Source organism: Sturnira hondurensis, unplaced genomic scaffold (assembly GCF_014824575.4).
Source record: "Sturnira hondurensis isolate 20B ecotype Veracruz unplaced genomic scaffold, ASM1482457v3 Scaffold0013299, whole genome shotgun sequence".
NCBI classification, from domain to species: domain Eukaryota; kingdom Metazoa; phylum Chordata; class Mammalia; order Chiroptera; family Phyllostomidae; genus Sturnira; species Sturnira hondurensis.
The window spans coordinates 7093951-7166039 of NW_028085930.1; the positions used below are offsets into that span (position 1 = coordinate 7093951).

The window sequence follows — 72089 nt, forward strand, 5'->3', positions numbered from 1 at the left end:
AAGAATTGCTTATATGGAGAAAACACTTTATATCTAATTTAAAATCCAAAGATCTGATTTTATTTGCGTTAGATTTTAACTTAGAGCGGAGAGTGCATCTGCCTTCACCCACCCCTCTGGGTCAGCACTTTTTGAGGCGCCTGGGTGATGCCTGAGGCCCAGTAAGCTGGCTGTCTAGGCAGCTCTGCGTTATATCTAGTGTTGTGACAGTAATCTATGTTTTCATTTGGGGACTGAAATAATCACTCACTTTGATAGGAAATTAAAAAAAAACCTTCTAACCTTAGTGGTAGCTGTTTGAAAGCAATGCCGAATGTTCAGTTTCTAACAGTGATAAGCAGAAACCAATGAGGCAGGTATCTATGGAGACTTTGCCCTTATCCATGAATCCAACACATTTGAGAACCATGGTCCCGGACCATCTTAAATAAAATGGAAGACTCAAGAGCAGTTATGTAAGGAGGAAGTGCCTCTAACCCATGGCTTTACTGATGTCATTAAACAAGAGTCTATTCAGGAGAAAAATGAGCATGGATCCCTAAAGTGACCCAGGAAAGCCATTTATAAGTGAACATAGTAGATAGAAAAATAAATTCTACGAATCAAAACACACCAAGTCAAATAAACAAAAAACCAGTATCTCAACTGAGAATCTGAGAGCTCAGGTAAGACAGGGAACGTTGCAAGATATATCTAATAACTGAAGAATTTGAATATACTTACATTTTAAAAGAATGCATTTTCTTACTCTTTGTATGCTTTTACAGGTAAATTTCATATTTGTTTAAATTTATTATAGAATTGGGGAGTAGAATTACCTGTGATTTTACTATAGGGACATGATCACATCTACCTTTTAATTGCATTTGCTACCATTCTTTCTATTTCCTGTTTTCTAAATAGCTATAGACACACGCTTACTTGCACACATGTACCATGCATACCACATGTACACACACACTGTAGCAAATGCTTACCACACACATGTATATACACTCATATGTATTCAGGGTCATATTATACTTGTTATTTTATAAGCTCTTTTTTTATTTCACATATACTGAGTTTATTTTATGGCAATATATGGATATATAAATTAAAAAGCGCTTTATTCCCAGGTCAATTCAGAAGCACGCAGACCCTCAAGTTCATGCGTGTTGTTGCAAATAGCAAGATTCCCTTCTTTCTCATGGCCAAATAATATTCTATTGTCCATATGTACCACATCTTCTTTTTCATTCATCTTGCCTATACGAATAGTGCTGCAGTGAACGTGGGGATGCAGGCATCTCTATGAGACAGTGGTTGCATTGCCTTCAGATAAATACCCAAAAGATGGCTGGATCCCATGGCAGTTCTACTTTTTATTTTGAAGAGCTCTGTATGCTGTTTCACACCGTGACTGTACCAAGGCACACCAAGTGCTACCAGGGTACAAGGGTTTCCTTTTCTCCGCATTCTCGCCAACACTTGTTGTCTCTTGTGTTTGGATTATAGCCATCACAATAGACGTGGCATGCTGGCTTATTGTGGTTCTGACTTACCTTTCCCTGATAATTAATGATGTGGAGCACCTTTTCATGGACCTGCTGGCCATTGGTATGTCTTCTTCGGAAAACTGTCCTCTGCTTATTCTAAAATCAGATTATTTGAGCTTTTGTTATTGAGTTGGTGAGTTTCTTATGTAGTTTGAATATTAACCTCTATGTGATACATGGTGTACAAATATTTTCTCCCATGCCCCAGGCTGACTTTATTTCGTTGATGGTTAACGTTGCTGTGCAGAAGCTTTGTGGTTTGATGCAGTCCCACTTGTTGTTTTGGCTTTTGTGGCTTATGATTTTGGTATCTTACCAGAAAAATCATTGCCGACCAGTATCAAGGAGCTTTTCCCCCATGTGAAAACTTCCATTTTAATATTCAATATAAAAATACTCAATCTGATAACCTTCTTTGCCACTTTTGAGTCACTTTCAGCACCAACGCTTGGATCACTTTGTTATCCATCACGTGTCAAACGTGTTCACTGGCATGTGATGTGGGGGCAAGAAGGAATTCGGTGACCAAAGATAGTGCTTTAACACGGGTAGTGGTGGGAGCCATTCCCTCTGGACACCAGCAATCAGTGGGTGCGCTGTCTGTAAAGAATATAAAAATAGTAATGAAACTAAAAGTTGGCCTGCTGTTTATGATCACCCCGCACCAGCAATTCTAAAGAATGTTGGTGATGAAATACTTCTCTGTGTCTCAGCTGACCACTCTCACCCACACACCCCTAGAAACACCACGGTCCAGCAAACACTGATTGCCAGGCTTTTTCTGCGGGGAAAGAAGCCCAGGTTGCTGCATGAGAGCCGTCTGCACAAGAGCATGAAAATGGCAAGTGCTAGATCTGTGCAGTCCAACAGGGTGGCTCCTGGCCAAATATGGCTATTTACATTTAAATCAATTCAAATTGAATAGTACTTGAAATTCACTTCCTCAGTCTCACTAGCCACATTTCAAGAGCTCATCAGCTCCATGTAACTATTTGCTACCATGCTGGACAGCACAAACATAGAATATTTTCATGATTACAGAAAGTTCTATAGACAATGTTACTCTAGACTCTACCAGCTGTCTGATTACATGAAGACATATGTTGGCTGCACACTACTCATCTATAATATATTACATATAATAAACACAATACATGATTGGTACATATTATACTACATGTAACATGCATATATTAGCTTTTCTGCAATGAACTGAGGTATAACAAAGGAACGTTTTATGGGCCAGCATTAACTGAAATATGTCTCTGTCCATAAAAGTTGGAGAATGGTTCAGTTCAACATGAACAGTACTGAATGCCCACCCTGTGCCAGATAGCGAAGCAGCTAATCAGATTCCTGCATGGGAGGAGTTCATCGTCTAACCAAGTATTGTACCGCAGTGTGAAGTGTGCGGTAAGGTAAGTGTAATTAAAATATGGAATCAGCACAGAGGAATGTTAAATAAACTATGTTTTCCTTGAAGGTGGGAGGAAGTTGGTATTTGAAGGATGTAGGGGGAGGGCAATGCGTTAATTTAATTGAAGAACTAAAGATCTAGGAGGAAATGATGAGTATCAAATCAGCCAAGGCTGCTGTAGAAAGAATGAAGAAAGTGTTTTCTGGTCTACAGGGAACATGCTGATTCTGACCCTAACCACTTTAACTATTGCTATTGCTAAATCGGAAGATGAATTATGCTAGTGGGATTAGGGGTGTCCGCTAAGTTAATGTCATCCAATCTGTGTATTAATTGGGAAGCCGTTTTTTAGAGAAGGTGTAAGTTTAGTAACAAGAAAATGGTAACATACATGTTGACTCGAGACATAAAAGAGTCAAGAGGTGTCCAAGGAACTAGGGAGCAAGGCATGCTCCTGCGGGGGAGTGGGAGGAAGCAATAAAAGGGCAAAGCGTGTAAGGAAAACACAAAGGGAACTTCTCTGACCGGTGTTGAATCCTACCTAGAAGAAAAGCTGGCACATCTGCTCTAATTACAGAAGCAGAGGAACTCAAACCCCCAAGGGGGTATAGCTTTGTCATACCCCTAGCTGCCCTCTAGGTACACGGGTGCCTATAAACCCCTGCAGGATACATCTAAATTATACATAGTTTAGTGGACCTCAACATTTAGTGAGCATACGAATCTTCTAAAGAGCTTATAAGAAAATAAAGATTCCCTGAGCAAACGCCTCCCTCACCTCAGTAGGTTTCAGATGAGGCCAAGAATTTGTATTTTTAATAAGCATCCCAGATATTTCTTTTGTTTTCTTTTTTTGTACAATAATATAACCATTTCATTAAACACATGGACGACCTTATTTTGTACAAAACAGGGTCCCATTTCTTCCTCTCTGCTGCCACATGAGGCCACTACTCTGGAACCTCACGTTTACACAAACACTTTGGGCAGAGGTCCAGACAGGTTGGAGGAAAGTGCGGTTCTGAAAGTCCTATGCACGGCCCGACTGGGGAACAGGAGCAGGCAGAAGTCAGCGGGTTTCCTGGCTAGCTCTCCGCTGACTGGCCCTGGTTGTTCTCGTCTTCTCTCAAAAGAAAATAATGTAGGAATAGAGAATATGTTTTTTGTTGTATTTTATTTTGTTATCCTATCTTACCTTATTTCATTTCATTTTATCGTGGTTCAAGTACAGTTGTCTGCATTTCCCCCTGCCACTCCCCTTCACCCCAGCAGAGGCTCTCCTGATGCAGGTAAGCCTACGGACCACAGTTTGAGACACACCACTTTAGCAGCACAATGAGATGAGCAAGGGAAAAGTCAGGCCACGGGAAGATTTCCTGGGCAGCTTTCCTTTCAAAAGAAGAAAAATGCAAAGTGAATTCTATTTTAATTTCTAATATCCAGAGATATTTGCATCTAAAGCAAATAGTGAATGAATTCCGGAAATTAGTTATTACATGTGGAAATGGATCAACCTCATTGAGAATAAGGGCTCAGAGGAAAATAATTGCTTGCATTTTAAGATTTATTTAACTTACAACACATGTTCTTAGCACTAATTCATTTAGTTCTGTAATTGGGCCCGAGGGCAGGGCTGCCTGGCCATAGCTCTGGGCAACAGTGGAAGTCAAAGTTTTTGGTGCATTCAGCAGGCGCCTCTCCACTGGCTCTCAAAGACACTTCTCTGGTCTGCCCGAGGGATGTTTCCCACTGGAGGTGAGGAGGCAGCTCCATGTTCTGCTAGTTCACTGTTACTGATCTTCCCTAAGCTTCCTTTCTGGACAAAAGGAAGGGCTCTGCATCAAGGGATCCTCATGGACGAGTGGCTCATTTGGACAGGGGAAGGACATCTGTGGGTTGGCGTTCTGTCTCCTTGGGGGTAAAACTGAGCAGAGAGGGCACCCAAGCTTCTGGCAATGGAACAAGGACAAAAACGTGGTGAGGTGTTTTGAGCCTCCGGGGCTTCCTTATGTTTGATCTTGGACATCCCTCACGACTTTGTTTAAATTAGTTATTGAGTCCTTACATATGTGGTGTTCGTTCCTTCTTGGGTGGGTGGCATGAGCAAGGGGCACTTAGGTAGAGGGGAAGTCTTAAAGAGAGTTCTGATGGGGACAAAATTCATGAAGAGGCATGGAGAACAGGCTGGCATCCCTGAAGCCTGCTGGGAAGGAAGCCAATGGGCTTTTGGAGAGAAAGGTGTTACCTCCAGGGAGGGGAGACAATGGAAGTGTCTTTGTATGTGTTAAAATTTCCCTGAGTCCCGTTGATATTACCCTGAGGTAGAGAGTTCCATTTTTCTCGTTTGCCTGGGACTGATAAGTGTGATGCTCTCTCTTTCTGGATATGAAGTAACTACTTAGTGTAGGGAACTGAAGATGTTGCTACGAAGTGGGTCTCCTCACCACCATGTTCAGGAAAAGAGCATGAAAGGCTTCCTATATCTGGAAGTGAACTTTTGGGGAGCACAGAAGACTTGAGAATTGGCCAGGGAAGGCAACCCTCCTGTGCACAGGCTGAGGTTGACTAGAGGCTGAGGCAGAGGAATAGACCAGGGAAATTCAGGATTGAAATTCAGAAAGCACCGTAGGTGACGGGGGGTGGAAGGAGCAGAGATAGCCAGGGAGTTAGTTGGAAGAGTCTGGCTTGGGATATCTATTCACAAAGGACCACATTTGAGACACTCCCTCCTCCAACCCCTAGAGCTTCACATCAGCCATCTGATGGATGTGAAAACCTGCATCGCACAGCTGCCTGATCAGCAGCAAGAACAGAGACCGCTGGCCTTGCAGGACCAATGCTGATACAGTTCATGTTCTTTGGGTTTCCAGTCTGGGGGAACTCTAACTAGAGAACAGAAGAAAAAGTCTCAACAGGCAGTAGTTCTCAAAGTGTGGTCTCTGGACCAACACTGATACAACTAATGCCTCTGGGCACTGGCTAGAAATGCAAATTCTCAAGCCCTACCCCTGACCTACTGAATCAGACTCTGTGGGTCTTATCTCTGAGCCTAAAGAGATGCTCCACACCTAGCCAATCTGAAACACACATCTCCCCCAGAGTTTTGTAATCCCTGTGCCCCTTCGCTTTAACCAAGTTCCCGTTTTGGGATTTTTAGGAATTTGAAGAGTCTGGGGGTGGGGTGGGAAGAGTTCATGTTTTTTCCCTGTATTGAGGTAAACAAAGGAATATCTAATAAACTGAACACACTCAGTGCTTCTCTCTCATCCATTGCCAGAGCTCTTAGGACATAAAATAAAAATAAAAGGCAATTTTATTAGCAAAGGAAATCCATAGCAAATTGAACAACCGCAGGTACCACATTAACATTAAGGTCTTGCGAAATGTATGTTTTTGCAGGATGTGCAGATATCGTTATAAAATTCACGGAAAGGGGAGAATGAGAAAACGGGGGAGAGGCGTAGGCTCCGAGAGTCAGCACCACCTGCTGCGCAGCCTGTGCACATTTCGGGCAGATGCCCCTGTATTACTCACCCTTAATGATGGTGGTTCTCACCCCGAACACAACGGCTGTCCCAGCAGGCCTGCCTCTGACTTCCTGGTGCACCCTAGTTTTCTGCTCCTTCTTTCATTTGCTGTGTTTCCCCTTCCGCCTCGATTTCCTGCTTCTTACCCGTGGCGACGTTGCCGGTACTAGAGTAAGGTACACCTTGGCCCTTCCCACCCCTCCTGTCTGTCTGATAACAAGTCTCCCTCCATTTCTGTCACTCTGGGCCTCACGGTAGAAAGCTCTGCTCACTCACCACCTTTGCTAAAGACTCAGTTGTACCAGTGCTTTTCCACTAGGGTTGTTAGATTTATCAACCAAAAATACAGAAAGCCATGCATGGGACATACTTACACTAAAAAACCGAGTCGTTATTTATCTGAAATTCAAATTTAACTAGATGGTTTATATTTTACCTGGTAAGCTTAATTTCAAGGAACAGGGGTTCCCATTTCAGTTGCCTACACCAGGAGAGGCGCTTTCTCTTAGAAAGGAGCACATTTAGTCATAAAAACAAGGATGCGCTCATCTGCACTCAGCTGTGCTATCTAACAGAGTAGCCACTGGCCACAGGCTGCATTTTTTTTTTTTTCAGTTCAAGTGGCAGGAGCAGGATTTATTAAAGCCAAAGTTTACTCCCAGAAGGAGAGAGAGTGGGCAGGCTGCAAGAGCGACTGCTCACAGGTTGCCCTTGAGGACCAGGAACGGGGCTGGTCTGAGTTGTAAAAGTACCCATTCAATTTTGACAGGTTAGTATGAAAAAGAGATTGTGAAATAACTCAGTGATTTTTTACACATTAAAATGATAATATTTTTTTATATATATTGAATTTAAAATGTATTATGATCATTAACTTTGCCTTTTTTACTTCTTAAATTTGGCTCCCAGAAAATTAAAAATTATATATTTAGCTTACATTTGTAGTCAGCTTTACATTTCCAATGGACAGTGCTAGCCTTGAGCTGCAGCCGAGGCCGGGAGACCTACCCTCAGGCCAGGGGCCAGGCGCCGGCCAGCCCAGGAGGCGTTAGCGTTTCCTGAGTATAAGTACGTCAAGCCTGAAATGATTGGGGTGTACGTGAATGCACTGTGTGTTCACAAAGTTTTCATCGTTTTTATTCCCTGATGTTCTGCCCAATCTTGGCTACTTTTGAATGATTGTAGAACAAATAGAATTGGGACTGATGTTTCCTATTAGGTATACGTGGCAGTTGAGTTGTGACATTAGAATGAGACATGGTGGGGGAGGCGGGCTGGGGCTGTTGAAGGAGGGGGTGGTAGTTGGGAAAGGTCCTGTCTCCTGGAAACTGCAGGAGTTGTCCTTTTTCACTTCTTCTTTTTTCCTTCCTTCAGTTTTGTGATCGCAAGCTGGTGGTGGCAGGACAGCTCCGCCTGTGTTTGCTAGAAGCAGATGTCCACCATAATTTATAATTTTAGAGGCTGAAAGCCACAGAGGGTGATGCTCTGAAATATGGAAAAGGCAAATGAAAACTTTGTCAGCCAAATTAAATCTCGGCACGTCTCCTGGCTTCTGAAAACTATTTACATAACTGGATACTGAAAATGGGACACCTTTTTATAACTGAAAATATTTTAGGATTGTAAAGTTTAGATCTAGGACTTCAATTCTCCTTGATCTGCCGCTCCCTTCCTCTCCCGGCTGCCTAACCTTCTTCTGAAGTTTCCGGAAAGCAAAGGAACATTAGTGAAAACCAAACCAATAAAAATTCAAGGCCTTGGCCACAAGGTCTTGGCCTAGGGTGAAACAACCTCATCCTTACCAAGTGTCATTTAAAATGTGTATGTCCACCGTGTCAAAGTGGAGCGTCACTTATGGCTGCAGGAGCCGCCATCTGTCCATTTCCGTTTTTCTCTTCCTACTCTCACCACCCACACTGCCTGGGCTGCCACGCTGCCCTCCACACATGCCTTGCTACCTGATTCTAAGAGATGACATCCAAGGTCTCCTGCCAGTGAAAAGAAGTTGCTGCCACATCCCTTATCAGCTGGCAACCTCGTAAGTCTAGTGGTTATTTTATCTAATCTTGCATCCTATTTCCCAGCCCCAGGTCTTCTTGTTGGCACTACCATCATTATTTTGAGAATGATTTTGGAATAGGTGTCACAAAGGGATGTTCAGTAAGAGGAGCACTAGTGTCACTGGCTGGCAGGATCAGGCAGGAACGGAGGCAGATGGTGTGTGCCAGATACCATTTTGGCCAAAGGAGAACCTCTCACTCGCTTGAAGCCTTGAAATGTCAGACCCAAAGGAGATTGACACTGAATGTGTAGGAGGAGCGGTAGGTGGCGACCAGGGACTTTGAATGCATGAGAAAGCATTGCTGTTGGTTGCATCCTCTCCCTCGTAGGGAATCCTGTGAGGCTTGCCCACGGAGGGATCTGAGGCAGTGGTATCTGGCTTGGAGTTCTGCCCAGTAAAGCTGGAGGTGTGCCAGAAAGTCAGCATATGCTGGCCATGGGTCTTTGCTCTAGACCAGGGGTGTCCAACCCACAGCCTGTGGGCCCCATGTGTCCCAGGATGGCCATGAATGCGGCCAAACACAAAACCATAGATTTACTTAGAACCTTTTTTCCACTCACCAGTTTTTGTTAGTGTTTGTGTATTTAATGTGTGGCCCAGGACAACTCTTCTTCTACAGTGTGGCCCAGATACAGGAGAAAGTTAGATACCCCTGTCCTAGACCAATAGGGAACTGAAGATGGAATGCAACTTTCTAGATAGAGATGCCAGGACAAATGAAAACAAAACACCAAAAAATCAGGAGTCTCAGACTCAGCTCACCAGACCATATTGCCAAGCACCAACTATTAGACCATGATTTCTTTTTTTGACATTTACTGCCTAGTCATAATCATGTTACTCACCATTATGTTCACGCCATCATGGGTTCCAACCCTAAGGGCGTGCAGCTCACCATGGCCGATCGGAGCAGGTGAGGGGAGGGGCAGGTTCTGGATCTTAGACCCGTGCACTGTGATGGTGGTGAGATACGTTCAGCAAGACAGAAAAGGACTGGGACCCAAGCACATTACCATGCCCAGTCCTGGGTGAGGCATGAAGCCATAGAATGACCTAAGAGCTACAGAAACGACAGGGAACACAGGAAGGTGGTTCCAGTTGTGTACTGCTGCATAATAAGTCATCCCAAATGTAATGGTGTGAAACAACAGCTGTTTATTATACTCATGAATTCTGTAGGTCAGAAGTTTGGAAAGGGGACATGGAGATGGTGTGTCTCTGGTTTGACTTGTCTGAGGCCTCAGCTGGGAAGACTTGAAGGCTGGGGATGGCTTCGCCACTAGGGCTGGAATGATCTGAAAACTTCACTCACACGTCTAATTGTTGAACTTCAGCTGGGGTTTTTGGCCTGAATATCTACGCATTACCTATTCATGTGGCAGCCTGGGCTTCCTCACTGCATGGTGACTGGGCTCTAAGAAAAGAATCCTAAGAGAGGAAGGTGGAAGCCTCGTGCCTTTTTCTGAGCCAGCTTCCGATGTCACTCACCACTACTCCGACACACTCTAACGGTTGTAGAAGTCCCAAAGCCCCAGTCAGAATGGTGTGGAGGATGCCTCTTTTCTCTTTCTTCTTTTGTTCTATTTTTTTCCTTTCTTTGTTTTTAATCCTCACCCAAGGATATGTTTATTGATTTTAGAGAGAGAGGAAGGGAGGGAGGAAGAGAGAGAAAGATAGAAACACTGATGGAAGAGAAACATTGATTGGTTGCCTCCCATATGCACCCTGACTGGGGATGGAACCCATAACCGAGGTATGTGCCCTGACTCAGTACTGAACCTACAACATTTTGGTGCGTGGGATGATGCTCCAACCAACTGAGCCATTCAGCCAAGGTAGGATACCATTTTAAATGGGATAAGTAATAAATAACTTTGGGCTTATATTTTAAAGCATGTTTTAAAACACAATCTATCCTCTGACTATAATTGTTTACATTTCTAGCAAATGCAAACTATATACCTTCCAAATCCCTACAAAAGTTTCACCTCATTAGGAAATCAGCCTCAGTCTTGAGGTCCAGATGCAAATGAGGCTCCTCGGTGTGGTTCCTCAAATCTATCTCCTTGAGTACCATCCTTCTCAACCTGAAGGTCTGTGAACTGAAGATACTGATTATCTGTCCCACTATGGTGGGACAGGCATAGGATAACTGCAATAGACACTTTTGTATTTAAAAAGAGGAAAACAGGAGGCACAGAGCAGCCACTGGTCTATAGCAATTTAGCAATCCAGCCAGGCATCAGTGGCTAATTCCCTGTGCCTCTTGAATCTGCCCTCTGGGCTCTTAGTTTTTCCCCATAAGTTACCCTTCCTTGTCCATAAGAAATGGACTCAAAGGTAATGGCAAGAGGTTTGGGAAGAGAGGCAGCTAGTACCTCGGCCACCTGTCTATAGGGAGCAGAGTTCTGGTCCATGGGTGTGGTTATGGATGGCATCTGGTGTCCCCAAGGTACATGATAAAGTGAGACACACAGCCCTGGTCCTTTTTGTGGGTGCTAGACAGACACTTGTGTCTGCTGTCCCTCATACAAAAGTGGGGGCAGGGCGCCTAGATATTCATTAAATCAGGTTGAATCTAGGACCCAGGTAGATGAAGGAGTTTTCTGATAAGGCAAAGACCGAAGCTGTTTAACTTCCTGTGAGCTTAATCAAGTCAGGAAATGCTTTCTGCTTGTTTTTTCCCTAAGCTGAATTCACTTCCTAGAAGTCAGTTAGGGCCCTTTGAGAACTCTATTTTCCCAGAAACTTTAATATAATGTATGAATTTGCTTTTCCCAGGAGACATAATAAAGGAATTTTCACAAAAGCAGGGTTTTTTTTAGAGCTACTAGAATATTTTAATTATTTGCTTACAGTTTATACATCATATACTTCTAAATAGGACTGAGGCAGTATACATTAATAACACAAGATTATCAAAATAAAAACAAAGGCTCAAAAACTAGGTAAATAACTATACTGAAAATTAGAGTTAATTTAGTAACCAGTCACTGAATATTAAATTTGCTTTGGGTTTCATTCCAGAACATGCTTTTATATAGCATGTATATGATATGACATATGTTTGAAAATGCACAAAAGTTGAAATATTTGCTTCTGGAAATATTTACTTTTAGCTCCTTTAAAGTGGCAGCTTCTCTTACTATTATTTAGAAGATTTATTTTAAATGGAACGTTTGAAGTTATAAGGGTCTTGAGAGATCACTAATTCCAGTATGTTTCTCTCTGCAGCTGAAGGTGAGAGAATCCAAAGAGATTCAGTGTCTTGTGCAAAGATCGGATTGATAGAGCAGAGCTGGGCTTGACTGCTAGGCAAGTGTTCTTCGACCTATACCATGAAAGAGTTCTCAGGTCTGAAGTGTTCAGAGTTACTGCCAAGTGAGCTTCAAGAGAAATGAAAAAACTTCATGTATTTGCAGTAAGAAATTGTGATCTGACGTACACAGGTCTGCTGTCATAAAGTGACTTGACCGACAGGAACCAGCAGGTTAGTGCTGGGACAATGGTGAGTTCCCGGGGACAGAGGAAGCAGAGTAGAGACAAGGCTGAAAGTAAAATTGTGAAGACGCCCCAGGGGAGGCCAGGAGCGATTTTCCTGGTTCTTGCTCACAGTGAGACTCCAGAGAAAACAAGAGGTTAAATTTGGGTGTCACCACCCTCCCCTGCAGTCCTCCAATGAGGTGAATGCCAGTAGCAAGTAGGATTTCAGTCAGATTTAAGAAATTTAGCCACTCGCTGTTTCGTTTCCTCTAGTAACTAGAGTTCAATCAGAGAAGCAGAATTATATAAGTGACGTACAGAGCTTATTACAGGAATGAGACCTTATGCAACTGTGGGAGCTGGTTGAACAGTGGATGTAAGCCCGCTACCCAGTGTCTGGTGATATGCCTGTTACGTATTTTTAACGAACAAACTTTCCTATAAAAATTTTTCTCTACCAAAATTGTAACTTCTGAACCAGAACACCACAATGTGAATAAATTGAATGTATCTTGTAAAAGGGCTTTCGTTTCATTTGGAGAATAAACTGAACCCTGGGAAAACATGGATTGATTTGAGAGAAAGAGAGAGAGAGAGAGAGAGAGAGAGAGAGAAGGCAAGAGAGAAAGGGAGGAGACTTTGAAAGTAAAATACAGCACTTACAGGCTGAATCTAGAAGCTGCTTCTCCAGGATGAGAAAAGTAGGTGAAACTCAGCCAGAAAGTCTGTATGGTTTTTTTCCATAAAATAAAAGACACAATTTCCATTTTCACCAATTACTTTATTGATTTGGATATTTTGGGTATGTTGGTTATCTGCTGCATGGTATAACGTTGATTTTTCTCAATTAACATCTCAGTTTGATTGCTATCAACTTCAGCTGGTCTCCCCAAACGGGGGATTTCTCATCGGGGTTTGTCCAGCGAGAAGTCTCCAGCACGAAACTTTGCAAACCACTTTAGGCACATTTGATCAGTCACGCACCTTCTCCACACACTGCACAAATTCTGTGTGTGTGTGTGTGTGTGTGTGTGTGTGTTTTAGTTGCATTTTTACTTTTTTTGAAATAATAAAGCATAACATGCTGAAAATGTGTATTTTCTTCCATCTTCAATATTAAAATGACTGCACAAAAATTCACTAATTCTGATTAGTTTTTAATGCACACTGATATGACAGCTGTCATAATACAATCTAAGAAAATTGTTCCAATGAAGTTACAGGCAACTAAGTGCTACTAGAACCATCTCATTACAAAAAAAAAACACAAACGAACTTTTAGGCCAGCCCAATAATATTAGCTTCATTTTGTCTTGCTATCAAGTGGGTAATGAAAAAGGGCTAAACTAAATAACACAGGGACCGTCAGGGGAATGCATGTCAGGTGGTGGTACGCCCTGTTGGAAGCAGTGAGCAGCACTGGGGTTCGCTATGGAGTTAGAGGGAGAATTTGCCTTGGTCTGTGAATCAGGCAGAATCCATTCACTCAGTTGGAGATACGGAGTAAGTGACCACCACCAACGGAAATCGGAGCCGACACGTGCTTGCCATTTCTACAAAAGGCATGCGTTTGTTTTTTTTGAGGCCGCCGCTTCATTGTTCATGTTTTTTTCTAATTTTAGAACACAGGTATTCTAAATTCTGGTAAAAAGCACATAACATTAAATTTGCTATCCCAATCATTTTTCAGTATACACTTTATTAGTCTTCAGTATATTCACACTGTTGTGCAACAGACCTCTAGAATGTGTTTTTTTCTTGCAAAACAAGCTCTATGCCATAAAATACGAACTCCTTCCTTTCCCCAGCCATTGACAAATACATATTTCCCTTTCTTTAGAAAAAAAACTTCACTGAGGTATGATTGACATAAAAAGGTGTACATATGTAATGTATACAGCAAATTGGTGAGTCTGGAAAGAAGTATACACTCACGAAATCATTACCATATTCAAGCCCATAAACATCACCTCACCTCCAAAAGCTTCCTCCCACCTCTGTATTATTTATTTATCTATAAGTAATATACTTCTCATTTGTGGTAAGAGCATATAATATATGATCTACCCTCTTAGCAAAATCTTAAGTTGATGATCCAGGATAGTAACTGTGGGCCCTCTGTTCGCGAGTCGATCTTCAGAACTTACTCATCTGCCTTCACTGAGGCTTTGTACCCACTGACTGACACCTCCCCATTACCCGCCTCTGCCCAGCCCCCCGTAACTGCTGTGCTGTCTTACTCTCTAGTTTTATGAGTTTCTCTATTTTAGAGTCCTTATAAAAGTGGGGTCATACCCTGTGTCGGGCTTATTTTACTTAGCATGATGTCCTCCAGGCCCATCTATCTTGTGAGTGGCAAGATTTCGTCATTTTTAAAGGCTGAGTAACATTGCACTATATGTTTATACCATATTTCCTTTATCCATTCATATGTTGGTGGACATTTGGTTGCTTCCACCTCTTGGTTCTTGTGGATAATGCTGCAGTGAGCACGGTGAGCAAATATCTTTGATATCCTGCTTTGAATTAATTTGAATTAATTTGGTGTGCAAATATCTCTTTGATATCCTGCTTTGAATTCATCTGGAATACCAGAAGTGTTATGTAATTTTATTTTAATTTTTTAAAATTTTATTTATTTGCTTTTAGAGAGAAGGGAAGGGAAGGAGAAAGAGGAGAGAAACACCAATGTTTCTCTCAACCAAGGTGTGGTTGCCTCTTGAACGCCCCCTACTGGGGACCTGGCCCACAACCCGGTCATGTGCCCTGACTGGTAATTGAACCGGCAACTCTTTGGTTCACAGGCCTGCACTCAATCCACTGAGCTACACCAGCCAGCGTATTTTTAATTTTTTTGAGGAATCTCTATACTGTTTTCCATAATAACTGCACCAGTTTACATTCCCACCAACAGTGCCCAAGGACCAATTTTTCTGCATCCTTGCCAATATTTACTTTTTTATGTTCTTTGATGGTGGTCGACCTGATGAGTGTGAGGTGACATTTCATTGTGCTTTTGATTTGCATTTCTTTTATGATTAGTGATGTTGAACATCTTTTCACAGAGCATAGATACTTATAGAAAATCCTCTGTAGAATAAAAAGAGGAAAAACTAGGACAATAAAGTTGATATTACATCTTGTGGCCCTGGTAACATATTGCCTTTCTTTTTTCTGTTGCACCAGATTTGAAATCTTCCCACTCAATCCAATCACATTTTTCCCCTGAGATTTCTTGGCCATGCTGTACTTTCTGACCTAGTCCCACTAAGAAGCTAAATTTTGAATTTGTGAGTCATAGATTGTTGGGGTTGGAATGGATGTAGGAGATCTTTTTATTTCAACATCCTTGTTTTACAACGGAGAAAAACAGACGATTAAAAAGTGAAAAAATTCAGTTGAGAAAGAATACCTTAGTATAAGGGAGGAAATCCTTCTGATTCCTGAAATTTAATTTCTAATTAATTCCCCTTGTGATATAGTCCTATGGTATATGGAAATATTAGTACGACTCAGTTTCCAAAGCCCTGTGCTTGGGCACATTTTGAACAGCCAGAGTTCTCCCCAGGTCTCTGCGAGGTGCTTTGTGCTGCCACCCCCTCCTCTCCCGTAGCGTGGATGTAAATCTTTGAGTGATTGATAGCTCCAATCTTGGAGCTTGGGCTAGACTGTTTGGTTTGTGTACCTTGTGACTACAACACATGTTAACTTTCCCTTTTGCTTGTGCTCTGACCCTGAGTGAATTTACGCATGTGACACCATGATGGTGAAGGGGACAGAAGTTTGGAGTCCAACAGCAAGTCAGTTGGACCATCACGTTACTGAGCTGCTGCTATCTTGGGGCATGTACTGTTCTGGGCTGCGTGAGGCCTCTGAAATCTCAACAAATATGGAGACTATCTTCCCTGTCAGTGCAGGTCCCGCTGTTTTTCTCAGTTTTCTGTGTGTATTAGGGGTCTCCTGAGAAACAGTACCAATACAATGTATGTGTATATATAAAAATCAACTGACCCTTGAACAACATGGAGGTAAGGGCACCAGCCCCTGTGCAGTGGAAAATTCATGTATAGCTTAAGTTGGCTGTCCGCATATGCAATTTCCCCACCGTGAATTCAAAATACTATTTTTGATCCACAATTGGCTGAATCCACAGATAGGAAACACAAGGGTACAGAGAGACAACTGTATATTTATTGTAAAAAAATTATGTAAAAGCAGACTCACACAGTTCAGACTGGTGTAGTTCAATGTCATCTGTAGACTTACTACAGGGGCTGCACATCCCAAGCTCTGCCGTCAGCCCACTGGAGACCTGGCAGGGAAGATCTGTAGGTGCAGCCGGGGCCTGAACACTGAGAGCCAGGGCCACTGATGGCTCGGCACCGTCTGAGAGACGGTGGCCTGGAGACCCAAGGAGAGCTGCCAGTCCGGCAGGAAGGGGCCCCTCCCCCTCAGCCACTTTGTTCAAACCCACAGAGGATTGGATGGAGCCCACCCAAAAGGGGAGGATCTGTGCTTCACTCAGTCAACGGATTCTAATGTTAATTCAGTCCAGAAACGCCCTCGCTGACACCCAGAACAACGTTCGGCCAATGTCTGGGCACTCTATGGTGCCGTCACGCTGACGTCTAACGTTAACCATCATACTGCGGTGACCAGTGAACGCTTTCAAGATAACTCTGGGGACACATGGGCAAGTTTACCAGCTGTGTGAACTCGGGTAAGTTATTTAACTTCACTGTGCCTCTGTTTCCTTGCTGGGTTAATTTAAAGATTAAGTGACTTAGTATGTATACAGCGCTCAGCATCATACGTGGCCAGCTGAGAGGGCAACCTGTACTAAATATACCTGTAACATATCTGAATGGCGACGTATTTATTTTGGTATGCAGTGGAAAGAAATACAATGGATAGGATTTCAAGGATAGTTTGGCATAGGATGAGGTTGAATAAAAACCAGTGGGTTGATGTCAAGTCAAATAGTAAGTACCCACTAGTAAAGGAGATACGTGGAAATGGTAAAAACTAGGACAGTGAAAGGTTAGTGATTAGGTCTGGGAAATACTATGGATGAGAGAAGATAGGTAGTATCTAGGGTAACCAACCAATCCTGACTCGGCTTTCTTAGGGGATTTCTTGGGATGCGGCACACTCAGTGCTAAACCAAGGAGAATGCTCAGTAAACCAGGATGTTTGGTCTACCTGTATGTAACCACACTTAGATATTTATCCCACGAACATTTATTGAGCACCTATGTTGTTCTGGGCACTGGGGACTCCCAAAGTGCCCCTGCTTCTAAGGAGCTGGTGCCAGGGTGCACCCTTTGTTCTGTCTGATTCTGCCCCTGATATGTCTGGGATGTTAAGCAAGGCTCTTCAGCTTCCCTCCATCTGTCCCTTCTAGGGACCTCCCTCAAGGTCCCTTCCAACACTGGGGTCCTGTGATACAGAGCACATAGTGCATCTGTCACTGCTAAAATCGCAGCTTCCCCAGGTGAGGCAAGAACAATGAGTGGAGCAGAAGGTGATTCTTTTCTGAGCTCTCTTGTCAACCCTGAGGCAGGGTTGACAAGAACGGGATGGGGTTTCTTTCCTCACTGGCTACCAAACAACCACAGCCCGACACAAGATGACCACCCCACACCCAGAATCCTTTGAAAATACCAGGAAAATGTACATGGCCTGGGAAATGGGGCAAGGAGAGACTTCCCCACAGGTTTAAACACGCAAGATCTCCATCAGAAGCACCTGAACAATTTATTAGGGTGTGAGATGATAGCAAAGCCAAGAAATACAGATGGCTGCAATTACAGTTGTTTTTGGAAGTTGAAAAGGAATCTTGGGCAGCAAGGTCAGGATAAACAATTTCCTTAAGTGAATAAGAGCCTTTTATTGAGAGCTCTGTTTCTTATTATCAAATGACCTCTTGGAGTTGACAATATCCCAAGTTTCAGGCAAGTTACGTTATGTAAGAGTGTAACTCACTGACCATCTGTTTTTGTGTGACTAAAATCCTCTCAGAGTTATGCTTTAGAAGAGCTATCTCTCACAAGTCGTTCTTGATACAGCTTCCTTAGCCACAATATCACTTTTTGTTATTTCATTTTCCTGCAGTCAGCTGTGGTCCGAATATATCAAATGGAATATTGCAGATATAAACAATTCATAGGTTTTAAATGGTGCACTTTGCTGAGTGGGATGATGAAACCTTGAGCTGTCCTGTGCTGGCTGGCCTGGGGCCCTAGGCCCTGAATGGTCCCATTGTCCCCATGCTCCCTGCCTGTTGTCACCTAGAAGCTATCTTGATGGTCAGATCAACTGTCCAGGTGTCTGAAGTATCTCAGGGCTTGTGTCCAGGTAACCCTTGTAGTAGCCTAATGCTACTACGTCACAAGGCCTGGGTCATTCACCTCACTTCATCTTATCGCATAGGCACAATATCGTCTTATTATCATCACAAGAAGAAGAGTGAGTAAAATACAGTAAGATTTTATTTATTTATCTTCAGAGGGGAAGGGAAGGAGAGAGGGAGAGAAATATCAATGTATGGTTGCCTCTCGTGCATCCCCTGCTGGGAACTGGCCTGCAACCCAGGCATGTGTCCTGACTGGGAATTGAACCACAATCTCGCTGGTTTACAGGCCTGCACTCAATCCACTAAGCTACACCAGCCAGGGCTGAGTAAGATATTTTAAGAGGGACACCACATTCTTATAACTTTTATTATAGTACATTGTTATTTTTGTTTTTTCTTATTTATAGTTGTTAATCCCTTATTGTGCCAAAAGTTTATAAGCTAAACTTTTTGATAGATAATATGTATAGGAAAGAACATACTATAAATAGGGGTGGGCTGGTACTACCCCAGTTTCAGGCACCCACTGGGGGCCTTGGAACATATACAGTACAGATCTGGGAGGGGACTACTGTACTTATTTTTTTAGAATTAACTTAATGCAACATGTATCAGTTGAGAGCCAGTCATGATCTCAGCTCTGTGCAGGCGTGAAGAGGAGTAAGAATCTCAGTCACTCGGAGCCTTGGCTAAGGGAAGCCTGACAGGTGCCCCATCAGCCACGTTAGAGTGATGCTGCCACTTGTGGAAAACCTGATGAGTTTTCCCCTGACGCTGAGGTTTGTTTTGTGGAAGGTGGGGTGGACAGGGCAGGCTTTGGCTACTGGAGAGTCTAAGAAGAGTTTCTTGGCCTAGAGAACTTAGTTCTCAGGAGTCCTGTATTTTTTTTCACTATAAACTTCTTTCTGACGCTTGTAATGCCCAGGCTCCTTCCAGGCCATGTTCTCTCTAATTATAGCTCCCCTGAATCATTGAAGGGTTTTAGAACCAGAATGCTGAGAGAGGGATAGACTTTAAAAGCAAGTTTACTTCACTGGGGGTATAGCTCAGGGGCAGAGCATTTGACTGCAGATCAAGAGGTCCCTGGTTCAAATCCAGGTGCCCCCTGTTCTATTCCTATTTTTGCTTCCAAAGATGGTGGATTGACTTTGATTTTATTATTTTCTGTAGCTCATGGCTGGTTGAATTATAACGTCCCTTATATGCCAGACATCAGTCTAGGTTCTTTACATTAATTATCTCTTCAAGTTCTTGCCAACATTTTTCAAGGTATCTACTATCAGCATCTCCATTTTACACAAGGCGACCGAGGCTCGGAGATGCTCAGTAATTGGCTCGAGCTCCAAAGCTACAAACAGCAGGCTCAGAATTTGAACTCAGAGCACACACTCTCATGACTTCATTATACTACTCACCCTTTTTTTGTCTAGTGACAACAGCTTTGCAACAAAATTCCACTCAGCAATGCTCCCAAGGTGCTGAGACTGTCCACTGAGTTCTAGAACCTTTTGGCTGCAAAGCCAACCCAGTCACTGAGTGACTGTGATGACAGTTTGCAGTGTCCTGGGGCAAGTCATGGCGTAGAGTCTTTATTCACAAAGTAGGGCTAGCGACAAGCATGGACTGGCCTGAAGTTTAGGGAGCTGCATTCTTTCCTGCTCTAAACGTTGACAAATTTCTGTTACCCGCCCCCGCATTCACTTCCTGCAGCCCAGTACCCTAGTACCTTGGGTGCCTTCCCTCGGGACCCAGGCAAAGGCCAGAGAGCAAACCTTAGTCTAGGTCTAACTTCTGCCCACAACACAGGCACTGCTGTTTCTTTGGATCATCTTGAACGACATATATGGAGCAACTACTATGTGCCAGACTGTGCAAAGTGTGAGCTTAGAGGTAAATACAACACAGCCCCTGGGCTCAGTGGACTCTCAACCAGAAAGCAGGCCTCTAAAATAAAAAGTTAGAGTGGCGTGAGCAGAACTGGGCTGTGCCAGCGTTAGGAATGCAAAGGAGGCAGGAGTTACTTCTGTCTGTGGGAGGAGAGGTTAAGGGAGGCTTCTGAGAGGACTGATGGCTGGGGTCCCACAGATGAGGAATGTAACACTGGAGGGAGGGAGGGAGGGGGATGCGTGTGGGGAGTGGCGGTTCAGTTACAGGCAGAGAAAGCTGCAGGAGGCTGGAGCCTGATAGATGCAGCTGGAAGCAGCTGGAGCACAAATGTGCTATGGGGAGTGTCATATGATGAAGCTGCCACTGAAGCTGAAGAGGCAGATAGGGATCTGTATGGAAAGAACTTTCACTTTGTGCTAAGAGAGACTTGGAGTGTTTCACGACAGCATTTAAAGGGGAAGTGACCTGGATAGACCTGGTTTTAAAACAGGGTGGATGTTCCTGGATGGATATGAGGGATGGAGGCCTGGAGGCTGCGTAGGAGGTGGTGGTTCTGTTGGTCTGGGCATGGGGATGGATCTCAGTGACATCAAAGGTAAAATCAACAGTGCCTAGCAATTAACCCGGAACTGGGGAAGAAAGGGTGGGAGGATCTCAGAGGTGTGTTGGGTGTTTTGGCCAAATGACTGAGTATGCATGAGGCCACCAACCAAGGCAGGGAGGAGGTTGATGCGATGGTTAGACAGCCAGGGCCAGCATTCACCTTGAGCCTACACTGGGATCCCAGACCCACCTCCTCCTCGCCATGTGACCACTCTGGGTCTCGGTTTCCTTACCTGCAAAATCAGCGTGCAAACCACAGTAAGACCTAGCTCGCGGGGGTTTTGCAATGATCCCTGGGAAGTTATGGGCAGAACTTTCATGACCCTGTCGGGCACATGGCAAGTGTCCAGTAAATATGAGCTGTTATTATCACAAGAAAGCCAAGTAGGAGGAGATGCAGGTGTGGGCAGGAAGATGACAGGTTTGGGGGGACACACTGGGTTTGAATCTGAGGCTCCTGGAAGGCCGCCGAGTGGACAGGCTAGGGATGGGTGTCTCGGGGCTTCAGAGAGCTTGTGAGCTGGAAACCTGGCTGCTGTTTGCTCCTCAGCACCGCTGCAGCTGACAGGTCTCGCCAGGGAGAATTTGTTGCGATGCCAGAGGCTTCCTGACCTTTCTTCTCATCGTGGGTGTACACAGGACTAAAAATCCTCAGATTGGAACTCAAGGGCATAGGAATTAAAGGTGTTCAAAGGTGAATTTTGAACTTTGGAACATCCAATTGTTTTTTTTTTTTTAACTGTGAAAGGAGACAGTTTGTCCTGGATGAGGTCTCCTGTGAAAATCTGTTGAAAACATGCACAATATACAGTGTTTGTCTATAATTTCAGAGTTGTACGTGGGCCTCTGAAGTCCACTGCGGGTACCCCGATAAGATTTCCTCCAGGTCCAACACTTGTTGGTCTGTACTATTTAAAACATTCATGCATGTACCCAGAGATTAATGAGCAGTTGGCAGAGCTTTAGGTGCTGGGATGAGAGTGAGGATATCGGCTCTGAGAAAGGCAGTAGGTAGTATGGCTAGAAGGGATTGGGATGGATTTAAATCCAGGATGAGTTCAGTTGCTCATGTACTTATGAAGCATGATGTAACTCATAAAAGTGGAATAGGTGTTTTATAAGGTACATATTATGTCAGGGGGTATAGCTCAGTGGTAGAGCATTTGACTGCAGATCAAGAGGTCCCTGGTTCAAATCCAGGTGCCCCCTATGTGTTCATTTTTGCTCCTCTTGGCAACTTTATTAAAATAGTGGATCTGGGGTGAGGCCAGCAAGGTGCCTAGGGCTCAAAATGTAAGGAGGTGCTGATCCTCATGTTCCTGCAAGCACCTTGGCTCATTAATTTCCTCAGCAGTAGAGGGAATTAATATACATCCTTCCTCCAACATACACACAAACACAGCCACGTGTATAAATACACACACTCACACATGAGATGTGCCTCATGCACATACACAGGCCCACACACCATCACACAGACACACCAACAGACAAAAATTTATACCCACATCCACATGCTTCCTCACAGGTACTCTTATTCTCCTTTTGTGTATATTCAATCTTATTGACCAGATATTTTCTATTTTCTTTCCTTCAAATGCTTTATCTTTTAATAATTTTAGGTTTTCAGAACAGTTGTAAAGATATGAGTTGGCCCAAGAGTTTGTTTGGATTTTTCCGTAAGATACCTCGAGTAGCACTTAGCTATTTTGTTAGATCGTATGGTGATGACTGTCATATTGGCATGCATTTAAAAAACTTATCAAAATCAGTGAATTTTTGTGTAGCCATTTTAATATTGAAGCTAGAAGAAAATACGCATTTTCAGCATAGTATGCTTTATTATTTCAAGAAAGGTAAAAACACAACTGAAAAGCAAAAAAAGGTTGTGCAGTGTATGGAGAAGGTGCTGTGATGGATTGAATGTGTCAAAAGTGGTTGTAAAGTTTCACACTGGAGATTTCTTGCTGGATGGTGCTCCATGGTCGGATAGACCAGCTGATATTGATAGTGATCAAATGGAGATATTAATTGAGAACAATCGATGCTATACCATGCAAGAGATAGCCAACATACTCAAAATATCCAAATCAATATTAAGTTATTGCTGAAAATGAAAAATGTATCTTTTATTTTACAAAAAAAAAAACATGAACTTTTTGGCCAGCCCAATAGTATAGAGAGGTCCCATACACCCTGTTCTCAGCCTCCCTGAATGTTACCGTCTTGCATAACCACGGCACATTCTTCAAAACTGAAAAAACCGTCGGTGCAACACTGTTAACCAGACCAGCCTTCATTCGGATTTCACCAGTTCTCCTCCTAATGTCTTTATTGTGTGTTCCAGGGTTTGGTCCAGGACACTATGTTGCATTGAGTCATCATCGTGGGTCCTCTGTTTCCTTCCATCTCTGAGAGTTCCTCAGTCTCCCCTTGTCTTTTTTTCTTTTCTTTCTTTTTTTTTGTAACTTGAACACTTTTTGCAAGTCCTGGTCAGATATTTTGTAAAATGCCCCTCACTTTGGGTTTGTCTAGTGTTTTCTCATGATTAGACTGAGGTTATAGATTGGGGAGAAAACTCTCACAAAGCTGCTGTGCCCTTGTCATATTGGGGGTAGGAGAAAACCCCTGCAATAATTTAAGAGTTTGCTACATTGTAAAATTTTCAAGAGTCTGGTGTCTGAGACTCATTGGGACATGCCCTCTAAAGTGAGGGACAGCACGCAGCACAAAGCACATCACTTAGTAGGTCTCTTTGTACTTTGGTGGCAATGTATCTGGATGTGCTTCTCTGGCATATTTACTAATAACAATAAACCATAATATTGTCAGTTTGCAGGAGGGGGGTGGTCGTAGAGAAAGAAAAGGGCCCATACTCAATCCAGGCTGCTGGAGGTGGGTGGGGGGAGGTGCGTGTTGTGTCTTAGTCTCTGGACTGTAATCGGCAGCTTTAGTTTTGCTAATTTGCCTTTTGTTTGTTTCCATAGCACACTGAATTTACTCTCTTTTATGTTATTATATGGTGTGTTGTCGTTGTTCATATGCCTACTAGTCAGGCTAATCGTGGCTATGCCGTGGTAACAACCCTAAAATCCCAGGAGTTTACCACAATAGAGATTTGTATTTATACACACAAAGTCTGGTGCAGGTCTGGCAGTCCTTGTCCCTCTTGCAGCTATGGCATTTGGCAAAATGTGGCCTCTAGGGCCATCGGTCCAGGGGCAGAGAGGGCTGGAGGAGCTTGTGAGTGCCTTGTCCCAAGAGGGACATGCACCGCTTCTGCCCGCAGTTTGGGGGGGCAGGACTTGTCCCAAGGCCCCACTTCATTGCGGCGGAGGTTCCAAACTGAGAAAGCAGTTGGACACCTGGTGAGTGCCACTTCTCCCTGCCATAACCCATCTTACCCACCCCAATATGGGCCCTCAGGTGGCGGCACTTTTTTCTGAGACTTCTTGTTATCACCAGTGACTGGCAAGTACCTTGTCATACCAGGTACTCAGGAAGTATTGGTGAATAACAGCGATTGGCTATTTGAACAAATAAATAAATGAATGACACAAGCTATATAAATGCCCTATATTTTAAAATTATTTGGAAACTAATTATTATAAAGCAATAGTCATACTTCTCATTTAAAACCCCCCAATATATTGCTACTTTCCTAAAGAAACTCTTAAAAGATTCAAACTTTTATTTAAGATGACAACTTTGACTATGACCACCCGGTAAAACACAGAACAAGCTCGTTTGTGGCGTCTTGGAGGGGGTGGGCTGCAGGATGAAGCTGAGCATTTTTCCCGGCCACTGGTTGCCAGAAACTCAGTGAAGTGGACGATGGACACAAACCACGTACCTTTTATGAGAAGCATGTGGCCACAGACATTGCCGCTGATGCTCTGGGTGAAGAATGAAATGCTGGGAACAACAAACAAGGCTTCCCCATGAAGCAGGGTGTCCTGCCCATTGACCATGCCCATCTGCTGCTGAGTGAGGGGCACTCCTGTTACAGACCCAGGGGGACTGAAGAGCGAAGGTGCAAATCTGTTTGGGGTTGTGTTGTGGATGCCAATTTCCGTGTTCTCATCCTGGTCATTGTGAAAAAAGGGGAGAAAAATATTTCTTTTTTTTTAAAGATTTTATTTATTTATCTTTAGAGGAGAAAGGAAGGAGAGAGGAAGAGAAATATCAGTGTATGGTTGCCTCTCGTGCATCCCCTCCTGGGAACTGGCCTGCAACACAGGCATGTGCTCTGACTGGGAATCGAACCCCGATACTTTGGTTTGCAGGCCCACACTCAATTCACTGAGCTATACCAGCCAGAGCAAAAAAACATTTCTGGTCTCACCGATAATGCTGAGCCTCATCGCCTGGGGCCCAAAAGAACTAGCAGAATCCTTAAATTTTCCAATCTCTCACAAAGATGATGTCCGCCCCTATGTTGTGAGAAAGCCCCTAACCACAGAAGGTAAAAAAACCCAGGACCAAAGCACCCAGGGTTCAGTGTCTTATTATTCCAGGTGTCTTGAAACACAAATGTCAGCGTATTACTCTGAAGGAACAATGTACTCAGAGAAATAAGGAACAGGCTGCAGAGTATGCTAAACTTTTGGCTGAGAGAATGAAGGAGGCCAAAGAAAAATCCCAGGAACACATTGCCAGGAGATGTAGGCTGGCCTCTCTGAGAGCCTTTTGCCTCTCAGTTTGAGTTCAGTCAGAAAGGAGATTTTCTAAGAGTAACAAATAAATAAGAACAAACATAAAAAAAGGAAAAGACAGAATAATTTTTTACCAGTTTGTTTTACTACTTTAAAAAATAAATGTTGCCCTGTTGTACTACTTTAGAAAATAAATGATGCCCTGACCAGCGTGGCTCAGCTTGTTGGAGCATCATCCAGTAGGACCAAAAGGTTGTGTGTTCAATTCCCGGTCAGGGCACATGCCAGGTTGCAGGTTTCGTCACCGGCTGGTGCATGTACGAGAAAGCAGACCAATCCATGTTTTCTCTCTCACATCGATGTTTCCCCCCCTCTCCCCCAATTCCTCTCTCTCTAAAGCAATAAAAAAATGTCCTTGGGTGAGAATTAAAATAATAATAATAAAAATAAATGTTTGCTACTGTGCCTGTCGTTTTAAAACTGTCTACATGACCTTTACCCATTATAATGTCAAAATACCTTTATTGTATAAAACCTTAAATATGTATTGAAGAACGTAGGGGAAAAATTTGGTTGGATCTTCACCACTGTCTTGTTTAAACTGTTGTATTTTTTATGTGTGGCTGTGTTTGTACATGTGAGTTTCTGTGTTATGTGTGTATGTACCTAAATCTTTATTAAGTATAAGTGCACCAGGCATACCTTAGGCAACATCCAGATCCTCTTGACCTTGACTCTTTCTGGGGTCCTTGGCCAGCTCTTTTACCCTGGCTGCCCTTGGGGTGGCCAAGCACTTATGGACTCTATTACCGTCACCTAGGCACCACCCTACAGTCCCTTGCCTCCCACCTATGCTGGCTGCCACTTCCTCCTCCTCTTGGCTTTGGTCTTGCTTTTGAGATGTGAGAGGCCAAGAGACCCAGTTGGTGCCCCCACAGGCAGAATCTGGAAGTGCTGAGGAGTTAATGCACCATGGGCAAGACGGGGGAGGGACTTCCACCAGTGAGACGCAGAGCTGAGGACTGGTGTCTTCTCCTCCCTTCCTTCAGACAGACTGTCCTGGGATGCAGCAAGATACAGTATTAGGAGATGAAGCAATCAGTTTCAGGTGCACTAGTTACCAAATGATGGCCAGATTGGAAATACATCTTTGAGTTAACTAGACCAGATTTCTCTGCCTCACTCGCTTTCACCTCACTCCTGGTCCCTGGAACTGCACTTTTTGAAATACTAAGAGCACATACACTTTTGCCTCCAGCTCTAGGTTCTGGCATATCTCCATAGAGCAGACAGTCTGGACGCTGTGCCAGTTTTCTCTTCAGCCTTTACCGCAATAGTTCGGCCTGGACAGATACCCATGGCCAGCATCTGCATTTCTTTCGTGGAGGGTTGTCGTTGGTGGTTGGGGGTGGGGAGGCAGCCAGAGCCTGTTCTACAACTTCCGTGGTAAATCAGAGTGCCAGAGGACGAATGGCCCCTGGGAGCGTCTCTCAGACCATGCCTGACAAAGTTGCTCTTCCCTTCAATTGTAAAAAAAAAAAAAAAAAAAGAACAAAGTAAATAAATAAATAAATAAATAAATAATATAAAATCAATAAATTCCCCAGATTCCTTACCTCTTCCGGGAGGTAACTCTGAGCCAGGACGAGTTTCACCCGGCTCCAGACTTCCCCGTAGAATTGAGTTGCCCTCAGTAGGAACTTTCATGGTGGTGCAGGCTTTACCGGCTGCGTTCCCTTCCGTCTCAATTCCCCTCTCCTGGACCGGTGTGTCCTACGGGCACCCAATAAGCTGCCTGAGCTTGAATTACTGGGCTCTGTGGGAACCCAAGCCAAGACAGCATAAGACATAATTTTAAAAATTATTATAAGTGGATTTTTTCCATTTAATAATATATGCTGTACATGATGTTAAATATTTTAAAACCTTTCTAAAATATGTGAGTCTTCAATGCGGTGCGACATGTACCATATGACATGTAAGTGATGTGCTGGACATTTCCGTCGTTCCCAGCGTTCCTATCCAACTCTAATGAGCTCAGTGCTAAACAGACCCAGACGGGCTTTGTCTCTGGGGTCAGAGTTGCGAACCAATACACCATAACTGGGTCATTTTTCACGTAATGGGAAAGAAATAATCAGCGTAGACAATTCCCCTGACTTCTATTTGGTGTTTTTTTGAAGGTTGCCATATTGTAGGGGTTCTTTAGAGAAAAATAAAAGAAATATTGATTATATTCTACTTTAAAAGGAAGTAAATGGCATCCAAGATTTCATTAGACAAAGTACCATCTCTACCAGTTTTGAAAAGAAGTATCAGCTAAAGCACATTATATGACACTTTGCTACCTGATGGATTTTTTTTTTTTTTACTCTGGGACAAATTGGGATTCTCTCTCTCTCTCTCTCTCTCTCTCACACACACACACACACACACACACACACACACACACACACACAGCAGCAGCAGCAGCAGCAGCAGCAGCAGCAGCAGAATAACTTCCAAAGTTTAATTTTAGTCCCATGAATGATTTGGGGTCAGTTCACTAGCCTCTGTAGTCTCTGGGCTCTTTCCATTTGCTCACTGGAGATGATTGTATCAATCTCCTCACTGAGTGTGATGTCAGAATTATACACAGTAATGTCAGCGAGTACACGCTCGTTGCTCAGTGAATGGCAGCAGTTATTTCGCAGTGACTATATTTTCAGAAGTGAAAGAAGTATCACAGAGCAGAGGGTGGAACTTAAAAAGTGTGAAGGAGACGTGGGGTGGGACAGGCAGCCATCTAGTTAGATTTGGGGAACACGAACGGTTCTCTGCTCAAAGACATTTCCTCTACATATTCTTCCTACTCTGGCGGAGTTGGTACCAAATTCCTGTGTAACACCCAGCCCAGGGCTTCTCAAAGTGCACCAGGAGCACCAGCAACAACCAGGAACTGGTTAGAAATGCAAGTGACCAGCTTCCTCCTATGATCTTGGAACTGGGATCTCAATGGGGACAGTATTCTGGTTGTTTTTTTTTTTTAAGCTACTGATGTGCATTCAAGTGGGAAAACCTCTGGTCCAGCCTGAGCCTCTAACCTGCCCTGCCCCTCATCCCGCAGCCGGCCCTGGGGCCCGGCCTGATTCTGCTTCCCCCTTTCTACCTTCATCCTCAGGTGATTCTGTTCATACCGTCTCAGTTATGTACTCCTTTCCAGCTCCGGTTTCCACCCCTCCTTCTCTTTTACATTACGAGTATACTTATCTGCCGTGTGATGTGATTTCTATTTGTCTCCTGGTCCCCGTGTCTGGTGGCCCCAGACATCTCATCCTTGGACAGTTGAGCCTCAGAGACCTCAGTGTCCCTGGAGCCAAACAGAAAGCTGACATTTCTACCAGGTTTTGGGCCCTGCAGGAGGAATGGCCCATTACTCACTCACCTTCCAGGCTCAGTCCTGCCCCAGGTTCTGCAGCAACGGGACTCCAAGTCAGGGGAAATATAGGAACCTCTGAATGTATAGTGCTGCCTCTAGGACTCAGGCATATGTGTGGTTCCTCTTGCTTTGACCACCCCGATTTCCATATCTGAGTGTCTGTCTTGGCTGCTAGCTCGGTGCCCTATCTTCTGGGGCTGGAGTCCTTCCTGCGGACTCTTAGTGGCTGAAGTCATGTTCCTCTCAGCATATTAGTTGCTGGGTAAAGATTATCCCAAAACGTATTGACTTAAAACAACAATAATCATTTGTTATCTCACACAGTTCCTGGGGGAGGGGGGCAGGAATTCAGGAACAGCCTTGTAAGTGGTTGTGCTTCAGGGTCTCTTATGAGGTTGAAGTCAAGGTGTGGATGGATGGAGGCTTCACAGCCAACAGACCTGCTGCTTTCAAGGAGGCCCATATACTGGCAAACTAATGCTTGCTGTTGACAAGAAGTCTCAGCTCTTTGCCGTCTTCACTTCTGCACGGGACTGCTTCAGTATCCTCACGACGGGGCTGCTAGCTCTTCCTACAGTGAGTGCTCTGAGACAGAGCAAAGCATGCTTTTACAGATCTATTCCTTGAGCTCATAAATCATCACTTCTGTCACATTTTATTTGCTAGAAGCAAGCCCCTAAGGTTCAGGACACACTCTAGGGAAGGGGAACTAGGCTGTGGCTTCAGTGTCAAAAAAATACATGGGCATATTTTAAAACCACCACAGTCAGCCTTTGGGACAAGTTTCTTGCTACGTATCAGCAAATTCTTAAGATGCTTTGTTCTGCTGGCCCATTCTAGAAGATTCTAAATCTTTGTCATTGGCCAGATGTCCAGTATCACCCAGCAGATGGAGTCCCCTTTCCATTGTTAAAAATCTATTTGTGGTATTTGGTCCAGGTTGGTATCGATAATGATATGATCCAGTAATTTACTGAGTACCTACTGTGTGGCTTGGTAACTGGAACATTTGGTCCTCCCTAATTGCCTATTTCTAACCTGGTGAGTCTGACCTGTCCGAGCAGGTCAATCAGAGATTCAAATGAGTTCATAAGTTCAGACTTTTTGTATGTCCCCCAGGCTCAGAGCTGCCACATGAGTACATGCAGTTAGAACATAATGCCAAGCTGCTCAGTTGAGAGGGTAACTAATGGGTGAGGTCAGCCCACAGTCCACTGGCCAACCTTGTTGGAACTGCATGTGTGCCATTGACTCGCTGAGCATTAATCGCTCTGGGCTCCTATTCACAGAAGCGTGTATGGACTAGCAGAGGTCCTTGTTGGGTGTCTTCCAGTTGCACACAACAGAAGCCCAATTCAAACTGGTTTTAGCCAAACAGTTAAAAATTTAAACTGTTTTTTAAATTTTCATTTAAAAATGAAAAATCCAGGTTTCATATTTGTTTCAAATATGGCTGGAGCTGGGCCCCCAAGTTATGTTACCAGTAACCTGTTTCTCTCCTTTTCTCAGATCTGCTTTTTTTCCCGTGTTACTATTAATCTCAGGAAAATTATCTCAAAGTGGTTGCAAGCGGACTAAGTTCACTTCCTTCCTTTTGGCCACCCCAGGACAAGAGGAAGTTTTCTGGTGTTTCTAGTCCTGTGGTCAAGTCTCCATGGAGTCTTTGAACTAGTCATGTGGCAGTGACCATGGGACTCTCTGATCCAACACTCTCTAGAGCTGGGGGGTTGGTTCTCCCCCATTCAAAGCATGCTAAGATCGGGAGGGGGTGGTTATCTAAAAAATAAAAAGGATGTTTTTACCGGAAATAAAAGAGGGAAGTAGCTCTTGGGTGGATTAAAAACCATTCAGAACTGCTACGTCCGCTCACTGGGTTCACACTTTGACATGACTGGTTAGCACAGAGTCAGAGGACAGAAAGGGAACTGAGAAAACAATACAGAAAACATGTGGGTTTCACTCATGATGTTGTGGCATTCAGAGTGTATCCTCAGGTTACTTACAGGTTCCCTTCTCTGTGAATTGAACAGCGATCACACAGCTCAGCTCGGCCTCTCAGTATCAGCAATACGACTGGCATCCCTTACAGAGGAGACTCTGGATTTTCCCTCGTTCCCTGTTGTTTTCCATCCAGTTTTTGGCCAGGCCTTCTTGTAGCACCCTGCAGCCTGGCTGAAGGAATCCTCACGGGATACTTTGGATGTGTCATTCCTTGAGGTCTCCAGCCTTTTCCTTTCTGGTTCTCATGCTGCCTCACTCCTGAGTTTGTTTCTGAGGAGCAGGAGCTGATGTCCACAGGCACAGACTCTGCCGAAGGGAAACCAGAGAGCGTTTCCCTTGTACACAGGAGGCAGGTTGACCCACCCGAGTGAGGGCCAGGCAAGAGCTCAGGACTCTGGTGGTCTAAGAAATGCCCCTCGGAACCCAAAGGTGTGATGACAAGGCAGGGCAGAGTCACTTGAGTTTATCCTATTTCAGGCCATGGCTCTCGCTTTTGAGGGCTCTAAGCCAGTCAGTTGCATTTTTCTCCCTACAGTAAGGAGTAGAGTTACCCCCCAGCACAACCGATGCTTTTCAAAGGGACATTTTCTGGTTCTTTTGAGAAAGTGTGGGGGCGACTTTTCCCCCAAGTCCCCTCGTCCATCACAGATGAAAGTAAACACTACCAAGACATGATCTGCTTGGGGAGGAGAGGTGGCCAATCTCTCAAAAGGGAAGGGCCTCCAGTCCCTTCCTCCAGGGGCTTTTATTGGGTTATAATACACCGGAATACAGGGCCGAAAGGATCAAACAGTAGATAACATTTCAAAGAAGTCTGGGGGCTTAGTCTGAGTCAGAGTTTGTCAGGAAGGGAGTTTTGTAGAAACTTTAGGGTTTCCTGCTTGAACCCTTAACATATGAATGAAAGCACTCTTAGCAGAGTAGGTTTCATAGGTTTTCAGGAATTCTTTGTGATGCCAGATTTTCCCCCTGGGGATCTGCTCTGGCAAGGCAAGGAGCTGCACCCCTCCCCATCAGGTATTCAGGCTGAAGGGGATTAGAGCCAAGAAGCGCTTCTCCCAGAGACCTGGGGACTCGGGCTATGTCACATAGCTGGGGGCACGGGTCTATTGCTTGCTCTTTGTTGCAGCCCCATGAGTCCTTCCATGATGGCCTCCCAAGGGATCATGTCTGGCTTAGGTTTCTCCCTGCCGTGAGGAGGCTTACCTGTCAAGGACTTCTGGCCAAGCTTTGGGGGTACGGAGAAAACTGAGGCAGCATTTGCTACCAGAGACAAGCTTTGTCTCCTGTGGCTTGCATTCTGGAGGTCACTCGCTCATCCTTAGCCCTGGGGGGTTTACAATTCCTGAAACCAGGCAGAGCAGTCCATGACAGGAAAGCACTCCTTTTTTGTTTGTTCACTTCCTGTAGGTCTTGACCCACCCTGAAAGCATGCAAAGGCTGGAGCTATTTTTGCTAACTAAAAACCGCAGGGACTTGCTTGTTCTGAGGATGGAGCTGCTGGTAAGGTAGAAGTTTCTCCGGGAATGGAGAGGAAAACCCAAGACCTGCTGACAAGGTCGCAGCTGCTGGGCCCACTTATGCCAGAAGCTAGATACCTCCTGCCCTTTTCAGTCACGATATCCAGAAACTTGCCGGTTCGTCATGCTTTCTGTCACCTGTAAACACATGTTCCTTGGGAATGCACCCTGGTGCCACACTGCTCAGGTGATTGCAGACACCCAGGAAGGCCTGGTGCTGCGCTTCCTGCCCAAAGCCCAGGTTTCTTACACGTGAAGCCCTGACATCAGAATTCCAGTTCATGCCTCCGCCCTGCTGTGCTGTTTCTCGCTACATAAATCTATGACAAGACGGCATGCCTCCTGATTAGAACACTTGGGAAATCCTTTGTTTTCCCAAAATGTTAGCAAAAGTGCACTGTGTATTAAAATTGCTTACTCTTGCTTTTACTGCCTTTAAAAAAATCTTTTCCTCTGCAAAATACAATTTTTCTTTTTTTAAAAGATCAATTATCTACGTTCACTTTTTAAAAAAATATTTATTTATTTTTAAAGAAGGGGAGGGGGAAACAGAGAGAAGGGGAGAAACATTGACCAGTTGCCTCCTGTGTGCCCTTAACTGGGGACCTGGCCCACAACCCAGGCAAGTGCACTGACTGGGAATCAAACCAGCGACCTTTTAGTTGGCGGGAGAAACGCCCAACTCACTGAGCCACACCAGTCAGGGCAAACTTCACTTTTAAGGTATAAACAACTGGACTAAAATATCCCTCTCTGTGCTGGGAGGTGGGAGGACTCAGGGCCACACTGGCTCTCTCTCCCCAGTTCCCTCACTTTTCTTCCCCAACCTTTCTAATTGGGATTTCTGGTACTGTAAAGAAATGCAGTTATTCAAAAAACTCCAACATCAGGGAGGTGCTAACTTGATTTTGTGTTAAATCTAAGTTTATCCCCAACAGTATTATTCTGAGAAAATACTCCATTGATTTGTATGAGTAAAAGAGATTTACTGTGGAGGAAATTGACCATATTATACAGACACTAGGAAAGAAAAGGGGGGTGCAAATGTACTGGGAAGGAAGAGGAAAGACAGAAAGGGTGAGCAGACGGGAGACGAAGGTGACATGAACTGAGATAAAACTGTACTTGGGTCGGCCTCTGAGGATGGTGTCAAGCTTTGGTTAGATAATAGAACATTGGTAGGGTGGTCAGATTTAGCAAAAACGAAACCAAACAAAGGGTACCCAGTTCCATTTGAATTTTAGATATATAATTAATGCTTTTTAATGACAACTATTGCATGGCAATCCTTCAGTGTAAGAATTTGGGGATTTCCCTTTTCTAGGGCTATGGGCTATGCTGCTAGCGTTCTGCACCCCGCAGACGAAACTGACTCCTGCACGTGTCCTGACATCGGAACCGTGGAGAAGTTTTACTCTAAGTTCCTGAAACGTCTGGGATCTTCCTTATTTCAACTGATGCCTTTAGTGGACTGAAAGGCTCACATTTTCTGAGTAGTACGACTCTATTCCTTTTTCAAAAAAAACCTCTTTATTATGAAAAATTTTCCAATACGCACAAAAGTGGCATGATAATGAGCTTCTCCCACCCTGTTTGAAGAGCTGTCAGGGTTTTGCCAATATTGTTTCATCTCTCCTCCTCTACCCCTTCTATTTTGTAGGAGTGTTTTAAAGAAAACCCCAAACTTCACATCATTCTTAGATGCAACATTTCTTCCCCAAATGTTATATTTTCTTTCTTGTCCTTAAGCGTATCTATCTGTTTAATTTTGCTAAGATCCTACTTTTTACCCTTAAATAGTAAATATAAAATAATGCTCTCTCCCTTCAAGAGATAATATTGTTTTGCTCCCAGGGCATCCCTGGAGTCCGTGATTTCTCCTAACCCTGGTGGCCTGTTCAGGCCTCATGGAATTTGTCGTGCTTTGTGTTGAGGGGTCCATGGTGGGAGGACAGATGGAGGGTGGGAGTGAGGGAGTTGGGAGTGAGGGTGGGGTTGAGGGTTATCATATTTTGGCTTTCTCTGTAACTTCCTCCCTATGAGAAATACTAATCTTGTCTCTCTATACTCCCAACTTTATGCATTATGCAAGCGTATACTTTTTAGGGTAAATATTGGATCCTCTGATTTAACACTTAAATACAGACTCCTAGGAGTCGGTTTGAAGACGCTGAGAACAACATAATAGAAGATAATGGTTCTCGAATGTTAGTGTGCACAGAATCCCCTGGAAGGCGCCTTAGAACACGGACCCTGCCCCTCACCCCAGAGTTCCTCATTCAGTTGGTCTGAGACGGGGTGTGAGAATTTGCATTTCTCCAGTTTCTCAGGGGGTGAGCTGTCGGTCGTCCAGGGGGCACATCATGAGAACCATTGGTCTAGTCAAATCTTTTTGGTATATAAACCTGAAGAAGAATGCTTATTCTGTGACCTTGGGCACCTTACTTAACCCTTCAGATTTAGTGTCCTCATCTGTGACCAGCAAATGTTCATTCCTTCTTGTTTTCTAATAACGGCTGCTGCTTGGAAGAGCAAGAGCTCACCGTTCCTTCAAGTCGCTTTGTCGGTGGCTCAGGGGAAGTGGTTTTGCCTGTATTCACTTCTCAGAACCCAGCAGCACGATGGCTGAGCTTTGAGTAAACAAGAATGAAGGTTGAACACAAAAGACTGTACTCCAGCTCCTGAAGATAAGGAATAAGGAGGAGATAGGCATGGTTCATTCATTCAGCAAATATCTTGTGAGCATCTACTATGTGCCAGGCACTGTTTCAGCTGCTAGAGCTACAGTTAGATTGAATCATTGTCCTTATGGCATTTGCATTGTAGTAGGATAAATAAAAAGGAAACAATCTTGGTGGGGCCCTAATAAAATGGGAAAATACTGTGGTGGGTCAGTGAAATATTTTATATTATCCTCTCCTAGCTTTGAAGGCCAGAAGTTCAAAGTCAGTTCCATTGGGTTAAAGGCCAGGTGTGGGCAGGGCCACAGTCTCTTTGGTGGCTCAAGCAGAGACCCTGTCTCCTTGTCTTTTCCAGCTTCCAGGGCTTGACTCACGCACGGTCCCTTCCCCATCTTCATAGCCACCGGTGCAGTGTCTTGAAATTTTTCTTCCATCACCTCGCCCTCTTCTCCTATTGAATCAATAGCTGAAGAGAGTTTGGAGGCAGTGAAGCATATAAAAGATGACCTAGGAGCGGCGGGAACAAAGTCTGAAAACCATGACTGCACTCTGCTGCAGCTGGGTCGTGGAGTCGTGTGCTCATGCAGCAGAAATAAATACGTGTTGGAAGGTTTCCACATGCCAGGTGCTTTGTGGGCACCCCTCCTTTAATTCTCACAATAACCCTTTAGGGGGGGGTGCTACTTTACCTGTGGGGGAAAAAACTAAGGCTCAAAGTGCAACTTACCTTGCACCACGTGGCTAGTGAGTGAGAACACTGGGATTATAAGTGTTAAAATTCAACTGAGTGAACTTGAAGATCATTAGCTTCATTATGAATTCAAAAATTAAGCAGCATCACACCTTTTGGGACAAGGGATTGGCAAGGGTATTCATCTTGCAGATGCCTTTTCTTTGGTGGGGCGATGGAGGGGACCCCCATGACAGATTACCTCATTGGTGATGACCAGAAAATTCCACACTGGTTGATTACCATTATGTTTCCAGGAGAGGCAGACACTGCAATTAGATCAGGTATTAAATTGAGGTTTGATGTCATGGTCTTTTAGCACAAGTGACACCATTTGGGCCTGTCATTTTCTCTTTAACCCAAGGCAGGCGGCCTCCCTCCAGAGCAGAACCCTGAGGAAAAGCTTGGCCGCACGGTCTTGGCTTAGCAGCATTGGAATCACCCAGGAACTCGTTAAAAATGCAAATTCTGAGGCTGCACCCTAGACCTGCTGAATCAAAACTTGCATTTTAGCAAAAGCCCCAGTGATTCCAATCGACGTTGAAGTCAGAAAGGCACAGCAATGGAGCACCCCGCCAGGCATGCAATGAACCGACCTCCCAGCGGCTCTGGAAGCTGGCAGGGAGAGCTTTCTCGTTGGCATTTGCTCTAACAATATGAGGGAGCCCATTCAGTCCGAAGCCTTCATCTGAGTAAGCAAACAACATGTTTGAAAAATGCTCTCCAAGTTTTTTCCCCGGGCCTAAGGAAGGGAACCAGCTAGTGCACTCTGATAGCTGTTATTTGTCTCCTGGGTGCTCAGACACTTGCTGACTTGGTTATTTACCAACTCTGTGAGCTGCAGCGTCCAGAGAGATAAATTATGGAAGAGAGTTATTAAGTTACAAGACTCTCTCTTGCATCAGGTGCTGGTGGTAGACATATTTTGGGCTCTGTAATCATCACGGAGCAAGTAGAGAAACATGATGATTGTGCTTCTGAAAGGTGCTTATTCGCTAAAGCCTGTTTTTACCCCAGGTGCTTGTTAGGCTGGTTCTGTTTCCAAACCCTAGCATATGTGGTTTTGCCTGGAGCAAGGAACAGAATCAGGAGAAATAGAAGGTGGCCAGTGGATTCGTGTTTCTCATGGACCATTTATAGTAGAGTTGCTTGGTGCTGGTTAGAAATAGAGAACTTTAGAGTCTACTAAAGAACTTTAGTGATATTCATGCATTTTTATTTTTAACAAGCTTACCAGGCAATTCTTACATAAACTAATCTTTGTAAATCACCATTGTACAGTACCTGGTATTGTATAGGTGAGGAATCAGAAAAACACAACAGTATAATGACTTTCTTAAAACTTCAGCGTCCCATGTATAGTAACATTTCTAATAAAAATGTATATATATATGAAAAAATGTCTGGTATAGATGGTTGTCTTTTTAGGAAAGTTTTTAGACTACTATTATCTAATAAAGGCAGGGTTAGCTGATTGTGAGTGGCTGAATGTGAGAGTAAGGAAATTAAATGTTGAGGAAACAGCAGTTCAACTTTTAAAAAGACCTCTCAGGTGGTAGGCTAGACGTGCCAAATCCACAGGATTTTATGATAGTTTAAAGAGTTACCGCAATTGGTTGAGTTCCTTGAAAGATCTGACACAATGCCACAAGTTGCCAGCAGGGGACAGCAGAGAGCTGCCGAATGGACAGGGGGCCAGGTGAAGCAAGGTTACCAGGTTGGGGGGATTGTTAGAACAGCAGCCAAGAGCTGGCTGCCTCAAGAGCCTCTGCTAAGGACACATGTAGACCTAAAGGAGGAGAGCTGGGTCTGAAGCAGAGGCAGTTACCTCTCATGCCCAGACCAGTGAGTGAAAGAGAAGCTGAAGTCAGAAATGCAAGCTGGGTGAGTCAGAAGCAGGGTAAGCACTGGGTGGCTGTGTTACAGTGAGATGGTGGGACCTCAGGGAGCTAATGGGCTATAAGGGAACACCAGCTTCTTCTGGGGCAATCATTCTGATTTACAACATTTTATGAGCCATTGCCCTGGTAAAATCAGGAAACGATATGGCTCTTGACAAAGAACATCTCATAACCAGATCATTAAAAAAACCTGGAACTTAATCCCTTATTTGAGAAACCCTTTGGCAAGGAGATCTTCAAATTCTTGTTGGAGAATGCACTGGTTTTAAAAAAACCTTAAGAAATACAAGACAGGACATGAGTTAACATGCAGTTATGGGATAGTCATTAGTTGCTCGAGAAGTGTCAGTGAAGAGGGCAGATCAACAAAGGTTTGAAGGGCCACGGAAGGCTTCTTTAAGAAGATGACATTTGATCTGAGCTTTCCTGCGCCGGTGTGATGGGAAAGGCGGGAGGACACCTAATGAGCCACAGCAGAAAAGCTCCGTGTTGCCAGGGCCGTGAGGAGACCCCTGGTTTGCATCACCGTGCCTGGAGCTGATGGAGGCCTGCGACTTGAAGACACTTTTTGACCTTTGTTAAACTGTGTTTTGTTTGCTGGTTTCCAACCAGCCTCTTTAAGCAGCAGGAGAGCATCACTCACTTAGAGAAAAGAAACATCGGTGCCACATGCACGTGGCCCTGGGAGCTCACAATGACAGAGTTTGCCAGGGCAGAGAAGGTGCCTGCTTTCTTTCACTGGGGGTACCATGATCTTGACTCTGTGAATAGGTAGGATCTGCTCAGTACCGGTCTGGATATTTAAGATTGTACCCAGACTTTTAGGAGGATGGTAGATGATTTCATAGAGAATTCCTGAAACCGTTCTCTGTTCTGAGAACCAGGTAGAGTTAATGATGCACTTAAACAGTGATGGACACGAGAGATCTACCTTCTCCCCACTAAGTGGTGGCGATTATTCCCTGTAATCACGGCCAGATGGTAATGACGTAGTTGGGTAGATGTTCTTTGTACATCCCATCTCTTCTGAAATGTTAGCTTCCTGCTTTTTATTACTGATCACCAATAGGTCTTTTTGTCTCGGCTTACATTCTTGTCTAAAATACTATCTCCTGCCCTGGCTGGTTTAGCTCAGTGGATGGAGCATGGGCTTCAAACCAAAGGGTCGCTGGTTCAATTCCCAGTCCGGGCACATGCCTGGGTTGCAGGCCAGGCGCCCATTGTGAAGGTCCTTGAGAGGCAACCGCACATTGATGCTTTTCTCTTTCTCCGTTCCTTTCCCTCTCTCTAAAAATAAACAAATAAAAACCTTAAACACAGAGCCAAAATTTGTTTAAAAAATTAAATAAAATGCTATCTCCTTTTCCTTAATTTTTATACAGGGCTTCCTGTCCCCCCAATACACTCCGTAAGGCACCAGTTTGTATTTGGGTTGTTGACACAGTAGCTTGTTTCTCCAATGTCGATTGTTTCTCAACCATATTTACATATATATTTTTTTGATCTGAGCGACTTGAAAGACAAAACACTTTCCCATCAGTAACAGTGGCTCCCTGAGGCAGTGACTCATGGGATGGAGATGGGACTGGGGGCAAAGTAGGACATACCCCCGGTCACCAAGGGAAGCATCACCGAAATCCGGAGGAACCCTCCTCTCCACCTCCCGTGCGGTGCTCAGCTCGCAGGCATTGCTCTAACGCCAGGCTCTGGGGAGCAGTGGGGGTCATCTGCGTATCTTGCAGTAATCGGTGTTCAGTGTTCTCTGTCTGCCTTTGCTTCGGGGGGTGTGTTTAAGTCCTGTTGGTAAATCTCTTCAGCAGGTCAAATCGTTTCCCATTTGGGACCCAGGGGAAGTGGGTTCCTCACTGGGCAACCCGACCATGTTGGGATGGGAAGGTGTTTTGTTTTAGAACATTCCTCAGGGTGTCAGGGCATCCATAAAAGATTATTTGAGGAAGAGAAAAGAGCTAAAGTTAGGGTCCAAGTTTGAAGTCCCATGTGAGAAGGAGGATAACTTAGATGAGGAGGAATGTTAACTACTTGGAGTCATTTAATTCCTCCAAGTGGCTGAGGTTTGCTAGAAGTAATCACCAAATCTGAAATCACAGCTGAGCCCAGCTGTAGGTAAGTCCAGGCCATATTAACATGGTCTGGGTTTGCCTGCATCTGTGGCCGGGACTACACTCTACGTGAAGAGAGCATATAATTATTTCCTAATGAACTAATCTGATCTACCCTGCTAGATCCTAGCATTTAGGCTACTGAAACAATTTTAGTCCAACCCAGAAATTTAAACCACCTCTATTGGTTCCTGTTTATTTTCTTTCTGTAAACACTTTTTTCCCCCACCCATTGGGCCTCTCTTCAAAGTCATGGTGGGTACACTAAGGAGTGTGGCTTGTGTGACCTTGGCTGGTGGCGTGGGGATGGGATTCTTGAACTCTATCATTTCCTGGAACTTCCCTGATCTCTGTGGCAGAGGGGCTGGCTGGTGGAATTCCAAAGTCAATGAGCTCCACCAGAGGGGTGTTCAGCTAACGTCTGCTGCTGAACCCCAGTGGTGTGGCATCTCTTGTGCACCAGGTTTTTGTGTTAACTTAGCACTCACCTGGTTCTTGCTGTGCTGAGGGGACCGGGGAAGACTGGCCGGGACTCCCTATTATGACCGCTCCTGTGAAATTCCCCAGACTGACTTTTAGGGGCTTTGGGGAGCTTCAGGTGCCCTCCATGGGACCAGAGACAGCTTTGGGGAGTTAACAGAGAACTGTTCTCTTTCTAATTATCAGTCATCATCTAATTTTGTTTGAGATAGGGGGCCTTCAGGGGTATTTTCATCCCAGTGTTGGAAGCCACAAGCTGGGCAGAATGTCATTTCCTTCTGGAAATGTCCTCAATCTCCCCCTGATAGGTCTCTGTTCTCTGGGACCGTAGTCCAAATAGGAGAGGTTGAGATACACGCTCCCCTCCTCTACCTCCTGTTTTCCTTCCACCATCTTTCAGGTCAGAAGGGAAACACGTGGGCTTCCCTCCACATCTTCTCTTCCTTCCACCCTCCGGCAGCAAGCCTCATGGTGAGCCATCAACTGTGTAAGGGGTCGCCTCCCTCTGTGTATCCTTGCTGAATGTGTGGTCCATGGGCCTGCAGCACCGGCATCACCTGGGAGCTGATTAGAACTGCAGACTCTCAGGCCCCACTTAGAATCTGCATTTTTAACAAGACCTATGTGCACACTAATACCTGAGAGGCCCCCGTGTGGAAGAAACTGTGTGATCTAGCTCACCTAGGCCTAGCCCTTGACAAGTTAATGGAACTTAAAGAGATTTAGGAAATACCACCCCCCTTTTATTTTCTCTTGAAAAAGCTTGCTTATATAGACCATTAAGTGGCTACAAAATTGCATTTTGGAATTCTGAAGCTGAATATTAGGTGGGTTTTTTCATTCTCGCTATGACAATCGTTAACCTTCTCATGGGAAACAGCTGTTTCTCATAGACTCATGGGACTTCCAGTGTGAGGACATGCAGAAGAGAAAGCTACCTGACCCTATTACAATGTTATTCCATACAGCAGGAGTGTCAAACTCATTTTCACTGGGGGCCTGACAACCCCGTGGTTGGCTTCAAAGGGCTGAGATAATTTTAGGACTGTATACATGTAACTACTCCTCAACTGTTAAGGAGTTGAAATTACATTCGGCCCTTTGAAGGCAACCACAAGGCTGATGTGGGCCCTGGTGAAAAAGCGTTTGACACCCCTGCCATGTACATTTTTTTTAAAAAAAGAAGAAAATAATTATAGGTAAGAAAAATAGTTAAGTTGGTGACAATATAATTTGTTATACTTCAGTTTTCTCTTGTAACTTGACTCTGGTACCATGCAGTTTGTGAATCAAAAGCAAATTTAATCCATTCATGGCACTGTATTCACATTTAGTGTGTTTTACTAAAGTACTCTGAAAAGGTGGGCCTCATAACTAATCAGCTTGCAAAAGGCTGTGAGCTAATGTTCTGCTTGGAAACTTACACTACACATTGTCATTATAAAGTCTTGCTGCAAAAAATAATCCTCTAAGATAGGCTAATGGGAGTTTCTAGACCTCATTAGTTCACAGAAAGCTGTTTCATGTCATATCCTTTAGCATAACATAAGACTTGTGTTTCCTGGAAGTATTTCAGAATATTCTAATCTAAAATAAACCCCTTATATTAGATATGTAATGATCACCAAGACCAATGGGTGGTTGTGTCTGCAAGCTCCACCTGGTAGCTCACAGCTGGTTCAAACTGACACAGGTTCTTTTTCCTCACTGGCAAGGTCAAGTTCCCTCAATACTCCAGGACTCTCTGGGCAATGCCTCCTCCTCCCCTTCGCCTTGGACCTGGCTGCTCTGGCCTCGACGTCTGTTTTTGTATCTAGTCCTTGTTATCTGCCTATCTAACCAACCAATTCAGTTGACGCCATTGTCTGCTTGCCTCTCAGTTCATTTCACGCCAGATGCAACTTCTTAGCTCTTCTTGAAATTGAGAACTAACAGATGATAAAGAAGCTGACCTTTCCCATCCTAACCCAGCTCAGGCTCCCAGCTGAACTTTCTGAGACTCCTGGCGACAAGGAGTGTCCGACAACTACTGAAGCAAATCTACTCCAGTGAGTCGGCGCTGGTGGCTGGACAACAGCTGCAAGAGGCAGAGACATGGCGTCACAAACCCAAAGGGAGGACACATATTCTGCAGAGGATGTCTGTGTCATTTCCTGGCGTAGACCTGCACAAGGTTTCAAATTCTGCGTGAGGCTAGTCTTACAAGTTCGTATTCTTTCTGGTAACATTGTATAGATAAAACACATGCATATTTAGACAGGATAGCATCTCAGATATTCCTCTCTCTTTCTCACAGCAAAAGAGTCTCATGTGTATTGTATTTGAAAATCAAGCTTCAGTCTATAGTGGTGCATATGATCAATTGTGTATAAATTAGCATGAAGTATATTCCATGGAACTAATTTTGGCAGCTACAGAGTCCTGCAGTCAAAAACAGTTGAGAACTGCTGGGACACCAGTAGAAATATTGGTGGGGTCCGAGTGGGAAGGAAGGTAGTAGAATAACACACCCATACTCAGGCCACAACCTCACAGTGGGTGGGATGTACTTCCCTGCCCCTTCACTAGGGTTTGGCCATGGGTCTTGCTTTGGCCAGGGGGATGTTTGCAGGCCTGACATGAGCAGAGGCTGGAAATATGCTTGTGCAAGAGTTTCTCCTGGGTGGCTGCTGCCCCTTTAGTTTGGGTGCCAGAGTGAATACCTCAGAGGCTGACCTGAGTCCAACTCATTGCCCAAAGGGTCATGAGCAAGGGAATATTCCCTAGTTGCTCACACATGTCTGTGACTTTCCACAATGCCAGGTTTATTAGAGGGGACCTCCCCAATAAGCTGATATGGTCAGATGCAGGTTACACACAGAAACGAGGAGCTTACATGATAGAAATGAGCAGAGAGAGTGTCCAATGCAAAGTCCTGGTCACTGGTGGTCTCCAAAGATGGAGTGGCAGGCATTGGTCTCAAGCCAGGCAGCTACAGTGGTGGCATGTGTAGTGTGGAGTGGATGTCCAGCACGGCTCTGAGGTATGACCTATGATACAGCCAAACTTGGAGGTTGGGTGTTCAGAGCTCTGAGTTCTCATAGCCCTTAAGGGTGGCAGTCCCACTCATATCAGTGCCCAGATGGAGTCCTCATCCAAGTGTCCAGACTTGTGGTTTTGAGTGTTCTGGGCCTCTCCTAAGGGCATTCCCATTACACCCCATTGCCTTGGTCTTGACATAGCACTTGGCATAAATGTCATGGCTGACAGTGACTCCGTATTGGACTGTCCACTCTGCTCTTTTTTTCTTTTTTCTCTTTTTTCCCCATCTCCCCCCAACTACTCCCCACCACCCCAGCCATTCCTACTTCCCACCCTTGATCCTCCCCTCCTTTGGCTTTGACACTCTGCTCTTGCCTTATACACCAAAGCCCAGCCCAGCCAACCCTCAGCCTGAAGCAGAGGTGCCCAAATGAGCCCAGCCTAGCTCAGCCAAATTATTAAACCTGCAGACTTGTGAGTATTAGATTAATTGCTTGCTGTAAACCATGGGATTTAGGGGGCTGTTTGTTATGCGGTGCTGCTGTGGCAATAGCTGCCTAATATATTGGCTTAGACAAAGTGAAGTCAGTTTCTCTACTGCATTGTTTCTTAGAGACCTTAATCTTTTAGGCACATAGAAGATTTTTAATATAGCCCAAGAATGAGTGGCACGTCCCACAGAACCTTTATTTTTCAGAACCATTTATGCTACTAAAGACAGGTGGAGATATAACCATAGTTGGCCTCTAGGAAAGTATGATTAACCCCCTCCTTATCCCTTACCCCCTAAATACAACACCCACACAGAAGTCCACCTCCATAAGACCGATTGCTAATATGAGTCACAGCCACAGGGTTATTGGGTCATGGTGTTAGGAACAAGTTTTGGATGTGGAGAGGGGAGAGGTGACATTCTGAAGATTGCTCCATGTCTCATCTTCATGCACACAGCTGTTAATACATCTACAGCAACTTCATTCTTTGGGACATGGGCATAAAAGGCAGTATGAAGTGGGGGAAACAGGATTTGTCTGAGGTATGGAAGATACCCAGCTGTGAGGAACAGAATATGAGGGGTGACAATAAAGTCATCTAATTAGTTACCACACTTACTAGTTCACCGAGGTCTGTGTCCTTCCTAAGTTTTTCTGGAGCATCCTTTTCTCCTCCGAGGGCTGATTGGAGCTGCCACCTCATTGGGAGGCACTTCCTGCCTTGAGAAAGCCTAGGATGAGTGACTTTGGGTTATTCTGCTCTAGCAGTCTCAGGGAGAAATGTCCCACCTTCCTCCTGCGTGCCCATGTCCTCGGGTTCTCTCTCCCTCCCCGCCTTTACGATCAGAGTGATGAAACCCAGATGCTAAGATAAAGAGACCAAGGAAACCGTTGGTATGGGGGTTGGAAAGCCATTTCCTGTTTTCCCAAAGCAAGATAGCAAATGTTTTAATCTTCGCAGGTCATTCAATTTGTATCCCAACTACTGCTTCCCGTCATCACCGTGTGAAGGCAGCCATAGTCAATACGCGAATGAATGAATGTGTCTAGGTTCCAATAAGATTTTATTTACAAAAATTGGTGGTGAAATGAATTTGGCCCATGGGCCATAGTTCGCTGACCTCTGCTTTGGGAAATGATTTTGTACTGCGAACATGCCACTGTGCTTTAACCCAACCAAGACACATTGTAAAGAAAATGCCTTTCTCTGAGATTTCTCCTCTGTACATCTCGCTCATGACCTCGTGGTACAAAGTGTTGGGTTTGCAGATCCTGGGCTTATATTATCTTTCTTTGTCTTTTTCTTTTTCACAGACAGGACAACCCCCCCCCCCCAAACCTTGTGATGCTCTTATGAGTTAAACTGTACCCATAATAACTTTTCCCCTGTTTGGTAGGTGTTTGACATTTACCTCTGAATTTCCTACAGAAGATATCTTGGAAACAATTCAATAGCAAAATAAATTGCAGAAAATTAAACATCAAGACTTGTTTATTTGCAAAAAAGGCAAATCAAATTTGCAAGATCACCTCCATGAGACAAGAAGACACTGGTGTTTCGCTTGTGCATCAGAATGGCCCTCAGTGTATTTAGCACGTGGTATGTCTGTAGGGATCACTACAACCTCAACTCCACGCTAATGAGGCCCACACCATCTGCACAATAACCTTCCTGCATTTCCATGTGTTTGAAACTTTAATGATGCTACCTCAAACACGGCCCAGATTGCTTCCCTTTTGTGAATCTCCTAAGTTTTTTTTTGCCACCACTACTTCTTCTAAGATAACTGCAGGTAGTGTGTATAAGAAAGCTGAAATAAAAGTTACGCAAGAAGCCATTCCCACTGTTCATGGGCCACTTAATAGCTAGCTCTGCTAGGTTACCCATCGGATAACCACAAAACTTTTCTAAAGAAACAGAGCCAAAGTCAAGGGGGAGATTTGACTGTTGCCAGCAGGAGGCTGCATTTTTTTCTGTCTGTGAGCACCAGTGGATTCATTGTCAGGCTTGGAAAGGCAAATAGGTCTCAGATACCTTCGTCCCTTGCCCCACAGCGAGCGGTTTCTCCAGACACTATGGGAGTGTGAACATGCAAGCAGCTAATTCTGGCTGCTAATTTATAAATCTCTCTCCTAAATTCTATCCTGTTGGCTCTCCTGAACTCTATGAAATCTAATTAGACAGTTTTCCATCTGATTTTCTCCCCAGGCCTTATGTGCTTTTGTGTCTTCTCATTTTGATGCCTAATGAGCAGAATTGGACCCATGCTTATTAGCTGGTCTTCTTGAGGTCTACAAAACCACTTCCACAGTGATAAATCACAGGTAACGGGTTTCAATTAGGAGAATGTATAACTTTTTTCTGAAAGAACCCAAAGCAGTAGCCCGGGTTACATTTGCTCTGGATTAGATTTTGCTTTCAATAGCTCAGACAGGGAGGTTTTCTGATAAAACCAAACAAACAGAAAACCCCAAGATGTCTGTCCAGCATGTTTAAAGGTGTTGCAAATGATCCAAACAAAGTAGATTATTATCATTGCGTCTTCTATTGCATTGTTACGAAAGTAGTACCTTGTGTGACCTAATGAGCCTATTAGAAGGGATGCATTTTAAAGGACAGTCTATGAATATTTAACACTGCATCTGATGAAGTCACAAGGCCAGATTTCGTCTGCCTCTGTTTCGGCACCCAGTGTCTGTCCCTCTCACGTTTACTGCCAACTCTTTGGGTGACCCATCTTTTTCTTTTGGTTAGTAAAATTCCACTTTTTGTCTCTAGAATTATTCCTGTTGTCTAAGCCAATCAAATTATTGCATGCCGTTTGGCCACCAAGATGAGTTTTAATTGGGTTGTAGCCTCATTAGCAAGACAATAAAATATCTTTAGACTTGCTGAGACATATGGAATAGAGGCTAGCATTCTTTTCACTGGATATGAATAGAAGACAATGTTGCTCTTTGTGCTGCTGTTGCCTATTGCACTCATGCAAATGCTAAATGTGGATTCACGACCTAGAAGGCAGAGCCGAGAAATAAAGAGGAGAAAAGGTTTCTGGGAACATCACTGGAACCCTGATCAACCCACACCTGATCACCTTCTGGGTTTTTCACTTATATAAAATAATAAATCCCCTTTTTGTTTAAGATATTTTGGGTTGCATTTTCTGTTACTTGTAAGTCAATAACGCTTAAATGTTCAGATCTAGATGACCACAGATCAGACTGAAAGGAACCTGACGGGTGATCCCTCCAATACCTATTTTTAAGAATGCATATACCAGGGGGATGGGACACTAACTTGGCAGCAAATCTGTGGGGATGGACGTATGTCTAGCATCTGGGGCTCTTTCCTTTCTTGGCTTTAAATGAAAAATGATATCCATCATTAGGCTATGAGACACATTCAAGAAAGTTGCTTAATTTTTTCAGTTTATTCTCATCCAATGCCAGTTCTGATGTCAGGTCTTTTATCTTCTAAATAAAATCACAATTGGCTTGACAACTAAAAAAAGGAAGCAGATACAAATCAGAGTTATTGTAACAGGTCCTTGGCTTGTCAATCTGCATTGAAACTCTAACATCTTCTACAGGGCTATTTGACAGGTCTGTGATACGCTGGCTTTTGTTGCCTTGAAAGTGGGCACTGACCCTGCCCATTGGCAACAGATAACTTGACTTTGACCCCAGTGACCTCTAGCCTACCCAAACTGTGGGATTGGGGGACTGAGCTCTCACCCTGTATCTCCTGGAGTCGACCTTCGTTCAGGCAGGCACCTTCTCTGCTTTGGGCCTACCCTCTGTCCTCCCCAGGGTCAATGCCAAGTCTTATCTTCAGTCACACTTCCCTTCTGCCTCTCATTGAACTGTTTTCCCAGGATTCTTTACATATTTTGAACTCTGATTCTCCTTATAAACCTCTTCTCATTCCTTCTACTCCTTAAAGGACACCCGTGGGATTTTCCCACTCAGATGACCCCTGGGACCCCTCTGACGATGCTCCCAGGGAACACTAGAATACTTCTTTCTCAGAAACAGAGCAGTTATCCTATTTTCTGCTCTCTGAAGACTTCAGCTAGTGCTGATGTTCTGAGGGCCTCATTGAATTTGCAAACTTAAGAAAAAGTCAATATGAACCAATATTTAAAAGCCTGTAGATTTTATGTCATAGGTATCCAGTGTTAAATTCCTCTTAAAAAATTAGATGATCTTTGGCCCTGGCCAGGTAGCTCAGTTGGTGAGAGCATTGTCCCAATATGCCAACATGGTGGGCTTGATCCCTGGGCAGGGCACAGGCAAGAAACAACCAATGGATCATAGTTAAGTGGAACAACAAATCAATGTTTCTCTCTCTCTCTAGAAATCAATCAATCACTACAATTTTTTTAAAATATTTTATTTATTTATCTTTTTAGAGGGGAAGGGAAGGAAAGAGGAAAGAAACATCAATGTATGGTTGCTTCTCGTGCACCCCCTGAAGGGAACTGGCTCCTGCTGGAAAGTGGCCTGCAACCCAAGCATGTGCCCTGACTGGGAATCGAACCGCGATCGTCTGGTTCGCAGGCCCGCGCTCAATCCCAATCACTACAATTTTTTTGAAAATTAGATGATGTGGCAACAGTGTTTCCCAGTTCTCCCATTTCACGACTGGTGGGTGAGTTTCAGAAGTGCCTTTTGGAAAGGGTTTGCCAGAGACCCTAGCACCCCTTTCTTCCTGCACCCAGCTCTGTTGCGCCTTTGCTTCTCCTGCTGTCCGCCACTCCTGTTTGAGTTTGTGACCTCTTCCCAAGGTCAACTATTCTATCCCCGACTCATCTCAGTTATGTATTATGCATGTTTCACATCATCAAGGAAGATACACTTTTGAAGTTCTGTGTGCAATTCAGATTATACATGTACATATGTGTGTGTGTGTATTGGAATTGTTCTTAGTCTGTTATATCCTATACATATGTAACAGTTTGCTTTGGATTATAACTCCCTTAGCACAGTAGTGCTTGGAAGTGTCTGTTGAATCTATGTTGTGAAGTAGCTGCTATGTACAAGTAAAGCACAGTGCAGAGTTTCTCAGTGAATGGTTCATAAACCACCAATTTTAGAAATACTCGGGGTGCTTGTTAATGCTTACTTAGTATATAGATTCCTAGGCTGTCCTGAGTGGGCAATGGTGAGAGCACCATGCTGATGGTGGCAGCCTGAGCAGAGCAGTGACACTGTGCTCCAGAGGGAACAGCACCTAGAAGTCCTGTTGGCTGGCCATGGACACTGCAGCCCGCACAGCATGGCAGGGTCCAGCTGGGAAGTAGGGAAACCCGCCAGTGTGGGTCAAAGGACAGTGGGGCCGGAAGGAGCGGGATGAGGCTCGTCTCAGGTTAGGTTCTGTGGGAGGCGGAGTCTGAGCCGGAGAGTTGAAAGCAGAAAGTTTTCTGCGCTGTGTTCTCAGGGTTGTCCCCGGGGGGGGGGGGGGGGGGGAGTGAAGGGAACAAGAGGGAGAAGAGGGAGAAGCTGAGCCACAGGCACCACAAAAGGCCTCCATCGATCGTTTGGGGATGCTGGGGCTGGATGGCCTTTCAGGGTTGTCCCAGGCTGAGGCAAGTAGACTGGGCCTTCGCATTTCCCATCACCAGCCACTGGATGTGGTGGCCGCTGAGAAGACAGACTACATCTTGGTAAGGGGGCTTTTCATCGGTTGAGAGCAGTTCCCATAGGAGGACTCAGCTGAGGGCGTTCAGCCTCCACAATTCCCAGCACCTAGAGCTGTGATTTATTTATTTATTTTTAATAGGGGTTTTAAAACATTTGATTCTAGAGAGAAAGGGGGAAGGGAGAAGGAGAGACAAACATCGGTTTGTTGCTCCACTCAACCATGCATCTATTGGTTGCTCCTCGCATGTGCTCTGACTGGGGGTTGAACCCACAACCATGGCCTGTGGGGATGATGCTTTAACCAAGTGAGCTACCTCATTAGTCCTGGAGGGGACAATGCAGGCAGCACAGAACAGCGTGCAGTACAACAGCAAGGTTTGGCACACTGTGGAGCATGGGCCAAACGCAGCCTGCCACGGGTTTCAATAAATAAGCTTTGATTGAAACACAGCCATGATCAACCTCTTTCACACTGTCTATGGCTGCTTTCCTGCTAGAATGGCTGAGTTGAGTGGTTGTGCCTGAATCATCTATTCTCTGGCCCTTGGAGAAAGAGATTGCTGTGACAGCTGAGTAGAAGCAGCCCAATCCAGTGTCTTCTCCAGGAGAAGTTCCTCCAAATACTAGGGTTATAGAGAGGAGGGTGGGAGGAGGGGAAGGTGACCCAAAGGGGAATATTCCCACTCAGACAGGAGACCTCATTAAAAATTTGCCCCAACCCATTGTAGGTACAGAGAGGTAACTCCCTGGAGAGCTCAGACTGAGCTGGTCTGCCGCTGGGCTCAGGGTTTTCTCTTCCTTTACACGATGGGGTCAAAGAAGGAGATGCATGATTATTTTTTTTACCTGGGCTAAGCAATTCACAAGAAGCTTATATGTTTTCTATTTTTAAGCTCATTTACTACAGGAAAAGAAGATGGTCAATCCAATCTCTCTTGCATTCAAGCAGGGTTTGTAAATAGAGGGCTTGGGAGAGCCTGCAGCCCTCAGGCCTGTGTCTGAGGGAAGGGGAGCGCCCCCGAGGCATCAGGGCTCAGTCTCTGTGGTTAGAGAGGAACACAACTGAATGTCCAGCCAGCCAACCAGCCAGGATGTGCATTGAGAACAAATAAGGCCTCCCAAAGCCTCTGCTAAGAGCTTGTTCATTTCAATAGAGTATGTGGTGCTTTACCATTCACTTAAAATAGGTAGTTTCTATAACAACGGTCCTAACTTAAATAGATGCATGCTCATCTCTTTGTTATGGAGGAAAACAATGCTTCAAAGAATGTGTTCTGCTTTGCTAATCACTTTCAAGATTGAAAAAGGTGTTCTGACTCACAATTTCATAGGCGAGTAGCCAGCCTACGTTGCCTCCATGAGCTCTGAATCCCTATTTTTGGGCAGCAGCCAGCCACCCGCAGAGGCCAGAGAATCCCATTTCTCTTGGTGCAGCAGTGCAGTTAGATGCATTTGAAGTCTTGGGTCTGGGCTGAGATGGTTAACAACGCAAGGCACTCAGAGTACGGATGACATCCTGGAGGCCTTCAGCAGGGCGGGTGGGCGGGAAGGTTCAGGATGAAATGCAAGCTTTTGAAGGGTGAGGGCATCATTTCTTAAACTGGGACATCTGCCTTAAGGCCCCTTGGAGAGCTTGGTTTGAAAAATAGACTCCAGGGCCCTAACTCAATCCTCCCAAACCTGATTCCAAGAGAGGGGCCTTTAAAAAAACAAGCTCTTTAGGTGATTGTGTCGCACACAAGTTTGAGGAGCAATAACTTAGCTCAGCTTTTGCACCATTGCTGTTTACCACATCCCGGGGACAGGAATGACCATCTAGAACAAATCTGCAGGGGGACAAAATCCCCATGAGGGTGGTGATACCATTAGGGTTTAATGACTATTATGTGTAAGCTCTAGATCTTCCACTCATTTTTTTCCAAAATTCAGTCAACCAACACTTACACTTGTATTGACTACCTACTGTGTTGTAGGCCTTGTGCTAGGCTTTGTGGGTACCAAGAAGTATAAAGAAAATCTCCACCTTCCAGGAGTTCACAGTCCAGCAATTACTTCCATTTCACAGAAGACAGACTGTGGTTGGAGATGTTAAGTAGCTTATAAAGACAGATCACCTCCAGGTGGCAGAACCGGGGCTCAGTTCTGAACTCCTGAATTGTCCAGTGTGTTTTTGAATCTAACTTCTCTCTTTTTAGGTATAAGGATGCTCTTGCTAAAAACAAAAGTAGACTTGGCTCGGAATATGGCTAAGGCCGTGAAGAACCACACTCAGCATATCTCTAGCACCTTTTTTATGTGGCAGCTTTCTCTTCGGAGTCCAAATAGTGCTCTCACTGGGAAATGATGCTCCCTCTAATCTCACTACAGTCATGCTCAGGCCTTGAGACTTTCTTGAATGAAAGGATTCTTTAAAATAAGGCTCTTTGGAAACTTTCCCAAGGAAGCTCTCCTAAAAGGAGTTTATAGAGAATAAGGTCAGGTACTGCAGCGATGCTGAATCAGAGGAAAATGGAGATGAGGCTATTAAACGTGGGACTTAGGAGGCCATTAGTGACCTTGGGGTGAGCAGTTTCTGTTCAGTGGTGGGGACAGAAGCCAGGAAGCAGGAGAGCGAAGGGGAGTTGAGGGAGGAGAGGAGAATCGAGCTGAGCTCAATCAGAAGATCAAGATAAACGGGGGCAGGTAAACAGTAGGAGCTGAGGAAGGGAGCAAAACTTGTCCAGAGAAACAGACAAATTGAGCACAAGGAGAAGTGAGTTAGAGCTGGAGTTGGGGTTATTTCCAGAGACGCAGGGCACCACACAGAAGCTGGTGTTTGTTTATACTCAGTCAGGTGGGCAGCCCAGTCTTGTTCCGGGGGTGGAGCTCCAAAGACAGCTCCAGTGTGCAGTCTGTCTCTCTGGAGCTGGCCCTTGGCTGGTATTTGCACTTTTCCCTCAGAAGCCACATGCTTTCCGTGTCTCTGGCATCATCTTGCCCAGCACACTTGACACCAGAATGAGCTATGTATGGGATACATCTCTCTTTGGAACTTTTGTGGATACAAAAAACCGCTCTGATATTTTGTGGTTTAAAACAGTTCTGTGGATTGCATGGGTACAGCTGAGCTCCCACATGTCTGCGGTCAGCTGGGGTCACGTGTGCCTAGGAGGCTCTGCTTCCGAGGTTTGGCTGGCCACTGGCCAAGGCAGTGGGAGGTGGCCAGGCTGCAGGGCTCTCATTATCCCGCAGCCGCCTCCCACGGTGGCTTGGCAGGGTTTCAGGAAAAGGAGTGCAATGTTTCTCGAGGCAGAGACTGGAAACTGGCACAATGTCACTTCCACGGGGTCTCTTGACCAACACAAGTCATAAAGCCAGTTCACACTTAAAAAACTAGGACAGAGATGTTTGACAGGACTGAAAAACCAGGTTGCAAACAGGTGTGGATTCAAGGAGGGGAACAATCTACTCAATTGTCCTTCTGGTTTTGTGAACTGGCAGAGCCCACCATATTGAAAGGTCGGTCATGCTGTGCAGTTTGCACAGAAAAGCAGCTCCTTTTTCTGAGGGGCAGGGCCTTTCCAACACCTACTGAGTGAATTGCTCCCAGCACAGTGGTTACATCCCTCCAGCTGGTCTTAGGCCTGGAGAGCAGGCTTCTTGGTCCTGATTACCTTGAACATGCTCTATAGTCTGTTGAACTTGAAATACTTCTGGTAACGGCTTGCTACCCAAGAGAAACAGTTCTGGGAGGAATGTTTAACTCCAGCAGAAACGAACAATACAAAATGGCAATCAAGCCCCACGACTCCTGAGAATGTCCAACACAACAATGTCATCTCAACACATTCCCTGACTGCCACGTCAGGAGATGACCAACAGGACCACAGATCTGCTGTAATTAAGCAGTACACTCCCTAGGTGATGACCTTGGCCAACCTTCGTATGTAGAGAATCTTGCCTTCCTTCTCCACCACCACTGTGCTGACCAGAGCTGCCTTTGGAACTCCTTTGTAGTTGAACAAAGCTGTACTTGGTGAGCCCCTTCCACAGGACGGCCCTTGAGTATCAGATATGCTGCTCCCTTTCCACACGGCATGCGGCCACCATTAACATTCCCCCTGTGCCTGTGGTGAGAACTGCAAACTAATTACAGCATGCATAATTAAGTGCTTCATCTTTCAAATGCTGAAAAACAACCAAGCATTCCTCCCTTTAAGCTTGATTTTACTATTGGTGATTGGCAATATGATTCCATCTGAAAGGGGAAGGCTGTGCTTGCAAGCATACTTTTCACTTTTCAAGCATAATAAAGGGTTGGAAGGTCAGGACAGGTTTGACTTATTTATTTTTCCTCCAGAGAAGCAGTTGACTGGGACCCCTTTCTTCCCATCTTTTGTAAGTCATTGTTTGGTTCTCACCGGACTGGTGGAGTGTACCCCTCCTCACTGGCTGAGGTCAGGGTAGTGGCATGAGAAAACCACTCACATCCATGTAGCATTGCTGTGAAGCTTGCTTATACTCATATCTCACTTAATACTCAGATTGCAAAGGGGTTTCTATCTCCATTTTATAACTGGGGATCCTAAATTCAAGGAGTTTGTGGGATATAGAGTCATGCTACTCACTAAAGAACGACTGGGTCTTTGGCTGAGGTTAGTGTGCTTCTAGAAATCCATGTACTTTCTCCTACAACATTATGGATAAGGGCAGGTAAGCTGGGTAAGTCCCATTTGGGCATGCCTTGCTTGGGGTACCCCATGTAACTCCCAGAGTTTTCTCGTGTCTGATGCGACTCAGTGCTGCTATTGGTGATACATGGTGGGTGTCAGGTGGAGAGTAGGAGCAGAGTTATGGCAGCACAAAGTAAACAGGTATAAACTCACCCATAAAAGGATGCGTGTAGAGAGAATACTGTCTGAAAGTTGAGATTTGACTGTGGGGTTGAACCTTGTTTATAAAATGATTTCCCCTTAAATGGCTTGGACAGTATGGAGTCAGCCTCCACAGACATGAAGATGCTTCAAAGGATTTAGACATCTGTGGGAGGAAACACTCTTTGGTTATTTCTCTTCTCACTCTCACAGCACTTCCAACACCAGAAGTGTGGGGTTTGCAGCAGGTGTGTGTCCTGTACTTCAATTCAGTTCTCACACTGTCTACCTGGAGTGACTCTCAGATCCCACACGGTAAAGGCTCAGTCCTACAAGAGTGCTCCCCTTCACATGCCAATCGCAAGTCCCAGTCTCTCACCTGCACTTCTGCCCGACCAGCCATAAATCAGGGTCCCCGCGACCCCCTACTTGGGTTTGGTAGTTTCCTAGAATATCTCACAGAACTCAGGCAAACACTTGTGTTTACTGGTTTGTGATGTAATAAAGGATACAAATGAACAGCTGATTGAAAAGACACACAGGGCAAGGCCTGAGGGTTCTGAGTACAAGAACTTCTGTGGAGTTGGGGTGTACCCGCCTCAGGCAAGTAAATGTGTTCTTTGACCCAGAGGCACTACAAACCGTACAGGTGAAGGGTTTTCACGGCGTCTTCATCTTGTAGGCATGGCCAGTTAGTAACTCGATTTCCAGCCCCTTTCCCTTCTCTGGAAAGTGGAGGATAGAGCTGAAATTTCTAAGCTTCTACAATCATGCTTTAGTCTTTCTGGTGACCAGTCCCTATCCAAGAGTTGCCTTATTGGAATAAAAGACACTCCTGTCACTCAAGACATTTTGTAAGGGATTCAGGAACTTTGTGAGAGGAATTGGGCTCAAAGACCAAATATTAGCAGGAACCAATATCTATCTATCTATCTATCTATCTATCTATCTATCTATCTATCATCTATCTATCTATCCAGTTATTTCACAACGTATTAACTGAGTGAATACCCACCCTCTACCCCCTCCTGGCTCAGTTCTCCCATTTTATTTTCTTATCTCTATTATTTTGTGTCCACTGGATTTTTGTCCCATACTTAAATTCCAAATCAGAAAGTGCCTGTGTATTATATGAATCAATTGGTATTTCTGCTTTCTTTGCTTGGAAAATGAGGTCTAGGAGAATTTTGTTGGAATTTTCAGAAATTGCTAATGATCTCTTTTGTAGACAATGCTGCAACTCCCCGCCATATCCCGCTGGTTTACCGTCCACTGAGGGCACCTGCATTTCTCTGCCTGAGGGCTTTCTCTGGCCATAGAGTTCAGTTTAGCATCCACTGGGCAAACGCTAAGGAGTTCATACCCTCTGAGAGCAGTCTTCAACCAGTGTCTGATGGCAGCTGGTAGGTGAATAATACAGCTCCCTCACCTCTGCAGCAGGATTGCTTTGAGGCACATGGCCTCCAGAGTCCTGCAGTGAGACCGAGCCCAGGCCCCTACTCTGATAGCTGACTTGAAAATGCACACTTTCTTTGCTGCCTCCCTTTGCCCTCTCTTGTTCCCTGAGACTCCTATTGATGTTTCCTTCACCTCACACATTACTTGCATTCCATTGTACTCAAGCAGATTCAGGGTCTCCTTCTGATCCTGATACCCTTGTACGTTCTAAGACACGTTTTCACTCAAGTATTCAAGGCACTTCCCTCTGCCAAGTCAACAGGTGTTTGCTGAATGCCAATTCTGTGGCAAGAACCTTGTGTGCAGAGCAGGGTTTCCTGAGTTCTCCAAGCTCTGATCAAAGAAAATTGGGAAATGCTGCGTGCTACATTTCTTATATAACACTTGCATACTGTTGAGTTCTTTGTACATTTTGCGTAATAGTCCTTTATCAGCTATGTCTTTTTACAAGTATTTTCTACCAATCTGTAGCTTGTCTTCCAATTCTCTTGATATTGTTTTTCCCAGAACAGAAATTTTTAATTTTAATGATGTCCAGCTTATCAATGATTTTTTTTATGGATTGTATCTTTGATGTTGTATCTAAAATAAGGTATCACCACAGTCACTGTCATCTAGGTTTCCTCCTACATTATCTTCTAAGGGTTTTAATAGTTTTACATTTTACATTTAGGTCTGTAATCTATTGTGAGTTGATTTTTGTGAAGTACGTAAGATTCATATATAGATTGTTTTGTTTTGTTTTGTTTGTGGATGAGTTGTTCTGGCACCATTTGTTGAAGAGATTATCTTTATTGCATGGTGTTGTCTTTGCTCCTTTGTCAAAGATCAGTTGACTGTGTTTGTGGGGGTCGGTTTCTGGGCTCTGTACTCTGTTTCATTGATCGAGCTCGGTGCCACGGCAGTTCTCCACCTTTGCTCTTCTCTTTCAGTATTGTTCTGGTTATGCTGAGCCTTTCTCCTCTCCAAATAAGCTTTAGGATCAGTTCATCAATGTCTGTAAAATAACTTGCTTGGGTTTTGATTGGGATGACATTGAAACTAGAGACCAAGGTGGGAAAAATTGACATCTTGACAGTATTGAGTCTTTCGATCCATGAACGTGGAATGTCTCCATTTATTTAGTTTTTCTTTGATTTTGCTCATCAGAGTTTTGTAGTTTTTCTGAAACAGATCTTGTAATGTTTTATCAGATTTATTCCTAAGTATTTCACTTTTGGGGTGGTAGTGTAAGCAATAGTGTTTTTAATTTCAAATTTTACTTGTTCATTGTTGATATACAAGAAAGCAGTCAATTTTTCAAAATATTTGTTTTAAAGTTTATTTTGTACAAATTATGTTTTTTATGCAGTTAAATTAGAAATCAATAACAGAAAAAGGTTTGAGAATTCACGAACATGTGGAAATTAAACAACACTTCCCAATAACCAACAGTCTAAGAAGAAACCATAGGGGGAATTTAAAAATACTTTGAAGTGACTAAAAACAAAGATACAACATACCCCAAATTATGGAATGTAGCTAAAATAGTGCTTGGAGAAAATTTTATATTTATAAAATACCTGTGTTAGAAAGGAACAGAAATTTAATATCAATAACTTAACCTTTTAATTCTAAAAAGGAGAAAAGAACTAAACCTAAAGTAGTCATAAGAAGGGAAATAATAAAAGTTAGGGCAGAAACTAATGAAATGGAGAAGTGAAAAATAATAGAGAAAAATTAACAAAACCAAAAGTTTTTTTAAAGAGCAATAAAATGGTCAAGTCTTTAGCTAGATTGACCAAGAAAACAAAGGGAAGATTCAAGTGACAAATATCAGAAATGAAGAGGGGACATTGTTACTATCTCAGTTTGAACTGCTCTACGAAAATGCCATCAACTGGGTGACTTGTCAATAACAGAAATTTGTTTCCCACAGTTCTGGGGTCTGGGAAGTCTGAGATCAGGGCACCCGCGTGCCTGAGTTCTGGTGAGAGCCCTTCTCTGAGTTGCAGACAGCTGCTGCGCCTCGTTTTTGCACACAGCAGAGAGAGAGCAGGCGAGCTCTCTGGCCTCAAATTCCATTCATAAGGGTTCTACCCTTACCGCTTACTTGCCAAAGGCCCTACTTCCAATTCCATCCTGTTGGGGACTGGATTTCAACATATGAATTCTAGATGAACATTCAATTTTCACCACACATTTTCCAGGAAAAAAAGATGTTAAAGGAATACTGTGAATAGTTGTATGCCAATCATTTAGATAACTTAGGTAAAATGGACAAATTTCTAGAAAGACACCAGCAACCAAAACTGAATCAAGAAGTAGAATGTCTGAATAGACCTATAATAAGGAAAGATACTAAATTATTCTTTAAAAAATACCCACGAAAGTCTTAGGCCCGGATGGCTTTACTGGTGAGTTCTACCAAACACTTACAGAAGGAATACTACCACTGTTCCACAAACGGTCCCCAAAAATAGAAGGGAGAGAGGACAATGAACATGACCTGCTTCTTCATCTCCCAGCCCCATAGCTGCAGCCCCTGGTTTACAACTCAGCCCTCACATCCTGCTTGCTAACTTGCCCCTTCATTTTGGCCTTGAAATCCGCATGTGTGAATTGCCCCTCTGGGCAATCCTGATGAGATGAAGCCCCGATCTCAGATCTATTCCTGTCTCACACCCTGGGCCTCAGAGGACCAGACCCTGTCCAGCTGAGATGCTCTCTCTCTTTATTACTTTCCTTGGTTAAGACATGGTTCAGCCCCTCCAGAGACTTGGGGCTAGACCCGACTCCATCATGCCTCTGGCTATATTTAAGTCAATCAACAGCCATGTAGACTTCTTCAGACCGTGTGCCAATTGGCGTGGATCGGCTTCCAGGCAGGATCTGCTTGCCTGCACCAGGTGACGGGATGGGGTGCTGGAGGGGCGTGCAAGCTTATGGCTAGCTTCAGCCTTTTCCCAGGAAAATGATTCCTCTTTGAGAGGTTCTTGACCTCCATAAGCAGGATACTTCAATGGCTATATCTGGCTTTATGATCTGTATCAGAAGCTTCTTGGAATAAATAAACTCATAGGAAGGGCTTATAACAGTGTCTGGGATATAAAAAAACCCTGAGTAAATGTTAACCATTATTGGTCATCATTTTTATGGTACTTGAGCCTTAACGATGACACAATAAATCATAATTTACCACTATTACTGACTTATGCGACCCTGCAGACCCTACAGAGTTGATATGAAATCAAGAGAGAAAAAAAAAACTGGAGACTCTCGGTAATCTAAAAGGCAGAAAACAAATGCAAGGGGAAAAATTCCTGGTAATAGCTGCATTCTTGATTTGCAAAGTATGAGGAAAAAATAGTAGGTGTGTATAAAAGGACTTTTAGCGCTCATCAGTGTTTAACGATACAATCCCTTTAGCAGACTATAATGTTAGGCCTCCTGTGGAATTAACAGTTTTTAATGACATAAGAAAAACTTCGTGTCTGGATCAGCGTAGATTTATCGTATGCTAATAGACATATTAACTTACCTAGGATGTAAGGATGTACATTTGAGACAATTAACATTAATTATTTCTTACATTTTATTTCTCATTATCTTGTTAGAATGGAGGGAGAAGACTACTTTTGAACTTGAAAAAGATGTTAAAACGTGAGGTTCCGCCTTGGCTGGCGTAGCTCAGTGGATTGAGCTTAGGCCTGCGAACTACAGGATTGTGGTTCGATTCCCAGTCAGGGCATATGCCTGGGTTGCAGGCCAGTTCTCAGCAGGGGAGGCACCAGAGGCAACCACACATTGATATTTCCTTCCCTCTCCCCTTCCCTTCCCCTCTAAAGATAAATAAATAAAATCTTTTTTTAAAAGGGGGAGGTTCCCATCATCTCTGGTGTACCCTAATTCCTCCAGGGAGAGTCTGCCAGGAGCTAAAAATATTTATTTAAGATCATCCCAGATCAGCTTGTTACTTCTTGCCTCTGCCCCTACTTGCCTGGTGGGATCTTGTTTTCTCTCAAAGGGCTGTGGAAGCCCCTGGCACAGGTCTCTCATGCAATCTTGGGTCCCCACCGAATCTGCCCATACCCTTTTTCTCTCCCCTCCCCCTGATGGCTGATCTGCTGTGGCGATGTCTTTCAAGCTCTGCCCCGCCCCTCTGGATAGAGGGGTGCTGCCTCAGCCATGGATGATGGAGCTGTGCTGCCTCAGCCATGCCCATTCTCATCACAAAGCCACTGAGGCCAACCCAGCCACTGTGTCCTGTCCCCAGAGAACCTGCTGCTGCTGCTGATGTCCCCTTAATGGCCCAAGGAGATCGTAAAGAAGAAATGCTGTGTTTGCTCACCTGCTGATTCTTCCCCGAGATTCAGACTTGAGTCAGCAGAAATTGGGGGCAATCTGAGGGCAAAGGACATGCTTCTCCCACAGGCACCTCCGCCCCTCAGGGTCTGCGACCCTCTTTTTGAATCCCACTCCCCTTCCTCCCAGCCTCTCCCCTCTGGGTCCTAGTACTCTTCAGATGTCTCCCCAAAGCCCAAATTTTAAGACAAACACAGCTCAGGACCATTCTCAGACTCCTGCTACTGCTAATGAAGCCCTATTGCCAACTAATTTGAAAAATCACGCAGATGTTTCCTTTGAAGAAGTAAACACCTTACACGGAAGGCGACATAGTTCTTATTTCCAGAAAATTCTTACAACTCCCTGGGAGGAAGGCTCCCAGACTGCCCCCTGCGTTGGTGTTATACCAGACACATCCTAGTGTGGGTTCCGGAGTCACACCCGGGGTTTGAATCCTGTCTCTGGCATTTAATTAGCTGTGCCACCTGGGCAAGGTGTCTGACTTCTTTGAAGTTTGATTTGTAAAGCAGGGCTAAAAAATAGCTTCTTTATGAGCTGGTAAGGAGTATTAATTGGTGCGTATAAAGTGTTTAATAGAGACTGAGGTGCATAACAAACATTACGGTACCAATACCAATCTGTAGTTTTCATGGTCCTCTGGGTCTTTAAATACCTTAAAAGAAGGCAAACACCATTCTGGTCTGCAGTAACAAGGGGTAATTTAAATATTTTGTGAAGTCAAAGGGCAGATAAAATGAGACACCTGAAACCTCAGTTTTTGGCCTGAAATTAATATTCATGTAATTTTCATATGAAATTAATATCCATATAAATTTCATATGAAATTTGAAATTTTCATATGAGGTTCTCTGGTACCATGTAGCTTTCTGCTCTGGACATTTTATCAGACACCTTGGTTGTTTGATTTGTTTTCCACGTCAGTGTCAGAAGATCAGCAACAATTTAGTTACTGAGTCCATACATTGCAACAAGGAAAAGCAAAATCTCATAAAACTACAGAGTGTGGTGCGTCACGAGGCTGCTCTGTTTATTCAGTGAGGAGATGCCACCAGAGAGCTTCTGCCCAGCTCTGATCTCAAGCATCTTCAGAATCTTTCATGCTTCAATAGGCAGCTGAGAGCATACCTGTCTTTGTGGCTGCAGCCAGACCAGGCAAGCACTTGATAAATCGCGGTAGTTATTCATATATGTCTCCATATCCCCTGGATGCGCTGATCACCTGGAACCATCTGCTCCACTTCCACTGTGTGAGAAGCCTTGATGGAAATGCCTCTTAAGCACAGCTGGCTTTGGGGGCACAGGATTGATGGCAGTTAGTTGACAGTATTTATCAGGAAAGCTGCATTACTTTGTAATAATTACAGAGCCATGAGTAAATCAGGCTTCCCCCCTGCCCTTTTTGTTAATTAGAGCCACAAAGACATGTAGAAATTACTGCGATCTCTTATGCTGTCCCTACGAAGCTCCCTTTTCCGGACAGCTGGGGCGTGCTTTGGGGACTGGGCAGTCCCAGTGGGGGCACTTGCTCCTCATCTTTCCAGGAGGAATGTGACAGTCGGGTGCTTGCTTAGGGCCTGTAAGTGGCCGCCTGCCTTTCTTCCCTTATAACATCCGTCCTGCCTTAATGGGGAAGTTGGAATCAATAAAAACTCATTGACTGAAGTTAATAATGAAAGTTTACATTCATAGTGGTTCTCACAAGACTCCATGCATTCTGTCCCTCGTGCGATGGTGACTGTGCAATCGCAATTGCTCTAATCCCCACTCGACAGGTGAGCAAGTGTTAGGGGTCCCTTAGGGCAGTTACAGGTCTAGGATTAGAATCTAGGTCACCTGACCATGAGGGCCACCTCCTGCCCGATGGCTCTGATTTCTTCTTGTGGTCACCTTCTAAGAGAGGAAAGTTTATTTCTTCAGCACTTGAAGAACAATCTCATGGTCCCAGAAGAAGGGGTCATTCCCATTTTGCCCAAAATTTCAATGAAGACTCTATGGAAATCAGCAAAGATCACAAATTGCTCACTTCTCTCCAGCCAGGTATTAAACAATCACCAGTCCACCACCGCCAGCGGTGGGCAGAGCTCCCTACAGGACAGTGCTCCCCTCCTGGGTCGGTCTCCACAGCGGTACTTTTCTGAAACAGCCGTTTTCCCTACCGTACCTGTACTCCCCAGTCTGGTCATCCAAGCATCCAAGCAGGTCTTTTGAATATTCGAAATGTGGCTGATCCCCGCTGAGATAAGCTTACCATGAAAAAAAACATAGAATATTTCACTGGTAACTTTTGAGATATTGAAATGATAGTATTTTTGATATGCTTGGTGAAATAAAATATATTATTCAGATTAAGGTCACACTTGATTTTTTGCTTTTGTCTCTGGGGGTGGGGACAATGTGAAAGTGCAAATGGGGGTCACACAGATGTCTCACTACAGCATTGCTGTGCCGTCAGCTCCCTGAGGGCAGGAGCCGTGTTCCCACGGTGACGAGCACAGGGTCTGCTGTCTGGTAGGCGCTCAATAAACTCGTATTTACTGCACATATGACAAAAGGTGGAGGAAAGATGATAGCTGTATAGGAAATAACGTGTTTTGCTGTGTATAATGTGCACTTTTTTGCCCAAATTTTTGAGGTAGTGCCTGAAATACCTTGTATCTGTTCTGTTTTGTAATTATTTGTTATATGACATTTATTGTACTATGATGTGTTAAAAATAAATGCTAAAATTCCTTCATAATGCAAAAAAAAGCCCAAGTATCTAAATACAAATAAATAAATAATTGAATTAAAAAATTAAAATGAAAGATTTTTTTTCCTGAAAGTTTGGGCCAAATTTGTGGGTGCACACTGTACAAAAATACAGTAACTGAGTGGGGCCTTACAATCCATAGAACTGTATAAACCTTGGCATTGGAAGGGACTATAGACCTCATATATGTAGACCAAGTTCTCTGCCTGTGATGGAACACAATCTTTAGGTGTCCTGATGGGTGAAGGTACCCTGCCTCTGCAGGAAAAAGCGACAGGGAACCTAGTGCCTCAGAAGGCATCTGCCCTTGGCTGGACCTTCATTCTCTAACGATCCCTAGAGCATAGCCTTGGACATGGCCCCAGAAAACACCAGCAGCCGCCTCTGGGCTGGTAAGAAGTGACTTCTCTCCCTCTTTCCTGCCAGCTCCCTTGTTGGCCTCCTCCTCGGATCCTCTCTGTCCAGGTCCCCTTGGTCTAGTGAGGTGTGAGCATGGCCTTCTGGGCTTTTGAACTCGTTCTTTCCCAAGACACTGTGGTCCCTTGGCTGCTCCCTCAGCTTCATACATCCTAGCTCTTGAAGGAGGAAAAATAAGCTTTACCTTCAGACCAAGCTTTGTGAGTAAAGACCATTGGCTTGAGGTGCCCAGGGCTTGTGCTGCTGGGACAAGGCGACTGGCACAGGGGCAGCAGGCCCTCTCCACTCCTGGCTGCTCTCGATCCGCAGGAAAGCTTCTCCTTCGTGAGGCTGAGTCTGTCTTCCACCTGTTAGCCTCTCCTCCTCCCTGTCCTTCTGCACCTCTTCATCATTTAATAAGAATAACTAACATTTACAGAAAAATTCCATGAGCCACTGGCTCTGTTAAGTCTCTTCTACCATTTATCTTATTGAAGTCTCATCACTACCCTATAAATGAAGTTGCATTATGAATTTCGTTATCACGGTGAAAGGACTAAGGCTGAGAGATGTGCAATCATCAGTCAGAGGTCATCTGTTAAAAATGGAAGAACTGGGATTCGACTCAGATCCAGGCTGATTTCAAAGGCACGACTACTGGCCATGTTGCTGTACTGTTTTGCAATCAGTTAATTCTCCATTCTGAACTTCACAGTGTCTTTCGCCTTCCTTTCCAAGTGCCTTCCTGTTTCATAGGATAGTCCTTCATGAGTTTGAAGACAGTGGTCTCCTCCTTCCTGGCCTAAATCCTGATCATAATTTTTCCCTTTTTTTCAGAGTGGTTACTTCTATTTTCTCCCACTTTTCCTCATCTGGTTCTGGCTCTCTGACCAGTCCTGCTTCTCACATCTTAGCTTGCTGTGGGCACGCTACCATTTTAGAATTAGAGGAAGGGTTGGCATGTGAGAAAATAGCAACATGTCAATCTTAAAAAGGGATTTTCACATATACTATGGCTTATGGTTTAACTCAAGGTAGAGTTTAACAACAACCTTAAGTGATAGCCTCGTATTTTTAGATAATAGTAAACAAGCAATTAAGTGACTTATTCAAGGTTTTATATATATTTAAACCTAGGCTTCCTATGCAAAGTTCATCTTTCCGAAGTTTAAGTGCACCAATAAATGATGCCGGGGTCTTTCTGTAAATTAGCCCTGGGGGCTTGTTTATGACTTACTGCACCAGGGCTGCTCAGTCTCTGAGACAACTTTGACGGCCAGATTAATTTTCTCAGAAATATGACAAAGGCATTGACATTTATTTTATTTTATTTTATTTTATTTTTAAAGATTTTATTTATTTATCTTTAGAGGGTAAGGGAAGGAGAGAGGGAGAAGAGGGAGAGAAACATCAATGTATGGTTGCCTTTCGTGCATCCCCTGCTGGGAGTTGGCCTGCAGGGAAGTGGCCTGCAACCCAGGCATGTGCCCTGACTGGGAATCGAATCGCGATCCTCTGATTCCCAGGCCCGCGCTCAATCCACTGAGCTACACCAGCCAGGGCAGGACATTTATTTTTAAAGATGTAAGCCTTTTAAAAAAGTATTTATTTAATTCTAGATAGAGGGGAAAGAAGGGAGAAAGAGAGGATGAGAAGCATCAATGTGTGGTTGGTTGTCTCTGGCACGTCCCCTACTGGGAATCTGGCCTGTAATCCAGGCATGTGCCCTGACTGGGAATCCAACTGGTGACCCTTGGATTTGCAGGCCAGCACTTAGGGCTACACCATCCAGGGCTAAAGATACAAGTTTTTCAGAGTAGTTGCATCTTTCCAAAAAAACAAAAAGCTTAACTTTGGTTGAAAAACTCACCTGGATGTCTGAGCAGAGACAAGAGACTGGAGGAAACCATTACAAACCCTGGAGGGCCAACACGGGCAGCCTTGCAGGCTCCTAGTACAGCACTTTGCGGAGAACCTGCAGAGCAATAGGCCTTCAATAGCATTTATCTTAATGGGCGAGCTCATGTAGCCTTCCAGAGGTGCAATAGAGCAGATTCACCATGTAAAGAATAATCAGAGCCTAATAAACTGAGGTCACTGCTCAGTATTTAGGAATGCTGAATGCCTCATATCACACCTGAGGCCAGAGCTCAGATTTACTTATCTGAGCCAGCCCTGACTTGGGTCCCCACCTCATAACTTAGCAAAGTGCCTTAGAAAGGTCCCTTCAGAGGCTTTGTCAACAGTTGCATGGTAACCAGTTGCATGGTAACCAGGCACAATGTGGGGGTGGCTGTGGTGAATCTTTAGGCTAGACAGTACATTTCACTATTGCTCCCAATAACAAGGTTGCCTGGTGGTTCCCTGGGAAAGGACTTCGGTGCCCAGCAGCTAACAGGTTTCAGATGGAAATGAAACAGTTTGATTAAAGGTCCCCATAAAATCAACACTGAGTTGCATTGATAGGCCCATGTGCTAAAAGGTCAGCGCTCTCTTTAATAATGCTCTGTCCTTAGCCCCTGTCGGTCACTGTAGTCACAGTGCAGTTAAATTGAGCAGCGCTGCTTCGGCTCTGCTCTCAGAGTTTTCACCACTGAAGCTGGCTCGCTGCCCCCTTGGCCTCCACGAATTCTCTGGGAACAGTAGCACCGTTTTGTCCTGGATGGCAACCTGAGGGCGCGTGGCTCTGACTGTACACCCAGTTTAACGATAACGCACGTATAAAGATAACAGTAATAATGGATGTCAGTAGACTGCTTTGCAGGTCATTGAATACCTTTATAATCATTATCACGCTTCACGTGGGAACTGTGGGGAGTACTTGTTATTTCCATTTCACAGATGGAGAGGAAATGCGAGGCTCAGAAAATGTTAAGATCTCATTCAAAATCACGTAGCTGGTCGTGAAGGGACTGGAACACCAAGCTAGGGCTTTTCCACCGCAGAGCCACGCCCTTGCTGCTGCACTGTATGGTATAGTACAGCCCTTTTCATGTCTTCCCAGCCCTTTTCTCGCTGCTCTTCCCGGGCCATCCTAGCCTGCTCTGCTCGGGCACATCCGCGTGGCACGGTGCGCACGCTCTCCAGACACCCTTCTGCTTCTCCAATTGCTGCCTTTGTCTTGTCATCCAGGAATCGCCCTCAGCGCTTGGCCTCCCTGGAAAGTGTCTACTCATCTTTATAGCTCAGGAAAATCATTACCTCCTTTGGGGGGCATTCTGGGAACTTCTCTTCTTCGTGAGAAAAAGGCCGTGTGTCCTAATGAATGGCGTTTATCTATTTCCTTGTCTGTCCACTAGGCTGTGGACAGATGGAGGGCGGGGCCTGGTGCTCCTTGCTTCCGTATGGCCAGGACCTACCTACCTTGACGCCCAGAACTGAGTATAAATGTAATATATACCTTTCGAAATGAGAGGCTCACATGTACTTCTAAGGGTTAAACACAATTTGATTTCATCTGATTGGTGAATGTGCCATTCTTTTCTGTGCACTGTCGCAGCCTTGTAGAGGGCGCGCTGTGCGGCATCTGTGGCCGACAAGATGTTTCACGGGAGCGGTTTACCAGCGTTCCAGCAGGTCGTGAAGGCGTGTTTTAGTTTCCACGTGATTGTCACAAGGAGATTCCTTTTCTTCCGTAGCCAAGATTATTGGTATTGTTTGTTGCTTCCCACTCTTTACTCTTTGGTTTATAGCTTCTTATTAGCATATTTGTCTCTAAAATTTAACTATTACTATGTACAGGGTTTAGTTTACTGCCCTTATTATTTGGGGAAATTTGAAAAAATGACTTGTTCTTGGCTCAAGAATGCTGGACAGTCTGAAGTTTTCTCATCTCTTTATGGCAATGGTGAGAACCACTGATTGTCTCAGTAACAACAATCTCTCAGCCACTGGGAGACTTGTCCTTCTCAGTGGAGGTAGTACTCTGAGTGATACTGTTTTTCCTGAGTATAAGAAAATTGTAGGCCAGTTGCTTTGTTTTGGTTAGAGCTTTCAAGATCTCTTGTCCTTCATATATCATTCTAAATATGTCCTGTGTTTTCAGTTAAAAGAGTCTTTTTTAGACAATTATTGGCCAACAATTAGTATATAAGTTATTTAAATATCAGGAAACAGACTCTGGGAATGACTTTCCTTGAGTCTTTGCTAACAGAAGCCCCATTGAGCTTCTGGCTGCAAGGTGTCCAGCCTCAACAGAACACTTGTGACCAGTGTGAACATGTCATGGCTTTCTGGCTCTCCTGTACCAGATAATTCATTTCCTTGCCTCCCTGGCAGCAAACCAGGGGTAGGACCTGGAATGTCAATGAGCTGAAGGGAAGGTTCTCTAACTGGACTACTCCCATCCCTGTACTTCATGCCTTAGGACTTTGAGGTCAGTGGCCTATGGATGAAAGTAAAATCCTTAGGAGGGTGGGAAGACCAGCAGTTGCCGAATCCTTGAAGATGCATTGAGCTGCTGAACCAGCCATAGACTCCTTCCCCCAGGCTTGTTAAGTAGACAAGTATATACACTTGTTAAGTATATATCTTTTTTAAATTGTCTTTTTCCCATTACCATTTAGTGCCCTTATACCACCCCCCCATAAACAGTATATATCTTTCAAGTTCAAGTCACTGTCTGCTAGACTTCTCATTACTTGCAGCCTGATGCACGCTGGCTGACGTAGTACAGTGAGCATTGTATTTCCCCATCTGTGGCAGTAGGGACCTATCAGTGTAGGGACCTGTCTCAGCCCAGAATATAAGGTGCTCCTCTAAAATATATTGTGTTTTCCCCCCTGTGCTATCCATTTCTTTATAAACTCAGCTTGCATTCATTTGCATTTAATGTGTTCTTTCCTCTCCTCTGGCACCTAGAAACTTCTCAGCATTTTGTCTTAATATTCCCAGGTACCAGCAGGTAGTAGGTGACCCCACTTCTATCCCAGCGACTGTAAGGAATACTTCACATCACCTTTCTGATTGTATGATGATCTCTTTGGTCTAGGACAGTGCTATCCAATAGCAGTATCATGAGACCCCTGTAGATAATTTCAGATTTTCTAGGAGAAAAAAGTGCACACCTATGGTAATACAACCATATTAACTTACGTGACACAATGGTTAGAGTGAACTGTAATTCTCCCAAACTAATAAAGTATATTTAGCAGGGAAAAACCCCACTTTGCATGGCTTCCATTTTAAAATTTAAATCAGATAAAATTAATATGTGGCACTGGTCACATTTCAGGTCCTCAACAGCCATGTGGCTACTGTGTTGGATAGCTCAGGCCTATGTTATTAAACCTTTTCAGGGCAGAAACTATGTTTTATGCAGGCCTCACCTTAGTTATTGCTTCTTCCTGGAACCCTTCTCATGTCCCCCAAGACTGGGTGAGGTGCCCCTCTCATGAGTGCCTAGAGCCCAATGGGCCAGCTTCCACAGTGGCACTTACAGACCCTGTATTGCAAAGACTTACTTACTTGACTGTAGGCTCCTTATAGGCAAAGACTATTTCTGGTTTATTGTTATATGTCCTGTGCTTACTACAGGGCCAGGCATATTGTAGGTACTATTTAAATATACATTGATCTTTAAAAATTTATTCATTTATTTATTTTATTCTAAATTCTTATCTGAGGATATGTTTATTGATGAGATAGAGAAAGAGAAAGAGAGAGAAACACTGATGTGAGAGAGAAACATCAATCGGTTGCCTCCCACACATGGCCTGACTGGGGATCAAACCCAGAACCCAGGTATGTTCCCTGAATGGGGATCGAACCCTCAAACTTTTGGTGCATGGGGACAACACTCTAACCAACTGAGCCACCCAACCAGGGCTGATCTTTTTTTGATAAATTGTTAAATTCATCAAAAAATTGTTTTGGAGCTTTTATGAGAATGTGAGTTACTTGATAGTAGGGATCCNGAGAGAGAAACACTGATGTGAGAGAGAAACATCAATCGGTTGCCTCCCACACATGGCCTGACTGGGGATCAAACCCAGAACCCAGGTATGTTCCCTGAATGGGGATCGAACCCTCAAACTTTTGGTGCATGGGGACAACACTCTAACCAACTGAGCCACCCAACTAGGGCTGATCTTTTTTTTGATAAATTGTTAAATTCATCAAAAAACTGTTTTGGAGCTTTTATGAGAATGTGAGTTACTTGATAGTAGGGATCCTGACTTACTCCTCTCTGTAGTCTGTTCACTAGCACAATGCTTAGCAGGCAGTATGCACTCGGTAAACATGTTGCATGCCTGTGGATCCCTGCCGCAGTCCCAGGTTTGGCAGCCCTTCTGTCTTCACAGATGAGGCTGGCTGGTTCTACCTGCAGCCTCCACTTTTCCTTCACTTTAAGACTTGGAGTCACCTTCTGAAGACCTGTGTCTGATTCTCCCAGCTAGAGTCCACCATGCTTCCTCAGTCTGGTTGGTGCCGGAGGCTGTCTTGGGCTTCTCAGGCTCCCTCTGCCTCTATCAACAGCTGGCTGCACGGCAAGAGGTGGTGGCCATATTGGTTTCTGAGCTGGGTCTCCTGGAGTGCTTCATCCTGGATCATGCCTTACCTGGGTTTGCATACTTACCTGGGTTTATATAATGTGGTCTCCTGGTGTAGACTGATTTGTAGCCCACGGCCATGTTTATGCAGCCTTGGGATTTCCTGTTCCACCTACCAGACTAGATTTCCTTCTGAGTCCACCTCAATTTAGTTGCTTGGGTTGTACTGCAAACAGGTACACCTCCCAAGGGTGACATTTGCTTGCAATCGTCCGAGATGTGGAGAGTTATTTTGACAACATTCCAGCAGATGGCAGTAAAGTGTTTCAAGCAAGGGGTACCTTTTCCCAGTTTGAGCAAAGTAGGAACTTACTGTGCTGCCAGTGGGGTCTGCCTGCAAATCCAGCAGGAGTAGAGTCTACTTGGAGTTTCTAGTCCCTTTCCTCTTGTCCCTTGTCCTTGTAATTAATTATACCTGGCCAGAAATAGAGAAGACGTGATAAATAGGAAAAGCCTCATGGTTGGGGAATGAAACATTTCCTTGTGACTATTTCCTGTTTCCAGTCACAGGGTACAGCCCTATGGACCACTCCCCGGCCTGCCTCAGTCCTTGCAATCTGGTCTCATTCCCTTGCTGTCTGTGATTCCTCTGGAGATACCTGTGCTCTATGAAGAGTCTGATTAAGGCTCTTTGTATGTAACACCAGTTTCTGGGTGGGTATGAATGGTACATGGCCCTGGAGATTGGAGGTGTATGTAAAAATTTTTTCTAAAGAGAAAGCTGTTTAAGATCATTAATAGGATAGAAAAAAGAAATGAAAGGGTTCCAAGAGAAAGAAGGTGCTAAAATGTTTGTGATGCTAATTTTCCTTTCAGGCCTAATTGCCTGGACTGGTGAAATCCTATCTAACTGTGAGAGATCTATAAAGCTTTGAGCTTTATCTGCCTCTGTGAGAGTCCATCAGGAGCAATGCAGCCCTGATTATTGACTCTGTCGTGATGCATTTCAGAGTGCATTTGGGAAGGACAATCTATAACCACACCCCTGCAGGTTCCAGGCAAGGGGGCATATCAGAACACACAGCCCTTCAGCCGGGTCTGTCCTGTTGCACATCCTCACCAACCCTCTTAACCCCCAGCTTTCCTGGAAGTGTATTCCTGCTTGGGAGAGCAGAACCAGTCATTATCTTGGTTGGTTTGGGGAGGGTTGAACTATTCCAGGTTGTTTCTTGGTGGTGTGTAGGCCACGTTGGTATTGGGGGTGACAAGTCACCACCTGCTGCTCAGAAGAACTGCCCTCTGTCCAGACATAGTGGAGATTTGCTGAAGTTTCTTTTCAGAAGCTACCATATTTTTTGGACTATAAGATGCACCCCCCCCGAAATTTGGGAGGAAATGGGGGTGTATCTCATAGTCTGAATATAGCTTACCTGGCTCACTGTGGGAGCAGGAGCAGTGGCCTATGTTATTTATGTTATTAAACATTTTACCATCTATTTTGCTTCAAAATTTGTTTCCCCATTTTCCTCCTCTAGAACCTAGGTGCATCTTATGGTCTGGTGTGTCTTACTGTCCAAAAAATTTGGTAAGTAACAGACATGGCTAAGGTTAAGTGGACCTTGTCTCACTGTGAGACATCACCGAGGGTACTAAAGAGAAGTGAGTTCTGGTGTTGGTCTTGAATTTCCAAGTAGTAAGGTAGTTTCTGGAAATTCACCCTTTCTGGATACTGCTTCTCTTATATTAAACACAAATTGGAAAGAGGGAAAGTTTCCAGAATTCTATGATTTCGGGTGTTGTATAACCTGGCAGACATTTCCAGTGCAAACACTAAATCACTAAGGGCAAGCATAGCAATGCCTGGCGCTTCGCTGCCCCGTTGCCTCTAATCAGTCCACTGCTCTTTCCTCTCGTGCCTGGTATGGTCACAGAATCTCTCTCGACACAATGCCCCGGAGACCACTACCAATCCATGGACGTTAGCTTGCAAGCTGGAACCTTCTTGAAGTGCATTCCAAGAAGTTCCCAGACTGCGAGAATCCAGGGTTCCACACCTCTCATCACACTGAAGGTTCCATTTCCTGAAAGCTTCTCAAGCTAGTTAATTGTTCATGGAAACAGGTATGTTAACAGACTCAGTAGGATAAGCTCCTATTCCCAGTTTTTGGCCTAATCAAGCCAAAGATGTCTGAATGTGAAAATAAATGAAATGAAATAAACAGTAACAGTAAAGACAGAGGCCGCATCCATGTTAATGAA

The 72089-nt window shown here is 44.4% G+C and overlaps 2 non-coding genes across 2 annotated transcripts; both read left to right on the top strand.

The window, feature by feature from the left end:
* Positions 1-19417: 19417 nt before the first annotated feature.
* TRNAC-GCA (transfer RNA cysteine (anticodon GCA)) lies at positions 19418-19489 on the top strand. Its single transcript has one exon. It is a non-coding gene; the product is annotated as a tRNA-Cys (tRNA).
* Positions 19490-22009: 2520 nt separating this feature from the next.
* On the top strand, positions 22010-22081 carry TRNAC-GCA (transfer RNA cysteine (anticodon GCA)). Its single transcript has one exon. It is a non-coding gene; the product is annotated as a tRNA-Cys (tRNA).
* The last annotated feature ends 50008 nt before the right edge of the window (positions 22082-72089 follow it).